The 68,347-nt window shown below is 37.3% G+C and overlaps 1 protein-coding gene across 1 annotated transcript; it reads right to left on the bottom strand.

Annotated features, from left to right (window-relative positions):
* Positions 1-17,905: 17,905 nt before the first annotated feature.
* On the bottom strand, positions 17,906-33,248 carry HSPB8 (heat shock protein family B (small) member 8). Its single transcript, XM_089481698.1, has 3 exons — positions 32,861-33,248; positions 27,628-27,691; positions 17,906-18,062 (listed from the first exon to the last, which is right to left on the bottom strand). Exons 1-3 carry the CDS (start codon positions 33,246-33,248, stop codon positions 17,906-17,908), a joined length of 609 nt encoding a protein of 202 aa, XP_089337824.1.
* Positions 33,249-68,347: the final 35,099 nt, after the last annotated feature.

Raw genomic sequence — 68,347 nt, 5'->3', positions numbered from 1 at the left:
ATGTATTGAACTCTGTGTTGTCTGAATGTGTCTATACATAATCTTGATAAAATGGGACAATATTGTCTTTTGTTGTTTGGTTTCATTTTGCATTTTAATCAAATATTAAAACTTTGTAGCTATAAAGCTGTACAGACCCATAGTTCTTACATGAATAAGTCAACAGACAAAAAGATATTTGGAACCACAATGCTAATAAACAGCAACAAATTCCTTTCTGGTCTTAGCACTGGGTAAACGTTGGCTTATGCTCCATAACAGCCAGCTCTCCAATGTCTATCTTCTTGTATGGCGGTTATATGTATGCATGGACCCGTCATTTGTAAATGGGATTGTGAGGTACGGTATGTTTCAGATAAGAAAATCTAATTATCTTTGTACATGGTGTAAGTCAAATCACAAACGAGTCAACCAGAGAAGTCAATTGATCTCCACAGCAATTAGTAACTCTACCCTAACCTACTAATTACTAGACATTGTAATTAGCTCAGTACAATTCCTGTTGTACAGCTTAAGGGAATGGGTTTTCTGGCAACTTAAAAAAGCAAGTTTCCTTATACAATCTGCTCGGCTGCGGAACCACTAAATGTTATATAGGCACAGAAAATAGGTATGTTCAAAAACAGACCAAACATTTTTCCAAAAATAGCTGTCAATTTGTCATAGAGAAAAAAAGAATAAAGATATCTATATTATATATATATATATAAAAATGTGGCCTTTTTTATGCGCTAATGACGGCAACCTGTTTGGGGTTGTAACATTTATTTTTTGCTTAAAGATAGCAAGTAATGTATTAATCTATGTGTCATACATGTTAACATGTTTATTTTTAAAAAATATGCAGTATAAACAACACTTTGGTCCCCGAGATGCTATTGCCAAAAGTGTAACAATTACATTTCTTGCTAGCATTTATCAAGCGCAAGCAAGAATGTATGATGACCTATCCATACTAAAATAGTTCACATAAGTTATAGGACTCGTTGGTAGAATTTTATAAAACTATTATATTTTATACACGCTACAAAACTGATAATATGTAGCACCATGTCTTCATTTTCTTTATATTTTTCCAAAACTTGCAACTACCTGTATGTTATAAGGTTCAGCTTTTTCCAAATCTACAGTTATAAATCAGAGTCGCGAATATAACAAAATACTGGCCCACTTCTTTTGGAAGTCACACCGTATTTACAGTAATAGTACTACTTTCGTATTAAAGGAGTTTTTTAGGTAAGCTATTTCCAGGAAAATATTTGCATTGTTATATACAATAATAAACGATCCTAAAAATATTTATAACATTTATCTGGATGTACATTTAAAAGAATGCAATATTCTGAATACGTAGAATTTCACATCATAATTTTATAAATATAAAATTCCCAAATAATATGGAAATATTAAAAAGACATTAATAAATACCGATTCATCTTGTCCCAACGAATGAAGGATGAGTTTCTTGGCCTCCAGAAAAAGTGGATGCCCCAGGTCTTCATATGGTTTATAATTGGGGCAGTAGTACCCCTGTTCAGTGAGCTGCTTCTGTCTACGATGGTAGTGGGCCTTAAAGACTTCTTCTCGACTTGGTTCCCAGCATTTGAAAAGAGTTGGACTTCTGGCCTGAATTTTTACTCCCTTCTGGCTGGAAATGGAAAGTGGCTTTATAACCACATAATTCCGAGGATCCAAATATCCTGGATTTCCCGGCATCTTTACCCTGTCATAAGTGATTTACAATTCTTTAGTCTAAATGCCTGCCTTTGCAAATAGATATAATCAATAAAAATAATACAAATGTTTAAAAATATATATTCTGAAATAAATCTACTAAGTAAATTAAAAAATATTTTTTTTTTAAATAAAATCATGAAATAATGCTAGGCTGCACAATTACATTAAAAGTAAATAGAATTGGTGAAAATATCAGGACATCTATTGAATACAAATCTTCAATAATTTACTTTAAAAAAGTAAAAATAAATAATGATAAAAAACTATTAATGTAAAATATAAGACGCTCGCGTTACATCATTACTTATATCCAGCTAGCAGGCACCCTGCATCTAAATATATAAGTTATGAAGCCTGTCTAAGAGAAAACTGATTGCTGCGAGCATTTCAGCGCAGAGTGACTGAGACAGACAGAAACAACTCTGTTGCCATTGGTTACCAGCATGCCTGTCTCTCAAACAACAAGAGCACACACATTATGATAGCATAGAACAAAACGAATGGAACACAATTCTGTTTATATATTGGATTGTATAAATTTAAATATCATAAGTGTCTTATTTTTAACTAATAATAATTTGAGCACAGGATTTTTGTGTTTTAGGAGCAAATGCTGAGTTGGTGTCCCCCCTACTATAAGTCAGTGGTTTGTTCCAAAGTTCTACACACTGGTCAGAGAGGGGAGGAGATACAAGTTACTCAGTAACTAGTTTATGTAGCACACACAGATACAATGCCTGACATGCAAACAGGCAGGAAAGGGAACTAGTGATTTATTGACATATACTACTGGCCCTGTGTTATTTCCACATAGTATATGTTGGAAATAAGTGTCAGTATTGTTATGAGGGTTTTACTAAACTGTCCCTAAAAGAATAATGTATATTAAAGTACACTGTCAGTACACTAATATACATTCCTTTAAATGAAAAGAGACCCGAGGTTGAATCTGCCGCCCTGGAGATGCAGCTCTCTGTAGCCTACTGCCTGCTTTAATTCTGCTTCATTTACCACATTTAAAGTGATTTCCTCCTGTTGTATGTTATGTTATATACTAATTGTTATGTCCTGTCCTGTACAAATTTTACAGCGTTGCGGAATCTGATGGCGCTATATAAAACAATAAATAATAATAATTTCCAGTAATAGGTGGGGCAATTTATAAAAAACTTTGGCTACATTATAAAAAGCCTGCACGGAAAAGTACCAATGCGACCGCTTAAGAAAGTATTGTTACGTATTTTTTAAACACGCTGGATTTATGTATAAAAGTTGATTTGTGTGCAGTGTGAAATTTGCAAGCACATTTTCTGCTATTTATACATACATTATTTTAACTTCTAGGGCTGTAGCATACTGCAAACTAGCTGTGTTTCACTTATCATAATAACAAAGAGAGAGCCATATATATATATTCTATACTACATCCTAAAATCCATGTAATGTTAACAATATAAAAAGATTTGCTGTAGAATGTTGATAATCATCCAAAGATGAACACAGAAATTAGTTGTAAAACTGAAGGGACGTACCATATAACCTTTATTTTTAAGTATTTAAAATGATTTTATCCCCCACACACACACAATTTTAAGAACGCAATATGTGGAACGACATATGGGTAGTATCCATCAATAAGTAGTACCATTCAACCATACGCAGGCTAAGTAATGTATAGTAGCTCTACTGATAACTATTTATGTAAATAAGTAAGAAAACAGTAATAATGTATTCTGTTTAACACAGTTTTTTTCTCTTTATATACACATTATTGTGACTTTTGTAAGACAATAACAGAAGGACAGAGGCATGTGGGTCCCCTTGAGGGACTGTTATTCTTAAAGATAGACAGTTGGGCGGAAGATAAAACAAGTACCACACAACTGTTCTCTAATAATATATCCAATGTAGCATGGACAACAAAACATGTAATGCAAGAGCTTTTACATGCAAGAACTTATTTTAATCTCTTTACCAATTACCAATAACGTGCCAGATACAACATGGGTAAAAGATGGTCCCGTTTTCCCGCGATCTCAGTGATGGTGGGGTCGCTGCTGTAGCTGACCGCTCAATGACCATTTCCATGCATGTGATTGCTTTTACAGCTAGTCATATGTATGGATACGGTTAGATGACAAAGTAGTTGTCTCTGTTCTCTGTCTCATTTTCTCACTATAATAGCTGGATACAGATTTTTATTTTATGTATTTTCCTTGACCCTAGGGGGTTAATGCTTTATATGAAATTTTTTATGTATATTGGGTAGTCAGGTTTAGGATTATGGCTAGGTAGGGGTAAAAAAAAAAACAACTGAAAAATACAAAACTTAAAATAAATTAACATTATATAGGAATATATTTTTGCCCATTTATACCAGCAGTGTATAAGTTATATAAAAAATATAATAATTTATGTAAAATGTATCCGTGAATGGTTTATTTTTTTCCGTGGAGTTGAAATTTTAACAGTGTTTTAACTGTTTGTTATACACTAAAGCGGTCTTTAGTTACAATATTTTATTGATGGAAAATAAAACTGTTCAATTTCAGATTACCATTTACAATAATTCTGTCTACATTCCTTGTATTTTAAACCCTAATACCCAAATATTACTCATTATCAATATAATTGTAATTAAAGCTTTATGTGCAAAAAGTCAATAAAGACTAAATGAGAGCGAACTGAAATTATGTGTTTCTATTTAATTGTATTCTTTACCTGGTATTGGTAATTTGGAGAGATAATTGTTTATGGACAGCAGGATGTAGGTTATTTGTTCCAAGCCTAATTGCTGTGCTTTTTGTTAAGCAACCGAACGTTCGTAATCATGATACAGCTTTCAGCAATGGACGTAGAATAGTAAAATGAATTTAATGTTTTATCTGAAATGGGATATTTTGTAGAGGTTCTTACAAAGAAATATATGCTGGGGATGTGTGTGCTTAATTTGTATCTCCATGTGTTAAATAAGATAAAGTATACACAACTGAGGTCATTAGAGAAATCATACTGCCATTTTTCAAAGGGATTTTGGTTGTTCCTTATTAACCTGTAACATAAGGCGCATTCTTGCTTTATATACAATTTGCTTATTTCCAAATCTGCGTGACAATGGTCCTCTCCAGCCGTAGCATACGTCCACACTACACCATTTTGTTCAATTTTTAGAATGACTAGACAGGCAAGGGGGTTTGAGCCAGAAGCCTCATTTGTCTAGACAGATAGCAGATCCTGCGCAAGAGATGACCAGATACCTTGCTACAGCCTGTTACAATTTCATACCCATAGCAGCCGAAGGCCTGGTTCAGTTAGAAGGAGCCATTGGTCGGTATGGTGATAAGATTCCTTTTCATACTTTGTACCAGATCTCATTTTCAGATAAAAGAACCATTGTTTTTGTAACATGCTATTAAAATTAAATGCCTGCATTATATATCATTAAGTTGGGCTCTTCATATACTTTTTTTGTTTGTTTGTTTTTAAAAGTCTTATAAATGATTTAAGAAACACTAAAAGTAATAGCGTTGTGGGCTGTGTTGAATGGTATATAATTTGACTTGTCTCCTTTAACTGTTTATGTTCTGCATGCTTGGGTAATACCTACTTTCCACATTATCCCTGCTTATATTTTGTATACCTTTAGAAACAAAGTCATATTCTGCAAGTCATTGGCTTTGAGTAAACATATACGGCTGGATGTTATTCCAAAAATTGCATGCATAGCTCCTTTGCTACAAAAATGATAATTTTTTAAAAACCTTTTTTTTAAGAAATGCTCATTTTCCATCTGGCGGCGTGAGATTCTGCCATTACAATACTATTAAGTTATTCATACAATATCAGCATGCAAGGGTAGGAAATCCCTCATATACCAATTCTGCCTTTTCCAAACATGCAAATAGCTGTGGTTAGGCATTCATGATGTTACTTGGAGGATAGGTAATATGTGTGAATTTCAGTTCTCTGCTGTAGGAAAGAAAATAGCGGTCTATGCTGAATGATTTTCCCTGTAAAATGATTGTCTATACGAAGTCAGTGAGGCGTGTCCCTCATGCCTTTATTTGCAATATAAGTGGTGAATGTTCGTGATTCTTCTGGCGGAAAGGCAGAAAATTACCCCTTACAAAGACATACTTCAGCTTAGCTTGAGGAATTCTGCATTTAATTGATGATTCTTAACAAAAGTGTACCAGTGTTATCTTACCATTTAAATAAAGAACAATCATTTATGTATCGAGCACTTGCCATTTGCTTGTGCTCTCCGAGTTGTTGTTTAAATGTGTTCATTATTTTCCAATCACTTGAATGCGTGGTACTCATTATGTTTCTATGATTAAGCAAACAGTTCAAGGTGAAATTCAATCAGCTGAACAAGGAACGGTATAATGACGGAGGTTCCTGATTACCTAATACAAAAGAAGTCAGCAAGTCAAAGGGAAATTGTTCTCTTGTTTTACCTTACTAACCTTTGCGCACTGTGCACATCCTTTGTATTTTCTCTGGACTGAATACACAGGGAAACAATTTATTGATGTTTTTTTGATTAACATGACTTTGAGGTGAGAAGACATACACCCAACATTGGGACACCTTCATTGGTGTAGGCTGTGGGAAGATAAAGTGCAAGGAAGAGATTTGAGGCAGGGCGCCTGTCTACTACCCATCTCTCAGATGAAATACAAAATGGCCATGTGGAATCTGTAATTGAGGTCAGTACCTCGAAAGACCTCAATAAAAATTACAGCTTTCTGGGTTGGTCAAGGCATCAGAGGATCTGCCCAACGGGGCAATAATCCCAGGACTGGGGTGGTGTTTGGCTGGGACTGTGCTTGAAAATTGTGACCATCCTCTGAAAAACAGGGAATTATTAGAAGGGAATAACAGTAGAATATGTAAACTTGTAATATGTTAACTTGTCTTGAATAAGAAATAGGACCATCCTCAGGCCAGCTCTTTTCTTAGTGAACTCCTACTCTTAGTGAACTCCTACGCAATTTAGTCAGAGAGATAAATAGGGACCAAAATTTAAATAACTCTTAGGAGCATTTAAAAGGGAGACACCACGTAAATGTAAAGGGACCTTTCAGCTGCCATTTGCGTTTAAATGCATATAAGAGTGTTCCTTTAGCTAATGGTCTAACAAGTTCCTCACTTAGGTTCATTTCCTGTATCTATAGTAAAATCTGTCATACTTTGTATGGTATACTAGAATGCTAGGTGGGTCATCATAAAAAACTATACCCGTCTCTCTCTCATATGTATACCTCTTTATCTGGGTTATTAGGATCTTGTTTATAACATAACGGTGAGCATAATGCCCTGAAACTCAGGACCTACCAACATAACCCTTGTATTAGTTAGTGGGTGAGGGTCTTCTTCTCTTTGGATCTTAGTTTGGTTCAGGCTGCCTTCATTCTTACAGAGCCCTTTTCGGTTTAAGGGTTTTTTGTATCGAGCATGAAAAAAATAACAAGCTTTTTCTTGTTTAATTTGTTGCTTTTAATGTTAAAGAGTTGAAGGGTAAGTTATTGATTACAGGTGTTTAGAAAAGCTATGCAGTACTTCCTCATTTAAATGGAAATTAACACTGGAGATGAAATTCAATGTCCAAGTAATTTCCCCTCATTTACATAAAGTGCCAACAATGTTATTATCTTCATTGCTTCACCAAAGCAAGATTATGTTATGGAATTAATAACTGGTTACCCATTGACACATGAAGCCGCAATTACTCCTATATTGGTTTTGTAGCAATATGTACCTTTGAGACCTGTTCTGCTAATTTAGTATATTAACATTTTTTTATAAAGTGACCAGACATATAATCGCTAAAATTAGAGTTTGCAGGCATATTGAATATTTCAGCTTTCCAACTTCATTGTCCATTTTGAGGGACCAACTTCAAACAAGCAGAGGTGGCCCTGCATAATACATAGTTAATGTCAGATGGTTTCTAAAATCTTTTCACAGAGAAATAACACAGATTCAGCTATACATTATGCAGGGCCAGTTGAGTCCTTCTACAGAATAATCTCACTGGGCTTGGCCTTTCATAATGCATATAGATATCACAGAATTCAAATATTAAGCTCAATTGAAAACCTATGTTAATATATATCCTAGCAGTGTAGTTACCTCAGGAGCTGCTCTAGACCAGCCCCAGGGCAGCACCTTCAGCTGTCCCCTCTGTCCTGAAGTTTTATCTCTATAGTCTAAATAGGTCAGTTATCGAGATCAGAGGCCTTCTTTGCAACCGGTACATTGAGCACACCGGGGCCCCGGTCTCCCAAGAACACAATCTGTCCCCCTTGTTTTGTGGCAGAGGGACTGCTGGTCTCTTGGACCTGCCATCCAAGGTCTTGCTGAAATACCCCTCTCCCTACTTTTCACAATGACATTACTTGGCAATATCACAATGTTGTTCAAATTTTCATACTACATACCAGGTTGTTTTATTTTTTCATTTAGTTCCAAAATATTAGCTACTAGAAGATGAAAGCAATCAATATAATGACTCCTACGCAGTTACTACAGTCCCAGTACCTAATTAAAAAATGGTTGGATTTACTTATTGCAATAAATATAAAAAGCTCACCCCTGTGGGTAAAGACGCAATTTTATTCTGCAAGAAAATGTTCATTTAATGTGCTGCAACACAAATGGTAGTACTGATGTGGCTAATTCCTATGTAGTTTTTGTGTATTTTAATATGATCTTTATTACTTTGCAAATGTATACTCATGAATATCCATTGGTCATATTAATTTGCATCTGTAAATTGTTGCCCACCCCTCTATTAGCCAAATGATTTATCACTTATTCCCATATTAAATTTGTATTAAAATGTAACTACAACCTCCCTCTACCCTGGTGTCCAGTGGTGATCATGTGTTTCAGTGAGAATTATAGCAATCTTATTTCATGCAATGTAGCCATTGCTTGACTACTGATGATGTACAAGCACAAATGTACTGAGGACTTTTATAATCGTGGCTCTTAGATCAATCATAGATTTTAGTCCCCCAATCAGAAAACTGGATTCATAAAGCAGCCATATGGTCTAATAATCCCATAACTAATATTAGCACTTAGTACTTTGGGTCACCACTGAGCCCATTTCAAGCATTGTGTTGGCTATCATGATACAAACATAACATGCAGGTGTTTAATTTCTGATGAGCATCCTACTTTCATAACTGTTTTCAATCAACTAAAAGTAGAATGTGGTATAATTATCATAGTAACTAATGGAATGGTCTCACTCTTTGTACTACTTTTTCCAATATACAACTGCTCATTACACATAGCCTACATTGTATAGGAGGATATTTGTATTAGAGAGTTTGGTTTCACATACTTTTGACTTGTTTCATTTTTTTTTAAACGGTTGTACAGTTAGTTTATTGTATTTTTCATTTTTGTATTTTTGGGGGTTGGAATAGAAGCAACATATTCACTATTAGTAATGTATATTTTTCTATTCCGAGTAAAGATGATTTTTTATTGTGTACATTGTATTACATTGTTTTTATTTTCTTCCTAAAGAAATGTGCTAATGTGCATTTGCAGCATTTTGTAAGTTCTAGTGGTTAGTTTCCAGAATCAAGTTTATCAAACTGTGATTCCGTATAATCAAAATGACGTTGATAGAACTGATAAGAATGGAGGTTCGTATAGTCCACTAGCCAAGGCTGCTTTTATAGTATAATAATTAGTGGCTTTGGAATGCTACATAAGCAGTTATTCATATAAATATATCAAACTGACTTTGATGTTAATTGACTTTAGCATTTAGAAATTATGGATTTGTTTTCTAAAATTAATAATTGGTCTAGGTAACATTGAATTTACCCTTCTGTCTCATCATTTTACGGAAACTATATATTTGCTATAAAATCTGTTGATCTTTTAGAAATACTCCCAAATACATTTATGAGAAAAGCTTAATCAGCATAAGCCAAGCAGAACATTTTTATGTGGCGGGTTTGATTCAAAATGATCCTCATTAAACCACAAGGAAGCAGGGCTAATCTCTATACATAGTATAATAGCCTTGTCTTTGTGGAAATAACTGAACAGGGCAACAGCCAATGAAGGTCCGATAAAAATGCAATTGGTGAAATTTGCAATACACCCAGCCCAAAACAAAGTATGTTAGTGTAGGCATCTAGATGTTAAAGAAGAAATAGGAGGATATAGGTAGTGACATCAAGGTGTGGAAGATGGGCGGTAGGTGATGTCACAGAGAGAAGTTGTGAATACGTGGGTAGGTAGGCCATGATGCAGAGGAAGTTGTGGGGATAGTGGAAGTAATGGAGTGGAAGTAATGAAGTCCAGCGGAAGGAGGCTGATGGATATGGACGGTGATGAGAGAGATGATTGGGTAGTAATACAATGGACATGGTGATGCTGAGGTAAGGTGGGAGAAATAATTATTGGGACCAAAGATTCACTGGAAAGTGTTGTGTATGGGAGGGAAAGTGGGCGTGAGAGGCTGAGGGTATATAATGTTCCTGGGCTGAGGGGTTGTTGGATACTTTTGAGTGTGTGGTGGATAAGGAACTGACAGCTATTGTGCGCTGTGGTTGATGAGGGGCTGCTTCATAGTGTTGTGTGCAGCGAGGTTAGGGGCAGCTGGATAGTGTGTATTAACAGTGTTTTTTTTTGTGGTGAGTGAGGGGCTGCTGGATACTGTTGGGTGTACGGTGGGTTAGGGGCTGCTGGATACTGTTATATGAGGGGTGGGTATTTTGCAGAGAGAGGCTGAGGGATAGTATTGTATGCAGGGGGACCATGGGGTGTCAGATAATCTAATGCAGAAGCAAAGTGGCAGCTAGATATTATCTGTTAGTGTTGTGTGCATGTGCTATTATGGGGTTAGGGGATGCCAGATAGTGTTTTGTGTAGAGGAAGCAGATAGAGCTAAGAAAATGAGAGTGATAATAACACACCTATTGATGAAAAAAGGGCAAATTGGGCTGTCAGTCTCTCACACTCATATTCTATGCAGGTCAGAGAGGAGCTGAGCAGTTGGTATGTGACATCAAATATACTATTGCTTATAAATATATTACTGCAGCTTGCAGGCCTGTAGAACACTATGATCAATTGCCAGCTGAGCATTCTGAACTCATAGAACAAGTGGTATATCAGGAAAGATACATGCATTTGGGTCTTAACTAGGGAAACTTGGCAGTCCCATGGTTCAGTACAACAATGATGTTGTACAAAGTAAGCTACGAAGGTCCATCATCACTACACAATTCAGTCTCTGTAGAGGACCAAATGCAGTTCTCATATATAAACCAGTGTAATACAGTTCAGGGGTCCTTTCTTTCTTTCTGTATAGTTTCCTTATAAATCATTGTAACAGTAGGTGTATTCGATAGGTGCTCTAGGCATTTTAGAATAATAACTCCCATTCCCATAAAACCTACCATTGCAAATATCTTTAAAATGCTAAACAATTTTAAAGCCTTATCAAAAGCAACAATCCATTTTTCATGAGTCAAAGAATTAGGTAATTTTTGTAAGTTTAAGTGGCAGTAAAGCCTAATAAACTAGCTATGTATTGTGTATTGTGGTTATATATGGTGTTATAAATTGTTAATACCCTGTGATAAAATCCCAGGAATGGTACTGGGTGGTAAATATGTAGCTTCAAAAATATTGTGAAATTCTTGGCGTGGAGTATGAAAACCCCAGGGAGAAGTTTAAAGTGTAATGAAATGCACTTTTAACTTGTTTAGTTTTTGGGATGTCAGGAGAGAAACTGATACGGGCAAAACCCAGAAAGTTCCCACATATGTTAATGAGACAAGCTAAGTGAAAAGGTGCTGACACGGCTGATTAGGAGCCTCCATTTTGGCCCGGCAAACTAGAAGCAGGCTGTGTGCTGGGAAGGCCCTGCAAAGACTTTGGTAGAACTGTTTTCAAAAAAGGGTTAAGTTGTTGGTCACAATTGTAGTCAGCACTGCAGAAATTGTTTAGTTTCTATTCAGCCAGTATGTGTGCTGCATTAAAGCCCACAAACTTTATACAAATTGAATCCTGCCTTATGGTGATACCTGGGAACTTTCTGGAGCTTGCTACCCGGAGCCCGCATTGGGGGATGCTGGTAGGAGGTCCTGCTGACCACAGTGGGGGCGGTCCCGCGGATATTGTGGGCCACACGCTGTTTTCGATAGGGAAGTGGGTGGGGAGAGGGGCTTGCAGCATTGACGCTCATGTGAGTTTACCTTAGTGACCTGGAGAAGCAGCACCTCACCCGAAGTCTCCGGACTGTTCCTCTCTGGGAGGGGAAGATGGATGTGTCCCAATGAAAGAACAGATTTCAAGCTACCCTGTTAGGCAACTGTGCGTCTCTGGGATCCTTACCCATACGTAAAGGTAAAGAAAGGTTAATATGATAATTGTATGAAAGCTAGAAGACCTAAAACAAGGGGTCCTATATATGACAATCACACCAAAGCTAGGAGATCTAAAACAAGAGGTCCTACATGCTATGAGGTTAGTATTGAGGGGGCCTCCTGTTATCCAGGTTTGCTAATTGGGGAAATACATACAACAAGCATATCAAGGCACTTTTACATACCCACAAAAAAAAATGAGCGCACCAGGTAAAAAAATAATTTTAATTTTACAAATTAAAGATACAAAAAAGACTTCAAGAGACATATAAACGGAAAGAGCACCCTGTGGATCTTTTAAGGTACGCAAAAATTATGTCCTGGCACACAAAAGCACGTTGTAGTCTTTTTTTGTACCTTGCATGTATAACATTAAAATGATGTTTGTGACTATTATATATATATATATTTATATTTGTATAAGTCATACTTATGCGTACCATTTAAACTCTCATGCCCAATGTTTTGGAGTTTTTTTGGAAGGTGGGTGCAAGTTTTTCAGTAGGTGTTGGATTTAATGGACTAAAATTGATATACACCTTGCTGAACATACATTTACAGTGCATAAAGTATTCCAAGAGAATAACAAGCCAAAGCTAATTTCTACATTCCTAGCGTGTATAACTGCTTATAAAAGCACATAAGTATAGCCTACGCCCCACTAATTTCTTTATGGCCTTAAAAATATTTTATAACAACATAAAATACAACATTAAAGCAAATCTATCACAAAGACGTGTCTGTGTGTTATTTAGTTAGTGGCAGCAGTTTTCCTTTGCATTATTTGTTCTTCTAAGGAATATTGAATAGAACACATTAGAATTGTAGTATGCAAAGGCATTGTAAACTGACTAAGGCACATATACAATCACTAAGCAGGTCCATGAGCCAGCACTAATGGCTTCTCTTCTGTTTTCTTTAATGTGTTAGGCAATTCAAATTCACTACAGCTCCCAGCATTACAAATCAATCTGGTGCCCATTAAGCAGTCAGCAATGGAAGAGAAAGAGGGTGCTGGTAGGGTGCAGAAGAGGATGCACACCATGTAAAATACCAAAAAATGAGTATGTGTATACAAGGAGTTAATCAGTTAACACTATTATATATATTTAGTTTAAAGAACTGCAAAATATAAGATTTTAGAAATAAAGCGTCAGATCCTCTTGAACTTCTTTGTGACAATGGCTGATTTTATTTTTGTACCCTTTGCGACAATGGCTTTTTGTAACATTTCTGCAGTGCTCGTGTTTAGCTGTAATTTTCTTCTCTCTCATTTAGTGTATACACACACACACACACATGCATATATATATATATATATATATATATATATATTATATACACACATATATATATATATATATATATACACACACACATATATATATATATATATATATATACACACACATATCCGGGAATCTTTACTCACACACAGTCTACCAGGCTGCAGAGACGGCTCAGACACGAGGAGGGTAAAATAAAAGGCTGGGCCTGTTTTTATTTTGTCACCACAGGCATTACAGAAAAATAAATAAATCAAACAAAAAGCCTTGCTCTTGTGAGCACTAACTAATACAGGGTTCTCCAACCTAACTGCAGTTGGGCGGCTTATCCATTCCAACTAAACAAAATAACAAAATTGTATGCCATAATGGCAGAACTCAGTATTTTGGCAGCTCTCTCTCTCAGGGAGCCAAATGATCTCTCTTGCACTGAGATAAGGGACTTAACTGCCTCTCCCATTAATTAGTGGAAACAGGTGAGTGCTTAGGAGAGTATCCCGGACTGGATTCCCACCTGCTGGTCTTCGGCTGCTCACAAAATGTGGAGTGGAGCACTGGCCCGCCCTACTCTCCAAATGCTCCACCCCAGGGACCCAAAATACACAAATAACAGACATCCAACAATTCCATTATTAACAAGACATCTCCCTGGGGCTGGTAAAACTATTGAGGGTAACCACCCTGCAAAATATAAGGGGGTATATACACTCCCTCCATGATCATCCCCTGCTTTCTGTCACAATATATATACTGTATTTGATCGGTTTGTTTCAGAACAAATTATCTGAAAAATAACCATCGTCTTATATTCAAGGTTGTTTTCTAATCGGACCTCAAATAGGTCTGACTATAAGAGTAAGATACAGGTCTGTGCGATGCGTGCTCGCCGGCACTTCCTCTGGGGCTTCTATGATGGAGCACCGGCATCACATGACCTTTTGGTGCCGACAGCCCCACTAGACACGAAGGAATCTGAAGCACGGGGGACAAGTCTAGGGATGAACTAGTAAGTCAGGGGAAGGGTAAGAGTGGCATATGGGGGTTATAAGAGCTTTCTGGAGGCAGAGTTGTATATAGGGGGTTAAAAGGAATATCAGGGAGGCAAAGCGGCATATGGGGGTTAAAAGGAATATCAGGGAGGCAGTGTGGCATATAGGGGGTATAAGCCATATCTGGGGGGCAGAGTGGCAAATAGGGGGTCAAGAGGCATATCTGCGGGGCAGAGTGGCATATAGGAGGTATAAGGCATATCTGGTGGCCGAGTGTAATATAGGAGGTATAAAGCATTTCTGCTGGGCAGAGTGGCATATATGGGATGTAGGGCATGTCTGGGGGGGGCAGAGTGGCATATAAGGGGGTATAAGGCATATCTTGGGGCAGATGTGCATACCCGGGGCAGGTTTTCAAATAAAAACAAATATCAATCATAGTTTTTATTAAATATGAAAAAATAGTTTAAATGTGAATTCATATTTACTAGTAAAACTTTTTTCTTCAAGGGTATTCTTATATTCAGGCTTTTTCTTTTTTCCCGAAATTAATATTCAAATTTTGGGGGTCATCTTATAATGAGGGTCATCTTTGTCTTTGTCAATGTTTGTGGTAGTATTTTTGTGTGATTTTTTTTTTTACAAACATTGTACTTCCTGGTATATGTCACTTCCAAACACCACCCCAATATGTATTCAGCAACATCTCCTGAGTACAGTGATGCCACCATGCCTAGGTTTGCCTAGGTTTTTTCAGTGTTTAACTATGACATTTGGTGATCCTGCGCACATGCCCTATTTGGCCCTATCTGGACAGTTTGCATCGATGCCTTTTTTGTGACATCATTGAAACCAACCAAATTTAATTTACCCATCAAACCATTTTTTTATGAAGATATGGGCCCAATTTTAGGACTTTTTTAGGTTTTTTTTATGGACATATTTCCTTTGAACTGGATGATTTATCTTATGATGTCATGGTGACATCACTAGGGTCTTTTTTATTTTTACATTTTATTATATTTTTATTATTCAAAGTTCTCAGGAGGGTTATAGAGGCAGCATGTCTGTTTGAAACACTCTTAGGAGTCATCAAACGGGCCCCTGTCACTGAATCGATATAGAGGCACTTCAGAAATACTGACTATGCTTAGAAGGCGATCGTTGATCACCTTCTTAATATTTTTTTTTTTTTAGCAGCCAGGCACCGCCATAATTGAAAAGTATATAGCCTTTCATGATGGTGAATACGACCATTCCTAGGAGTTTCCCCCTTAAGGGCTGAAAGACAAAAGTCTGACTGTGGATGATTTAGATTATATGTCACATTTTCCTTATTAATCCTTATTATGAACATATTTATATAAAATAAAAGAACAAGGGCAAATTATATTATTTTTGGGACATAATATTTAATTGTGGGCACCTTCTTATTTTCATTTTTTTTTAAACTTGTTTTATAGAGTAAAAATCAGAACAGGTGAAAGCTTCTCCTTTTTTATAACTGAACTTCCCAAGTATTATGTTGAAATATTTTATTAAAATATCACCAAATCATTAATATTTAAATTATATCACCACAGGTACCCATTAAATGAGCGAGAAAGTCTGCAAAGTGGTAAAAGTGGATGAATCTTTAAAAGAAGTTTTTTTGAATGCACCCAAAATATTGAGAACTAAGCTTGTACTTTACAATTTAAATGTTTGCTTAGGACGCCATTTCATTTTGTCTCTACTCTCTGTTTATTAAAAATATAAAGAAATCTCTGTTATGTTATAATCAAAGAAGTCTGGTCTTCTTTGCATTAATGCTACAAACTGGATGGTTAAGCGTGATAAGGAACTGTGGCTGTTTATATGGGTGCATGAGGAATACATTCATTAGTAACTTATGAACCAGGAAGTCCCTACTGCCTTGGTTCTAAGATAAAATATATCACCTTTGATTGGTACCTGGAGATAAGAGCTGCATTATGGTCCTGGTTTAGCGGTTTTCATGATTTTGGCTCAGTTGACTATTATAGCTTTATATATGATCTTATTCACTACTTAAAGGACCACTGTGCACCCTGACAACATAGATCAGTTTGCATAAATAGATTAAACTATAAATGCTATCCAGGTATGTTTTGATGTTCCCTGTGCTCTATGTATTCTATACGCTCATATACCAGTACTTATTTTATGTTTAAAATCATTCTGTGAATCTAGTTGCAGTAACACTTTTGGGTTTACCCACTGAGTTGAGCTGAGCTGAAATCATCAAAATCACTTCACTATGTATTGTGAAGCACCAACCCGATGCATTCTTAATTTGAGATCCTATACAAGCCACCTAACTAATTTAATAATGCATTGTGCTGGGATGACCAACCCTTCTAGTAGAAGAAGCTCATTAGGGTTGGTCCCTCATAATCGATAGTGAAGTCAGTAATGTTAAATGCTCACTTGTTAAGAGAATACTGGTTACCAAAAAAGCTGGTATACTAGGCCATGTAAGATGATTTCAATTTATTTAAACATTGTGTATCTTCAATTCAGTCCTTTCTGGAGGGAAAACCCAGGCCTTTCATAGCGTCAAATAATTAACCATGTGAACTGACACGTTAATGAATGACATCCAATGCCTTTAGACTGACGTTCAACCATGGTGATGCAATATGTGCCCACTGATAAATGTTTTTATCTCAAGTATTCAAGTTAATTCTTATCTGAACTTGGAACAGAATAAAATATTCTAAGTAAAGGTTGGTAAATGTCATTAATAATCTATTTATAGAAGGTGTTTTGAGTACAGTATACATATATTCATATGTAATCACCCACACAGCTAAATTGAGCAAGAATATTAAAATCATCTGATTATCCGTTAATGGTACTTCGTATCGCATTGATTGATTGTACCTGACTTAAAAAAACCATATGGTCCTCAAAAGCATATCACATTGAATCATTGGAGGCAGTTATACTGTCAATGTTATCTGATTTCCCCAGTTTTAAATGTCTTCATGAATTGCTGGGGGGGGGGCATTAGCTCTTAAGTTCAATACCGTTCTTTTAGACTTTGCAGCAAAAGAATAGCACAACTAATCATCTGTAAATGATTTTATTCCTAAAGTTTATTACATAAGCAAAGTAAGCAAACAGTTTTGGTTCTTTAAACAAAATACCGTTTTGGGTTTTTTTGTGTTAACAGGTCTATAAATAATTTCAGCTCATGTTCAATATGTAAGACAATACTTAATACAGTACCAAAGTTACTTGGTGCCATCCTGCGGTCACCACATGTAAGGCCTATTGAGTGCATATTAGTAAGGTTCATACATTGGTTTTGTCTATAGTGAGCAAATCAGCTAATTTCTATAGTGGATCAATAAAATTAAGTAATGAAACATTACTAGCATATGGAAATAATTATACAAGGTACAATCTACTCTTAATGCAATGTTGGGTGGAATTCGAGGTGGACATTAAGGCAGAGTTAGGAAACAACATCCTGGGGATCAAGTGGAAGCTCATAGGTGTAGCTGTCATCTCCATAGTGGTTATAAGGTGGGACCAGAGGTGCTTCAATAATGAGGAGACCTTCAGGAGAAAGAGACGCAAACACTGTTGTGGGGTCCACTTCTGAGGGTAACCTAAAAGACAATCAAGAAATGTAAACATATTTATATTTGATGGTTGGTCTATAACTTGTACCATGGTCTGAAAGTGTTGACTTACATGAGCTACATCTAAATCCCCAAGCTCAATTCCAAATTACTCAGAGGGTTATTGCAGTGATGCCCTGTTAATCTTCCCCTTCTTGCTTCCAGGACCTCAAAGTGTTTTGTTTTTTTATTGCTACCAGATTATAATTATTATGACTTGGGAACCAGAGGTACAATTTTCTGGGAAACATGTGAATCATGATGCTATCTCTATTTCAGCATCTTCATTGAAACCTTTTATTACCAGCTTCTTGTTCTTTGTCTGCTGACTACCAGTTTCATACAAGTGTAATTGCCTGATGAATCTATATTATAAACTTTTATGGCATATAGTTGGCACATGCTTTAACTGACAGAATACTGATCATTTACTACAGATGGGCTGTGAAAATTAACCCTTTTATGAAGAAGATGTTGGAAGAATGGGTGATGTGAATGGTTTCTCGCTCCTAGAAGCTTACACTTTAGTGCAAAAGTTCATTAGTATTTCATATTAACAAAAAAAAAATGATTTGGAGTGTTGGCTGTGTAAAAGTACTAGAATTAAAATGTTTCAATCCACCTTTTTTTACCTATTTGTTCTAGCAAAAATAATGTTACATAATTCCACCAAAAAATGTGATGCTATTATGACATCAACTATAAATGTGGTAAATTTGAAAAAAATATATATGTTTGCCCTCTGTTTATAGTCTATTTAACCAATTGTTGTGAGTTTTCTGTGATTCTCTAGTGCTAGATAAATCAGCTATAAATCACCATTAATACAGTAAGGGGAGGGTATAGGTTATTTTGAAATGCCAACATAACACTTTAAATAGCATTGAGAAGCTTTACAGAGGTTTTATCCATACCAGGAATGGGTGTGCGAAACAAGTTCCAGTGCAAAATCTGAAATGTAATTGTTCGACCTACCCAGCTGGAGCACACACACCCATGTATTTGTACAATGAAAAGAAACAATTGTGGTTGTTATGGCTGTCCTTAATCAGTTCCCTCCTTCATGAAGTACCAGTGCCATTTTGAAAATAATGAGTTTAAAAACCTTTTATGATGACATTAAAATTTAATTGTTAAATGACTCCCTTGCCCAATAACCCAGTGCAAGGGATCACCTAACACTATAGTACTTAATAACAGTCCTTAGGAAACAATATTGAGCCCTCGTACTGAAAATCTTGCGTGATTACATATACACAAAACTCAAGGAACATGAGACTTAATCTGACTATAGAAGCCTTACATTTCTGCTAAATGCTGAGGCCCTGATCCTGATGCAGATAATGTTGCTGATCAATCTGCATATTTTCAAAATCTCTCAAATAGTTAAAAAAAAAAAATCTGACCTCTATCAGAAAGTAAGGATTGTGCATAGAACAGGGAGTCTAAAATAGCTGCTTGCTACTGTGTCATTATTGAAAAAGAAATGTTGTGGGATGCTGGGATGTGGCAGATGAGGTTCAACACAGATAAATGTAAGGTTATGCACATGGGGAAGAAAAATCCAGGCTGGGAATATGTATTAAATGGGAAAACACTGGGGACGACTGACATGGAAAAGGACTTAGGAGTTTTAGTTAACAGTAAATTTACCTGTAGCGACCAGTGTCAGGCAGCTGCTGCTAAGGCAAATAAAATCATGGGGTGCATCAAAAGGGGCATAGATGCCCACGACAAGGAAATAATTCTACCCCTGTACAAGTCACTAGTCAGACCACACATGGAATACTGTGTACAGTACTGGGCACCAGTGTACAAGAAAGATATAGTGGAGCTGGAGAGGGTTCAAAGACGGGCAACCAGAGTAATAAGGGGAATGGGAGGACTACAGTACCCAGAAAGATTATCAGAATTGGGGTTATTTAGTTTGGAAAAAAGACGGCTTAGGGGGGACTTAATAACTATGTATAAATATATAAGGGGACAGTACAGAGATCACTCCCAGGACCTATTTATACCCAGGACTGTATCTATAACAAGGGGACATCCTCTACGGCTGGAGGAAAGAAGGTTTCTACACCAGCACAGACGGGGGTTCTTTACAGTAAGAGCGGTGAGATTATGGAACTCTCTGCCAGAGGAAGTGGTGATGGTAAACTCAATAAAAGAGTTCAAAAGGAGCCTGGACGTGTTTCTTGAAAGCAATAATATTACAAGTTATGGATATTAGATTAATAAGGACAGAACGTTGATCCAGGGATTTATTCTGATTGCCATATTTGGAGTCGGGAAGGAATTTTCCCCCTGGTATGGGGCAATTGGCATCTGCTTCATAAGGGTTTTTTGCCTTCCTCTGGATCAACACAGTAGGGACACAATATGTATATAGGTTGAACTTGATGGACTTTGGTCTTTTTTCAACCTTATGAACTATGTTACTATGTTACTATGTTACTATGTTAGAACAGCTGTCCAACATGCAAGAAAAATTGTCTGATCCCTGCTGCAGGGGATTATACTTCCCAGTGCTATATGAAATGGACTACACACTAGAGGACTGCATTGGGAGGCGGGCGTGGGCGGTCTTGCTGGGGCTGCGGGCGGGAGCGGGCGGTCAGACACTGTACCTGCGGGTCCCGGTAATCCCGCGTAGTCCCGCAAGGATGCCTTCTCGCTGCTCCATTACAGTGTCTCCTATCTTGCTCCGCCCAGGAACAAGGTGGAGTCACGTGATATGATGTCACTTCCTGTGACTCCGCCTTGTTCCTGGGCAGAGCAAGAGAAGAGACGCTGTGAGGGAACAACTCGAGGGCAGCCTTGCGGGACTGCGCGGGAAATCACGTAAGGAGGCGGGCTTGATTGGCCACAAATGTGGCGGGAGCGGAACACCCACATTGCGGGGGCGGGCGGGAGCGGGATTAAAAAAGCAGTCCCGTGCAGGGCTCTACTACACACTACATGTATGTGCAACTAAATACTTATGATTTACTAAGGGAGGTAAGAGCTTTTCATAAAATATTTAGTTTTATTATTTTCTTTGGCATATATGGGGTGATTTTTATTCACTACATATCATGTGAAATGGTGCATGGTTTGTTGGAACATAGATATTAAAAAGACCCACAAAAAAACTATGCATAATTTGTGGGAGTATACTAAAAATTAAAAAGTGGAAATTATGTTAAAAAAAAGCTAGGTATTAGGTGACAATATGCATTTAGTAATGAAGGGGTTGATATATGTGGCAAATATACATAGACATAAACACCCTGAAGCCTAACAATTAGGTAAGCTGTCGAGGGAGAGGATGTTCCCTGTTTACCCAGGGCAAGGAAGGGCCCTGAGAAAAAAAAAAGATCAAGTGTAGATTACGTGCCTGGACCCGTGTGTGCTGTCAGGGAGAGGTTTTTCAGAGCCTGGCTCTTTCAGGGTCTGGCAGGGAGGCTGAAATTAGTGGATGTTGTCACTGGTCACTCTGTGTATATGTCAGAGGGGGGCTCCAATTTGGAGCCATTTTTTACTTCTGTGATTTTGTCAGAAAAACTTGTTCTTGAGCATTATTGCACACAGTGTCTGTTCCCGCGCAGGGCTTTAGTACATGGCGCAGCAGTTAAAAAAAAAATAAAAATTGTAAGTGTAAACCATTGTTTTGAGTAAATAATATTTGCATCATAACTGCTACACAGTTGAGAGGAAACACATTTAGTACTGTCAGTTCTCGGTTGATCTGCATGAGTTCAAGGTCCTTTAGAGGAGTGAAACAATTATTTCAATAAACATGTCGGTAGTAGCTATTTTACTGCTGTGAGCTTGATATACAATGCTATTCCCTCCTAATTCAGTAGCCACCAAACACATTTCTGTATTTCTTCCCACATGAAATCCCCCCTTCCTAATAAAGCATTCCTTCGCTAGAATAATGAGTGCAACTCCCTCTGTTCTTCAGATCACTGTGTACAGGTCTATACATATACAAAGGAAGGTATAAATACATACTAGCCCAGGGATTTAAAACTCAGCTCATCCTGAATAGTACAAGAATAATTAAAACATTCAGAAAAAAAAAAAGCTTGTTTAGAATTTATTGCAAAATAATTTATTGTAAAACAAGCCGCATTCACAATGTATAAAGCATACATGTCTTTAATATTAATAGGTTCCAGAGTCAGGTAGGGAACATCAAAGTAAAAAAATCAAATTAAAATAAACAAGCAGTGTTTTCTGAATAGATTGATAATTTTCTGTAGGCCAATGAGCAATGTGTGGGGCTGGGGGAATGGTCCTTTGCTCCTGTTTTAACTGCTTAACCCCTTAATGACAAAGCCCGTACATGAACGGGCTCAAAATGCATTGTTTTCAATGGGTTTAGGGACCGCCCATTGTCCTTAAGGGGTTAAAAATGGGGGAAAACTTTTTCTGAAGTTCTCTCAATTTTTGCCTTTCTTGCTAAGCTTTTTGTATAAAGTATAACAGCAAGACAAAAAATCTGCATAAGGTCTTCATAGACCCTAGGGATCTCTCTTGAAACTATAGGGTACATTGATGATATCTTGGTGACATTGCTGTGTCCCTTTTAATTTATTTTGTAAATATTGTGTGTGTTTACTTTTTAAATGATATGATGTATGTAGAAAAAAGTGTTATTGTTTTGAAAAGAGAGATAAACAAAATTCATCCCCTGAGTGATCAGTGATGCAGTGCTGCTGATCACTCAATGTTCTATCCGTAGCTTTCTTGAGTGTAAAGAGTTTAAAAGTATAATGCATGGTACATGTAGCCCAATATGTGTTCCAAATATGTGGGCTAATGTCACATAACAGTGGAGACAGCCAGTGAAAGCACGGCACAAACACAAGTAAGAATATATTGTTTTTTTATGTATATAATGAAACCACCAAAGTTAGACATGGTTTCCTCATTTATGAACAGTAACAGTAATAGTAATAATCTAGACTTGCGGCTGGATGAATTAGTTCAATACTAAATAAAATGAAATAAACTAAATTTAAAAAGAACTGAACCAGTTGTTATTGGCTGGAAGTAATTAGTGCCATGTGGGTAAAATAGAAGCCAAATAAACAATGTCTTAGTGGATACAATGCAATTTGCCCTGGGACCTGTATCCCCTTAGCAAAAGTCTTGGATTTGAGAAATCTTGTGTTTCTCTAGCTCCGAGCGTGGTGGGACTTGATGTAACATAATAACCAATTTGACGAGCCTCCTGCTTGACATGTTCAAACGTATTTAATTCTTAGCCTCATCTCCTGCTAGTGCACTTCTATATTTACCACTCCATTTGATGGATAGTACATGCATACTAATGGGAAAATCTGCATTGATGCATTCTGTTCCATTAAAGAAGAAAACATTTTGGAACATTCTAAAGTACAATGTAAGATCCTGACAGCCCTCTGTATTAGCAGTAAACGGGTTTGGTCCTCTAAGCCCTGTGATTTATACAAGCTAGTGTGTACAACAGATGCATCCTATAGTTGTACAAAGGAAGTTGTAATGTATTTAAATCACTTTTATCTGCCTCTTTTATGGTTGTTCTTGTGAAGGATGGCCTATTTGCTGTTGTAACTAGAAACAGAAACAGATGGGTCGCATTTGTTCATTTAACTTCTTCCGTGCTGCAAAAACGTGTTTTATTTAACTTATCAGTCATGGTCTTACCATGGCTTCCAGAATTAATTGTTAAACTTTAAGGACAAAGCATTACAGAGTTTGGAATTCGTAACTGGAATAGAACTTAAAGTGGAACGCTATCATCCTTTAGAATTACCCTTAATAACATCCAAGAAGTCCTGGCACCCCGCCTATATTCTTCTTAATGTATATGAATTAAATAGGTACTTAGCTATAGATTACCTCATGGTTAATGGGTAAAGCAATGTATCAGGTGGTTATTTAATTATTAGAAGGACGTGTGGGTAAAACCTAGACTTTAAAATTCTAATGAAGCTACTGAGGATAGGTTTGTGTTTTGTTTACTGTTAGTAGGGGTGACATGAATACAGTATGGAGGCACAAACAGTAATAGACCGAGATAGACATCTTGCTGACCTCCACCCGGAACCAGGAGATTAAGATACAAAAAAATCTTAATGATTCAATAGTTAAAATTAAATTTCAGTGATCAACGTGATCATAAATGAAGGACAGGACATTCGACAACTTTCAATGGAGAAATGTATGGATTGTGCAGAATGATAAAAACTTAATAGCATTTTGAACAATAGTGTCTTTGCATTGTGCACAAGGTACAGGTGCCACCAAGCACATGGATAACTCAGAAATCTACCCAGAAGCCATCATCATCTTTTATAATACTGTGTCCTGAACCTTTCTGGAAGTGACTTATATGGTAAGCACGGTCTGTTTAAACTATTGACATATCCATTTAACATGTCCAGGCCACAGGTGGGAAATGTTGGCAGCCACTATGCGGGCACATTATAGACTGAATGGTTGCAAGAGATATGAACACAGGACAATGCAGAGAATCCTTTGAAGTACCATCTATCAACATTGCCCTATTGACGTTGTGTGTGGCTGGTTCCCAGAAACTACAGACATGGACACTAACATCCACAACAACAAGAACAAACCACCTGTCTCAGAAACAGTTCAAACATTTGCTTGTCTCACTAAATTAAAAATGACCTTACTCCAATTCAACCCCCCCCCCCAAATGAATAGGGAGGCTGGCAAAGGCTAACTAAAGAATGATACTCTAACTATATTCCAATTGGTTTAAGCAAAAGTCAAAAGATTGCGAGCAGGGACCGCTTTACCTAACATTTCTGTTTGTCTTTTTCAAGTCTAATTTTGTCAATATATGTATTGTATGAAGCGCTGTATAAATTGTTGGCTCTATATAAATAAAATAATAATATCTAATCTATAGTTAAACTGCAAGAAAGCTGAAATGCGTTACAAGGGTTGTGGGATTCTGCCCAGCTTCTGCAGAACATGTTGCATTTAAACAAACTGTCTGCTTTGGTCAGATTTTTCGGTGTAACCTTATAACATGAAAATTTGGACTGAGATTTTAGTACAATGTCTTAAATGTCCCCGAGCAGAGGGATATGAAAACAGACAGGTCTTTTGGCAGCTAGCCAGACATTCAACCACAAGAACAATTTTACAGCCATATAAGGACTCCTCATCTTCCAGAAAATCTGCGTTAGCTTGTGCACATAAACACAGTATGGGAGATAAAAAGGGAGTTAGAACAACAGTGTTTAGAATGGGTTTGCCCTGTATATGTCTTATGAGCTCATCTTACTGACAAGCTGTCTACATTAATTAACCTGAGACGTTTATATTGGCCATACAGAGTATTTTTTATGTTTTGCCAGTTTTTGAAATCCAGATTTATTGGAAAGTATAATTTGTGAAATTACAAATGACCTCTATTTCTTTTCTCTAAAAAATGTCCTAATAGAATGTAAGCCCTAAAGAGCAGGACCGTATTTTACCTATGTAGCAGAATGTGTCAATTTTGTATATACTCAGTTTAAATGTTATGGTTAAGTTTCTTTTTGTCCTGTAGTAATAATGCTACAAAATCTGCTGGAGCTTTATAAATACAATGTAATAATGCCCCCAGGAGTATGACCATGCTGTACTAATAGGAAAAGCACCATCTAGCAGTGTCAGATATCTGGAGTGTAGAATAAACAAATGCCAGATCCAGGTCATATCACCCTGAAAGTTAAAGAACCTGACTTTGCGGTAAACACAAAAAGTCTCATGATCAGATCATGAGAATTCCCAGTTATGTTTGTTGTACATTTCCAATAGACAGTGCTTGCTGACGTACAATGATTTCCCGTGTGTAAGACATATTAAGCACTACAAGTGCAGGCAGGATTTGTTCATTGTAGTGCAGATGTCAACTGTGATTGCTTAAGGATTGTGCACCCAACCCTGTATATTATTTAGTGTTCTTGGAAATCTCTGTGCGAACGTTCTTTCAGTCTAAAGATCTTTCTGCTCACAATGTAATTTACCTTCAAACATAGACGAACACGAATAAGGAGAAATGGGTGGATGGGCAGTATTGATGGAAAGTAAGAGACAACTTATGACTAGTAGGTTAGGAAGACATAATTATTTTTGTCAACTTATCATATTTAAACTTTCCCAGTTCTGCAAGGAAACCATACGACAAGGAGAATAGAAACTGCTTAGATCATGTGACACTTCAAGGCTCAGTAATAATTATAGATATAGAAAAATAAGATGTCAACCTAATTTGGACTATTCTTACTAGGCCTGCAACCAAGATTATTTACTTAATCTGTTTTATAATGCATTTTCCTGTATGTGTACTGTATTTTTAGGACATGTACACCACAAGACCATCTTACCGCAAACCCCAACCCACATTTCTCCAATTCTCTTTGTATCCCTCAACCACTTACCCCTAATTACTCCTACTAGAGGGATATTACTTACTCTCTTTCATCATCCTTTTGCCTCAATTACCCATAGGGCCCCTCATAAATCCTCCATTCTTGCCAGGAACATGGATAGAGTCCTAACCTTCTGTAGTATCTGTATGTATAAATGTATATTTGTTCTGAATTTGTTAAACACCTTATATTTAAATGAGGATATAAGAAGATTGTAATAATAATTATATGTCTGTACACTACTATGTGCAGAGATAGAGACTGAAAAAATATTTTGTTTGTAGCTGTAAAAACAACAACAAAAAACAACAACAAGCAATATATTTTATATTTCTTTACACAGCAACACAACAGGAAAACAGTGTCTAGAGAACTTTTAAGAGCCGGGACAATCCGAAGAATGCCTAATAAGCAATCCAAAAATGGGATAAACCCTTACAACATCCTTATTCTAAATATGGCTGATCTAATACCACAAATTCAGGACTCTTTCTGGAGACATCAACCAATCTTTACAATTCACTTCTTTCTTAGGCAAGAAACAAGGACATAATCCATTACTTATCTGAAGGCTACAAACCTTCGACAATATAATTTTTTCTAATTAAGTAGTTAAAATCACTTATTGGAGGGCACGGAAAGTGTTAAATATCATCTGGTAAACCCATTACGTTTTAGCCCATTCGAGGAATTGATATGTTTCTTAATACAGTTATCATTATACTCATTTTAATTCCACATTTTCATGTATTATATTTCTGTTTATTTAACATATGTTTTTCGTATTTAACGAGGATCTGGAAGATTTTGGATTAGCAAAAAAATGCATTATTTGCAGTCAGTTCTCTTATACTGTATTTAATATACTTTATCGTTTTGGGTTTTTTAATTGTCAGTTGAATACAGTACTACGTTCATTGATTTATTATCATAATTGTGACAAGAATGTGACTGCCATCTTGACATTTTCAGGATGTCTACAAGGTAAGGATTTTTTTAATGCAGGATTGGGCAGCCAGTGGGTTAATTTAAATGATCATCTAGCCGTGGGATTACGACTAACAGCAATTTAAGGGTCATCTAACCTTACATCTACAAGTAGTGATAAACAGAAACAAAAATGTACTCACTGGATTTTTTTGGTGAAGTTTTTGGAGACAATTCCTCCTTCTTTCTGTTGTTCCTCATGGTTACCTAGAATAACAGAGAACAGGTCACATTTTTAGTAAAGAGAATGCTGCATTAGAATAGTACTACATTATATTGTGTACTCCTGCTTCAGTTGTGGGTGATTTGTCCTAAGGGCTGCTTTATCAGTTATTCACAACATTTGCATTGCTGTGGAGTTGGATATTGAAAGTCTTCCATATGATGGATCAGATTCTTATAGTGTTGCAACTTAAAAGATGCAGTTGCAGTTTCTAATAAGCTTTTCAAGAACTTGAACTGTGGTCAAGTTGGTAGTCATGTTGACTTTAATAGATGATGACTTTTCAGTCTACTAAGATAAGATGCCCTGGAGAACATAATGCAACAAAAAACATTTGTGAATAGACCCCAGTACATTTAATTAAACATAATTGAATCCTAATAAAATTGGGACTTCTTGTTTAAAGAGTCCCACTGGCATTCACTAGACTTTTCAGGTTGCTGGATTGGTGAACAGTACACAGATGCAGACCTGTAGTACACATTTTAAACTGCTTGAAGCGACCACTGATATTTCTAGCAGTGCTGTTTTCCACACAAAAATATTCCATCCTAATTTCTGCATTGACCATTATAACCCAACATCCAGGTGCCATATATTGTTGGGTTTTATTCTGGAAGACATCCTGAGCAGTGTACTTGGTTAGCATCAGGCTAATGTCATGAGCTTTAACCAAGGTATTTTGGGAATGTCTGTAAGCAGGTAAATTAAAGGGATCTCCTCAAGTACTATTACTCCCAAAACTGGCTATTTTGAGGTTCTAATCATAGAGCAGTTGGTGGATTAGTCAGCATATTAATATCTGACATGTTCACTAATTTATTTTTGGCTGTCAAGCTGGAGACTCTGTGGGCTTGCAGCTGCCCTCGGATGGTTGTGTTTAGTCCTGAGGCTGCCAGACATTCTCTTGTGATCCTTTATATGACGTCAATGATTCAATAGAGTCTGCATATCTGAACGATACACAGATGTTTTCTGAAGTGATTGGACTTAATAAGATTATAATAACTTCACATTAAGGTATATTTCTGAACTGGAAGTTATAGGCCCTGATAGTGGCTTCTTTAATAAATGTTTCTGTATCTATAAATAGGCAAGGAATCCAATGAATGTAATGAATTCCTTAAAGTGGGAGGTAGTACAACACATTTGTTGTTTTATTCTACTTGCAAAGAACAAACGGATTTACACAATTCCTATACACGTCAAAAGAAGATGTATTTTTTATTGTAATAAAATAAAACCCAGACACTGTTACAGTGTCATATTTTTGAGGGATTATCATGCCCCTTGCTGTAAAGAAATTAAACAACTGATGGGCGAAGCTTAGATTTTTGTACACATGTCTGCCTTTTAATCTTGAGCAAAGCTATCAAAGATTGTTGGACAAACTCACCCACATAATTTATAACTGTTGTTTAGACTGGGGTTTTTTTTATATACCATTGGTTACTTTTCTAGCTTTTTTGTATATTTACACCACTTTACAAGTGTTCTCTATTTTTCAAAGTAAAATGAGTAGTCCCACCTTAATGGTTTATAGCCAATGTGCTAGTGATATTCATTTCTTATTAATTATCTGAGTGCTCACTGTCCAACAGGTGCCTCTTAATCCATTCTCATGCATGGATCTGATGGATCCAGCTGTCACTAATAGTATGTAGTTGCCACCCTCTTCAGCTGTCAATAGGGCATGCATTACACTATATCCTTTAACACTCCAGGCCTTGTTTGAAGGGTCAATGAACAGAGACAATGTCTATTTTAAGGCACTGTGACTTGCAAATGACCTTTTTGATTTTTGCACCAGTTTGCACATATTTTAAACTGGTCCCTCTGTTCAAATCATATTAATTTTGCTCTTTTTATTTTGCTAATGTTGGGCTTTTCTTGTCTTATTTATATAAATAGTTTGATATGCATGATTTGATATATATAGAGATTGAACACTTTGCGTGGTACCATAGTTGTCCATTGCTGAGTACAGGGTTATCACATGTTATTATCTTCTGCTCTGACCTTTTATGTGGGGATCCTGTGAACCTGTGGTTGTTGGGCTGCAACAGTCCGCTAAATGAGAACTACTTAAAATAAGTGAATTATTTCAAGGGATTGCATGAATTCTGTTAAAATCAAGGCTATATTTTAAACATTTTATTCAGTCATTTTTCTGAAGCGTTAGGTCGCTATCAGAATAGGTATGTATATATATATATATATATATATATATATATAAGATATCTATATATATATATATACATAATAGAGAGAGATCTCTCTATATAAGTATATCTATATCTATTTATATATATTTATCCATCTTTGTAACATAGAAAGGCTACATTTAGAGCTACTCAGTGGTAGCTACTAGTAGTTTGCAAGCTATTTAAGATAAGTGTGTTAAATAAATAGTTTACTTTTAAAAAAATATAAAAACACACTTTATAGTGCTAATAATGTGGTTTCCAGGCAACATGTATAATTATATGCAGAAGGTGTTTGCTTGTAGGATACTGAAAAAAAGTGTTAGTGTTTAAAAGCTGCCCTAAACGTAACCTTTCTGTAGCGGTTGGAGAATTGGACACATTTAACAAGGAGTCTAGATGTTTTAACTAGAATGTCGTATACAACAAAAATTGCTCCTTAGTAAGGTAATTCTAGAGATTTTGCAGGAACTTTGTTTTTCTCTGGAGTTGAAACCAGAGCAATATTTTGAATTATCCCATATCCCAGTGTCCGCGGCAGAAGACGTTACAGTGACCTGAAATGACCCACAGGTGCAAAAGTGATGGGAGCCAATCTGTAGCCCTATAAATGTCTCACAAACCCTAATGTCAGTGCTTGTTTGTTCTAGCATCTGGTTCCAGAGTTTTCTTACTGGACTGCTTTATTTGCCTCTGGCCTCTACAGTGTATTACGGACTACTGACCTCTGTTGGCTTACTGGACTACACTCCTTGTCTCTTGTCCCAAACCCTGCTCCTTGGCACCTGGTTTATATTAATGTTTGTAAGCATATGATATTAGCATGTATGTTTCTGATACACTATTGTGTTAAAGTGTGTAAATGTATGGAGTTAGCATGATTGTATGATATTAGCATGTGTATGTGGATGAAAGCTTATGATGTTATCGTGAGTGTCAAGGTGAGCCTAGGAGGACCAGGGAAAATAATGTGAGTATGTAAGTGTGTGGCAATAGAGTGAATGGATGTTAAAGCAAGTTTGAATGTTAGTATGTATGCATGTTATGGGAGGGCCTTGAAATACTGCACCCAGATGCCACTAACCCTAGGCTTGCCACTGTTCTCATAAGGAGTGCTTATGGAAGGATCTTAAGGTGGAGTTATGAGTGGAGCAATGGGTGGAAACAAAGATGTGTTGGACTGATGGGAGGAGCATGGGGTCCCAGGCATTAAGCATGTACTGGGCCTCAATATTTCTGATGACAGCCCTGGCCACAGAACAACCGAGCACTCCGTTTCAATCAGTTTTTAGAGGAACTCTGACATCTTACTTCAGTACATTGTATATGTAATGTGCCCCTAGTAACTACCACACCCTGCATCATTTTCATTGTAGTTGTACATGCATGCCCAAATCTCCTGGGTGAGCTTGCTTTGCAATGACTTGCAGTACGTGGCTAGTACATGACTTCAGGTCTTCACAGTCAGTAGTGGTGGAGTATCAGTTGACGAAGGTTGTCCAAAAGACTTCTAAGCGTGACACTTACACTCAAGACATAGGCTAAGTTTGTTTTTGTTTTTAAGTACTTCTCTTGCTTTATTTGTATGTATATCAAATTGTATGTATCAAAATATATATATTTTGCTGACAGTTCTAATCTGTATATTGGATACACTGTTTAAATGTTTAAATTCCAAAGATGGAGCACATACAGTTTCATGGCTGTCTCTGTGGGATATATCATGAATATGCCTGGTTCAGCCAAAAAATGCCCTGTTTGCAGATATTCTTCTCTTGACTTAATAAAGAAAAACATTTTTGGCCGTGGTACGAACAAGAAAGAAATCTTTATCTGTTGTTCCTTAATCAACGTACTGATTAGTAATAAACAACTAAGGATTTAATAAGTTATGATATATGATGACAGTCTAAGGCAGTTTAGGACAAAAGGAAACTCCCAGCAGTAGATTAGAACCTGCTATAGGTAGGTCATTAGCTGTAAACAAGCTATGAACATACATATAAATTTGGTTTACACATCTTAACTCTGTAGGTTACAGATGTGTCTTGGAAGCAGTGCTTTGATGAGCCATTTTATTTAGCATTTTTAATTTGTTAATAGCTATATAACTAAGAGGGGAACTCCCTGAATTATGAGCCGGTTGGTAAGATCATCTGATCTCCCCAGACCATCCCAGGTGGCTGTAAAATAAATGGCACTTGGGGGTCCCATGAGGTTACCTAACATCTCATACATGCTACACCTGCATCTGCAGCACAAGGCCACATTTTCTGCAAACGGTTGGCTACATGAGTGGCGATAAATAGGGGGCACAATGGACACTGCCTCGTAGGACATTTGCCACATGTGCCAAAGGTTCATTCCAGCCCAGGCAAACTATATTTACTTTACTGCTGTGTATTATTTTGTCAATAACTATTTAATATCAGTAGATTTTTCCATAAAACAACAAAATGATTTCACAGCCATCCAAAATTAGACAGGGAATAACTAAATACTTAATAGACAATGTATTCCCAGTGTAACAGGAGATGCCTTTTGTGGTAACATTGCTATGTCAGTCTAGAATGTTGCAGCATTAAGGGGAACGTATGGAATTTCTTGTTTATTTTAAAAGAAAAGGTGAACACATGCATTTAAAATGGTTTGAATGGAGATTAGAGCAGTATTGTATAAATAAGATTGGGGGATTCATAAATAGCAGGAGGGTTGGTACACCCTTTTTGTTTGATGTTAAATCATATTTTCTTACTGCTGTACTATAAGCATACAACGTTTTTAATATTTAGCAATTTTTATAAGCAGTTCACTTCAGCCAATGCTAAAATTCTGCCAGAAATTAAATATTGATCAATATTGATGTGTTGAGATAGCTGATTCATCAGAACAGTGATATATAAATAGTAACAGTTTGCATCTTTTATTGATGTTTTTTTTTTTTCTTACCTGAAACTTCTACAAATCCATCCTTGGTTTTGACTGTAAGCTCTTCTGGCTTGAATGTTTGAACATTCACACAGACTTTCCATGGTTCAGAGGGGTTAACCACGGTATTACGAGCTTCGGGGTAACCTGTGTATCTGGCACTATATCCTGGAGGAGAGATGTTCGATGTCCGAACTGGTCCTGATCTCAGAGGACCAGACCATGGTTCAGTAAGTCTGCGCTTTGCCCAGTCTGGCCAGTCCATGGTTAAATCATCATGAAATGGAGAAATACCAAAATCATCATCCAGAAAACGAGAGGATAAACCGGGATCTCTGAAGGGGTCCCGAGTTCCTCTTTGCCTGCTAGCAGGGTAATGACAAGTGAAGGGCAACTGACCATCAGCCATTTTTAGCTCTTCAATTATTGATCTGGCCTGAAAAATACCAACCGAAAGATTTTATTCGATAATTCTTCCCAAGGAAAAAGACTGACACGCAGGGAAACGACAGCCGAGAACAGGTATTTCCAGTGATTTAAGGTTTGCCCAGAAATTAATTAGAAGCAAGCTAAATTCTTCAGGAAATGAAGCAAACTCATTCAGCAGAAAAGCAGCGTGTGGATCCTCTGGCTTCAAGCTGCAAATGTCGGGCACTGGCTATAATAAACATTGGAGCCATCAGCCGAGAAAGTTCTGTAAACTTCTGTGCAGCACTGAGCCCTGGCTATTTATATCTGCCTCTTAAAACTTGCAGCTTGTGGCCTGTCAGCTGGGTATTTGTAGCCTATGAAACACTTGGCAGGAATCTGCTTTTGTAACAGCTGATGATTCCCAGAAGAGACAGGACTTGTTACTCAGGGCACCCAATTTTAGGCAGCAAGCTGGATTGCTCTTCCTGTGCTAACCTCCCACTTTTTTATGCTTTCCTCCGCCTCTTCTATGCTATCCTGATGCTTGTACGCCATGACTGTGCATCTGCATTTAGCTCATTGACTGTTTTTAGCTCATTGATTGTTCTTTTTTTTTTTTTTTTTTTAGTCCATTAGGTAATTCTACTTAATACTATCCATAAACTATTATTATAGAACCGGTTAGTTTTTGTTTTTACTTTGGGCACTGATTGTTGTTCCCACGTGGCTAGACGGTAAACAATAATGTTACTGGGGGTCTAATGCTTTAGAGACTGGACCTTCTAAAAAGGTTATTTTAACTTTCAGACATTTGAAATGTGAGGCTCAACACTATCTACAAAAGTATGTATTATTAAACATTGTACGGGGTGTGTTTCAGGGACATAACTAGAAACCGCATGGCACCTGCGCAAAAGTTGCCCCGGCCGCCCCCCTACGACTTTACCAAGCAACATGGTCCAAAAAGGGGCACTTCCAAAGTAGCAGAGCTGTAACTAAGCCTCTTAGCACCTAGGGCATGTTAGAGGTCCTGATGTCATAACCTCTTCTGGAGGCCCATGACAGGTGTTGCTTCTCCCTCGCCTTGTGTTACTTATGACAGCTGCCCTTTTTGCACCAAGGAAGTTATGACCCTGTAAAGAAGGACACGTGGGACACTTGCATTTGTGCATATATCTTTATGTGTACACATATAAGTATGTTTTTACATATGGTTGCATTTCAACATAAGATGTTTTTGTAATGCGTGAACATGTATCCACCTGTATTTATACATGTGCCTGTATATGTGTGTTTGTATATGTAAGCACTGCCTAAATTGCTGGCGCTATATAAATAAAAGATGATAATAGTAATCCCTGCAAAATAAATATAAGTAAAGCAAGAAGGTACATGCTGTTAGCATCAGATTCTTTGACACGTGAGTCACTGACTCAGTATCACAAACTTAGGGATTACTACCAAACATAGTATTCACTAGGCGTGGAAGTAAATTAAAGTGTTAGAGAGACCAGTAGAAACTACTAGAAAATAGAAGTTATGAGTGAACCTAGGCAGACTGACATGTTGAACCTAATCAAGTGTAGCAATTCCGTCTCCTACTATTGTAATTCTTGCCTGCAGCACACATAAATCTCCACCCTCATGCAGAGAATACAAATCAATAAACAAACCAACTGCTCCTCCACTCAGTAGCTGGTGAGGACCCCTAAACTGCTGGCTTAAATCAAGTCAAGTGCACTCTGAAGTAGTGTTGTAAAATCAAAGATTTATTAGTTTCAATTTAAAAGGTCAACAGCAGGATTATACAGCACAGTGCTTTTCATCTCCTAGATGTCTTAAATCAGAGAGACAAAACGTGTTATGGTTTGCTCACTTTTTTCTGGGAACAGTATTATGCTAGATTAAACGTTCATGGGTAGGGTCATCAACTACTGTTGTAACTGTATATTTGGTTTTCATTATATGTAGTGGTTTATCATACAATATTTAAAGTGTATTGCTCTAGAAAATAGGTCCACTAATAAAATTATTTCCCTAAATATTGTAAGCTTGCGAGCAGCGCTCTCTCCACCTAATGCATCGGTTTGTCTCAGTCTGTCAATTCTCGTCTTGTCATACCCTTGAATATATGTATTGTATTAAGTGCAAAATTGTTCAGAAAGGGCCCTTTCAAAACAATTTTGAACTGGCACATAGAGGGACAGGCACACAGTGGGGTCACATAACATCAAGTTACTCCAGTGATACCGAAGCTGCTCAAACAGCAGATCAAAATCTGCAGGAAAGGAAAGGAGGTATAGGTTACAGGGAGGGAGGTTGTATGTATGTGTGTGCTTGGATGTCTATGTACTGTATAAGTGTATGCGAGCATGGATGTCTAAATATAAGTGTATGTGAGCATGAATGCCTTTTGTGTACATGTATGTGAGCATGGATGTCTGTGATAAGTGTATGTGAGGATGGATGCATGTGTAAAAGTACATGTGGACATGAATGTCTATGTATAAGCGTGTGTGAGTATGGATGCCTGTATAAGTGCATGTGATAAGTGGTGTGGGTTAGCATGAGCATTAATGGTGTGAGAGGGAGTGTGTGTTACAATGAGTGTGTTCGTGAGTGTTAGTGAGTATGTGTAAGTGTGTGTGTGAGCATGTGTACATTTGTGTACAAGTGTGTTTACATATGTGTGTCAGAGTGTATGTTGGAGGGGGGAAGGGGCATTGATGGCACAGATAAGCTGTTTAGGGGGTTGGGATGGCACTCACAAGCTGTTTGGGTGCAAATGTGGCACTTACAAGCTGCTTGGGAGCAAAGGTGTGACATGTTGCTTGGTGAAGATGGTCTAGTTACGCCTCTGGTTGGTGGTCCACTATTTCAATGCATGTCCTGCTACAAGGGTTCTGGCCTTGAAGGGCAAGTTAGGAGACGTCGGAAACTGATGCACTTACTATACTGCAACATGTAATCAGCATAGCTTAACGACAGTCGAATTGACATTTCTTATCTAAACACACCAAGGAGGGTTTCTGCTTTTACATCAGGAGGTATGGCTCTCATTCTGTTGTGTTTTATTTAGCCTCTGTCCTATACCACCACATGCTGTTGTGACTACATCCCAGCCATGTGATCACAATAGTATTTCTGCTTCATTGATCAATGCATGGTTCCTTTAGATGAATGATTCACTGTATGTTTAAAAGAAAATATAGTTAACAGGATAATCCTCCTGAAATATTCTTCAGAACCCTCATTCTACTATAATAGCAAAACTTTGTCATCATGCAACCATATAATTATTCAATGCTGAGAATCAAATGAGAGGTAACTGTGCAAAAATCACCATCTAGAGAATTATACAATGATACAGGCCAAATGGTTTGAATCACAGGACATTAGTAAAATCCCTGCTAGGTGATTAGTCAAAATCATTAGTGGCCACTATGGCCTCATTACACTAAATTGCTCAAAATATCTGCACTAAATATACAAAACCTTGACAGCTACCCATCCGTTAACTGTTTAACAACTGGCCTGACTCTTGCAGAGCTTAAACTAAGTTGGCATAGTATCAGTTTAGATTTCCTAACAATGCAAATTCTTGTCTTTGCAGACATAACAGCAACAGAGTGAGGTACAAAAAAGCTTGCAAATACAATTACTGCAGTTTTCTGAGCCAGCATATTTGTGTTATACATTTTTATTTCTTCTGATTCAGTTCCAGTAAATTTGCTGTTGGAAAATTGTTTGACTCACTTTAATCTTTTTAAAGTTTAATCCCTTTAAATATTTTATCTATATCTTTCCATTCCATAATACTCATGATCATGCAGGACTGCCCATAAATCATTGGTTATTTAAGTTATGTATTCTAAAAGTGTTACATTTACATACAATTGATCCACATATGTGCATGGTGACAAAGGGTATTGTTGATAAAACATCAGATCCGGCCTAATCGAATTGTAGTCTGGTGTTGGTGTGTGGTGAAACTATAAATCACAGGTCCCCCAACTTCACCAATCAACATATCCCACAGTGCTACATTTGCCCCTAAACAGCTTGTGAGTGCCACTGTTGACCCCAAATAGCTTATCAGTGCCATCCTAACCCCCAAACAGTCTGTCTGTGCTATCTTTGCCTCCAGTTTGTCAGTCCCCCAGGCAGCTTGTCTGTGCTATCGTTGTACCCAAACAGCTTGTATGTGCTATCAATGCCCCCAAACAGCTTGTCTGTGCCATCATTGCCCCAGACAACTTGTATGTGACTTCTTTGCCCCTTTCAACATACACTCAGGCACACATATGAAAACACACTTACATACATTTACACATGCTAACACATACTTACACATTATTTTTCACACCACTTATATATACACATTTATGCTCACACAACACATACACATCCTACACAAGCACACATTCATTCTTGCATATACAAATGCGTTCACATACAGATTTATGTTAACACACACTTATATATACATATTCATGCTCATATAGACTTATACATAGACATTCATGCTTGCATACACTTATACGTAGACATTAATACTCAAATACATACAAACATACCGTATTTGCTCCATTATAAGAAGACCCTGATTATAAGATGACCCCCCCAAAATCTAAATATTTAGGGAAAAAAGAAAAAGCCTGAAGATAAGACTACCCTATAGGAAAAAAGTTTTACTAGTAAATATTAATTCATGTAAGCTAGTTTTTCATATTTAATAAAAATATTTTTGTTTTTATTTCCTTTTATTTGCCAACCATTTATGCACATCCACCCCCAGGCTTGTCACTCTGCCATCAGAAATGCCTTATATCCTCCTATGTGCCACTGTGCCCCATGATATGCCTTTTAGCCCCCTATATGCCCCTCTGCTCCATGATATGCCTTTTACCTAAGGCTAACAGCAATCACACTCCCTGTGCCATGCTACCACCCCCCCTTACACATCCATGCTATCACACACATACACTCATTCACAAACATTTAAATACTCATTCATTCCCTTAATCATGCATACTTGCTCATAAACCCTCCCCCGCCCCCCTTACCAAAACTGCACATCTCTCACTCGCAGATTTCTGCAGGGTCCTGGTTTCTTTCCTCTGCGACTTCTCTTGTCCTGCCCCCAGAGGTCTCTACCTGATTTGTTGCAATGTTGTCCTTTGGTATTGCCTGGGGGACGTACTTGTGGGGTCACGTTTTTGTTACTTTTTTGATTTTGTTGTAAACAAAACACGGAAAACTCAATAAAAAAGATTTTAAAAAAAAATAAAAAATTTAAGTGAAATATGTAGAGTTTAATATTTGTCCTGAGTTGAAATATTTTTTTTTATATATTTTTTTTTTTTGGAAGCCCGAGGTGCGTGCTCCTTTGGTGCCGCATTCTGTGCACAAGGCAACAGAAGCCAGACTACGATTCCGCGTTCCCTCACGGAGAACTCGGACAAATTCCAACCCCCCCCCCATGGGAGGGTCGGATCTTGAGTCTCACCCCGAAGAGTGAGACTCCTTGCTGGGTTTGTAGAGAGAGGAAGGGGCCAGAAGGCTCCCAATCCTCCTCCAGCAAAGTCCAGGCTTCACTGCCTCTTAAAAAGAAAACAGTGTCCAAAAACGTGGGATCAAAATCATGTGCCAAGAATAGTGAGGGCCAAGCCGTGAAATTTAAGCCGTGAAATCAAGGGTGGCAAATTAATAGGCACTCGTGAAAATGAAGTGAATTAAATACCACATGTTTTTTGTTTTGCACGTTATAGGGTAATAAGTACAAGCATTATATTGCTATTTTAAAATCATCCATAATTCTACCACCAGCCTCTCAGTTTGTGGTAGCTGGCCAATTAAATTTATCCCCATCAAACCATATACTTTTGAAAACTACATACTCTGGGGTATTTCAAATGGTGGTATTTTAACTCGTTCTATGCACTAATTCTACCACACGCCTTTGTCAAAGTTTGTGGTAGTAATTAAGTTACACAAAAAAGTGCTGATGTGCAAGATCCCTGCCTATGCTGTAAATATATGCAAATGAACACCATTGGATCTTCCTGATTGGATGTTGCTGAAGCAGCAACACCCCCATTGATTGATTCCGAAGCTCTTGGCTATAGTATATACTATTCACTGTTGAAAATATCTGATAATCTGAATGATACAGAACAGGTGGCACGAAGGAGAGATGTCTCTACCCCTCAGGAATGGCAGGGACTTCTATAAAAAATTAGGAACCTCCCCATATCTCCAGTTAGTTAAAAAAACTTATTCAGAATAAACACATAATAAACAACCAATGTGGGTAAGGAACAAAATTATGTGCCATCTGGAAATGGACACGGAAAGGGAATTCCCAGCTAAAAATTATTTTCCCTTGCCATTCCAGGTGGCACGAAGGAGAATTAGCAAGAAAGGTATGGGAGCATTGCTTGTTGAAGGACCCTGCGGCGAAACTCGGCATCTTCAGCAGCCATGAGGTCAATAATGTTTAGAGAATGTGTAGAAGTTAATCCAGATGGCCGCTACAATGACAGAAGGGTCTAAACATGCAAGCTCGGCCCAGGAGGTCGAAACTAATCTTGTCGAGTGAGCTCTCAATTTGTGGGGAGGTTCTAAACCCGCTGAGGAAATAAGCAGGGAACTGGATTTTTCTATCAAGGTAAATCTGGATACATCTCCGAAGGTCTGACGCATAGAGCTGACGTTCTTTAGAACTTTTCAGCTCAGGACAAACGGAGGTCAACACAATATCTTGGTTCATATGTAAATTAGAAAAAAAATTAGAATGAATCCAGGTGGAAGTTTCAACACCAATGCATCAGGTATGATTCTGAGGAATGGTTCTTTCATGGACATTTCTTGAAGTTCTCCGATTCTACAGGCAGAAGTGACAGCCACTAGTAGGACAACCTTATGAGTGAGTAGCCTGAGAGAAACACCTTTCAGTGATTCAAAGTGAGAGGAGGACAACTATTCCAATACCAGATTAAGATCCCATGCTGGGATTGTAGGATGGTGACAAGGTCATAATCTAGAAATTCCTTGAGGTCCCTGATCGTGGACTTTCTTTGCAGGGTAACACCCATGATGGAATCTCTGGAATCCAGACTCAACCTTAGAAACATCAGTCTTTAAATTGGATATAGTTGGGATTTTTCCCAATTGATGAGCCAGCCGAGGCATTGCAGTAGATCCAGTGTTGCAGACAGGTGAGACTTTAATCGACCAGGTAGGGAATAACTCTGATTCCTTGCAATCTGAGGAAGGCAGAGACTACTGACATAATCTTTGTAAAAATTTGTGGCACAGATGCCAAACTGAAAGGAAGAGCATGGAATTGAAGATGCTGGATGCCTTGGCTTGATGCCCGCGCCCACGGAACGACCGGCCCACCGGGAAATTTTTATACATTTGACGCATTATAATAAATCCCTGTTGTTAAAATGGGGCTTGCTCATATGGTAGATATGTCTGGATACACTATGAGCATCCCAGCTCTTACCATGATATGGTTTATTACCTACAATCATATACATAATGTAAGTACATAGCCGTTATTGGTAGAAGTTCTTTTTTTTTTTTTTGCATGAAATGGAACTCCAAGGGGTTAAACAAATGTTCACTTGTCAAATATTTCAGAATGCAATAAATATTCATAATGCATTTTATAAAATGGTAACCATTCATTAATATATTGATAACAATCTCTTATAAACACTCATCATCACTGTAGAAGAGTTCCACTGGGGATTGTATCTACAGCACAATCCAGATTGGATGAGTTTCAAGTGTTACCTCCTCCTACATCTTCATATGAAGATTTATTTAGTTGCAACTCATTAATTTTGTGTGTATTACTTCCTGTATTTTGAAAGATTTTTTTTATTAAAATAACAAACACAAGGACTTCAAGTTATAGCAAAATTGGCTGGTTATAATACTAATACAACTCTTGCAGACAGAATTGAACAATTGCCTGGTAATATGATTATGTCTGTTATCCATGGGTGTCTGCAGAATTTTCTCTGTGTAAAGAAAAAAAAAACTAATCAAAATGGGGACCCTGTTAATGACTTTATATCCCAAGAAGCTGTAAGTACCAAATAAAACCAGGCCAGGCTTTTGCAGAGAAATAACAATTCATTCCAAGATACGGTGCTACCATATAGAGATCTGTAAACAATGTAGATATATCGATATGAAATACAATATATTATTTTCCTATATTTATTTTGTGCTAGTCTAAAATAGGAGGTTAGTGTTCACTTACTTCGTATCTCCCAGTTTGTCCTTGATGTCCTATTCTGTAGGCAACCTCCTTATCAGCCTGAGTTTGATTAATTTATTTTACTCTGAACTACATCTGCTGCAGGCATTTCTTGCTCCTACACCTTTAGTAAGCTATGTGAAAAAAGAATATACCCTTTGACATCTTTTATTCATATTTTGTGTTTACCGATGTATCTGTGCATGTATTTAAATATGTTTCATTATCTCAAAATGGTCAAACAAGACTAAAAGATAGGGCGTGCATGGCAAATACAATTATAGATTTCAGCATAAAATAAAATGAATTAATTGAATAATAGATTTATACCGAGAATGACTAGGCCAAGGCCTAGAGTGGCAGGTCCAGGGTGATGGCACTCCCCCAGCTACAAAACTAGGAAGCAGACAACCCTCTTGGGTGGTCAAGCTCATGGGGTGCTGAATGGGCTGGTTACAAGGGAGAACTCTGGTCTGCCCAACCAGTCCATTTACACCAGGGGGACTGTGTCTAGTTGTTACTGCCTCCATACACTGCTTTAAAAGTAATTGAGCCCCAAGATATGACATCAGTGGCTGTGTAAGGACCGCCTAGGGCAGCGGAAAAGGTTAATACGTCACTGATCGTGAGTACAGAGACCCATGTCTTATTTCGGACTATGCTTTAGGTTTTGCCCTCTGTATTTTCCAGGCTACCAAAGATTGTATGACTTTTTTGGGCATCCTCTGACTACAATTTTCTGTCCTCCAGCATTGACTGCAGCAGCAGCCAGTGAAGTCTCAGTCAAAGGGCTCTGTCTTAGCTGCATTTGGTACTGTGCTTGGGTCCAACTACAAACCATAATGTTACAGAGAGCAGCTTATTCACCATCAACAGCTCCCTTTCCCCAAGAGCCTGAGCCTCAAGGTACTTGACAGATAGTGAGACATCATTACCTGCTAGTTTAAGGGAAATCAAAGGAATGATAAGTTTAAGGTCTGTGAAAGCGAGTTTATGGAGGACAGTATTGCATTAGGTCAATAAACAAGTTTGCATTGTACACAGGTTTCAGAGATCATCTCGTAGTATTTGGTATGCAGGGTTTGTAGATAAGATTGAGATCAAAGTAAAGTTCAGTATAAAGAAAACATACCAAAGTGCACCAACAGAGCAGCAAACTGACTCTCTGAAAGGGCTGATTATTTAGCTGAGTTCCTACATGCAAAGCATTGGTGATTAGTACCTTAACATAAATGATAAGCAGAGCGTGAGCACCCCAGCATCCAAGAGTTTGTAGAATTAACTCACACTGAAAAAATGCTTCAACTCTTTGATACAACAGGGAAAGTAGAGTGTAATCTTCCATTAATCTAGAGAAGTACTATAGTCTACTTTTGAAATTGGGGAAATCATTTTTCTAAACTTTTCTACAAATAATATATAAAACAGTAAATGTTAAAATATTCTCTTAGTTTTTAATGCCCATCTGCCTATCTCTTGCTTGCATATTTTACAAGATAGAATGATCTTAAATGACAAACGACCAGTGAGCGAACCAATGACAAAAGGCTTTGTTAGTATATATGTAAGAGGGTAAAATATAATAAATCCTTAATGGCACACAACAACAACACATGTTGGACCACAGAGTAGGAAGTAATCACACCGTGAGCCCCACAATTCAGGGAGAGGCATATTTTAGTTTTCCTATTAGTCTAGGCTCAGAAGTTCCTATGCAAGATATTTAGTCTTCATGACGTTGCATCGTTGGGCCAAGTCATGTTTTTATAGGATCAGATCGTAATAATTTAGAGGTTCAGGATGGAAAATAGTGCTTACATTTTAGACAGTGTCTTCTCCATCCAGCTGTCCAAAATGATTATAAGTTAACTGACATTAAAGTGACCTTGAAGGTTCTGTTCTTTTTACATTGATCTGTGTGTTCTCTGAAGACACCTGTTGGACAAATCATTTAGACTGGCCATTTTCACATTCCAAACCTAGCACACTACACAAAAGAAAATAGACTGGCCTGTGCTTTCTCAGCCACACGGATACATCTTGTCAAGATAATACTCTGTAAGTGACATGGTCAGAGGCCAAAAGATATCTTAATCTGACATCAAGAAACCATTTTTTTGCAACTTTAAAATAATTTTAAAAGTCCATTTGACGGGTGGGGATCTTTTTTTTATATATCTATAGTTTGTAACGTAATGTTGCACCTAATGTGTGTGGAACTATTACTGCTGTTACATGCAAAACACAAATCTTTACTTTTGAGCTTTTAAATGAATGGGCAGTCTGTATCCTAAATCTGATTTCAAAATTGTGGTTTATTGTAATGTTAATGCTCTGGATAGACTGCACTGAATATATAATTTCAAAAGTGATCTTCTGTCTTGTGTGCAAAAACATTTTCATATGCACAATGCCAAGTTCTAAGTTTAGCTCTTTGTTAAAAGCAGCTGTTAGATGGGACTGCTTATTGACAGTAGTCATTTTCCAATATGTGTAGAAACAAACCCTGTCACAGCTGTTGTTGATGCATGTGTATATCACAACCAACAATTCATGATCAATCAATTCATGCCATCAGTTTGCATGTTCTTCACATGTAAGCACCCTTAAACTTGTCCTTCCCATACATAATTTCCCTGATGATATCCATTCAACCTCTCTTTCAATATAGTATCCTTGCAGGTACAGTAACTTTAACTGTTCTGTATTATGACTCTCTTTGTTCTCAATATCCGGACCAGGCCTGGCAGCCCAGGGCCGGATTGACGTAGGGGCTGATGGAGCTGGAGCCCCTACCTTAAAATAGGCCCAGTCAGGACCGGACTGACTGGGCCTATGCAGCCTCTATGGCCGTCCCTAACCCAGGGCAAAAGGGGCACCTGCCCCTTAAGCCCGCAGCAACTGCCACCGGGCCTGCCACTTTAGGGGGCCCGGGCAGCCCCCACCAGGGCCAGCCTTAGGGGTATGCGGCCGCACAGGGCGCCACGGCAGCCCAGGACTTAAAATAAAACATCAGGTTTTTTTGTTTGTTTGTTTTAAGTTTATTTAACATCCTCCATGTTAAATAAAGTTAAAAAAAAACACACACACACACACAAAAAAACCCCCGATGTTTTAATTTAAGTCCCAGGTAGGGGCGCCGAGCGGTCGCTCGTGAAGTTTTCAGCAACCATTCGGCGCCCCTCTCTCTGTGGCTCCGTCGCCGTGCTGGCATTTCATGCCGAATGCCGGAATATGATATGATATATGATATAAGGAAAATAAAAAATGTCGGTGCGCTAAGCTAGTCTCAGGCTCAAATAATACAAATGTGTAATACGAGACCTACCAAACAGGTGTAAGCATGCTGCAAGAAACAGTGTATTGGCTGTACAATGTATACAAAAAACAAAAACTGTCTGCGCTTCTTACCCTAATAAAGTTGGCAACAAATATATAAACATAATATAAATGAGAGGTTTTGGTTATATGAATTGGCCAAAGCATAATTAAGCTCACCCGCCACGTCAAGGCACACTCTCAATAGGGTGAGAACCTACGCTCACCTCCTACATAGTGGGCACACAAAGCAGTTTATACTGCTACCTCTCATTTATATTATGTTTATATATTTGTTGCCAACTTTATTAGCGCACCGACATTTTTTCTTTTCCCTGTTTGCACATATTTGAGGTTGTTGGCTCCTCATCAGTCTGGTTGCAGCTTGCTGTCCAAGGGTTAATGGGGAGGAGGTTTAATTGCACCTCCCCCAACACATTAATAAGGTTTTGGTAGCAGTATAAACTGCCTATTTTTGGTCCCAGTCTGGGCCTGATCCGGACCCTCGGTACCTAGAATGTGTCCATTTGGAATTAAGGGACTTTAACATAGAGGACACTTTCCTTGTTTTGTATCCATATTCCATTGTATATAAAACAACATTGTCGATCTAAAAATCAACTTTTTAATTATATTATATACGTTGTTCTATCCTCAACATGAAAAAATGAACAAATGAACGAGGATCAGTAGAATTTCTCACAGCAAAGCAGAAACATGCTTATTTGAATGACGGTTTGCCCTGGTTAGTTAAAGGTGGAGGTTGTTGAGATTTCATATGACAGCCAATATTATTCAATAGTGTGGCCTCTTTCCCAGTCATTTGTCTTTTTCTTAGCTTTCTGACCTTAGGGTGACCACATCAACCATTTTTTTAGCACAGATAAATGATTACATTGTAATCCACCGGCAGTGGCCATCCTTCTGTGTTTGGGAACCCTCGCTACTTTAATATTATCAGCTGGACCTTGTTATCTGGTGCAGTCCTACTCCTTTAATACCTGCTGCGTTTATCTATTTAGGGCTTTTGCATTGTTGAGTTGCAGCCTTTGGTTGTGACTCTGTCATTGGCCCCTGTTCTGTTGCTTTAAGCTGTGTCCTGTCTGTATCCTGCTGTGTGCCCTGCCCAAGGGCTATTCTGCCGTGTGCCATGCCCGAGGGCTATTGTGCCATGTGCCCTGCCCAAGGGCTATCCTGCTGTATACCCAGCACCCTGTCCAGGTTTGCATTTATCAGCCGTGCAGCAATGCTTCTATCCAGCCCTGTATGTCTCCTCTAGCCTGTCTGTACCTACTAGTTATTTATTCATGCATCAAAGGGTATAGACAGAGTCCAACATAAGGTTGCTCAGTTATATATTGCACACACTAAATGGTAACATATAATATGCGTTGGGCAGACATGTCCAATGCATATTGGTCCCGACCTGAGCTCTAAAGCCTTTTCCTTCTTACCTCCTGGCTTGGCTTCTGCTGAGCTCTTTGACACCTAGTAAAAAAGTGTCTAAGAACATCAATTTATTTCCAGCATATTAAGGAACCTGATTGAAAAACTCTGCCCTTTGTGGCCTAGTAAGGAGACAACGCACAGCATCTGAATACTTTATTTTTAGTGTTTGTGGACATATTAACAAATGAATGACTAGGTTGAAATTCAAAACATCATGGTTTTCAGCATTATACAGTAATAAAAAAATAACAAATGCCTCCTCCCTATACAAGTGCAGGGGGGGAGATCCAACATCAACAGCATTGGCAACATTTGTCCATAGCAGAGAGTTACAGACCCCAGAGTGATTACCCCATATTATACATGTACAGCAAGCAGGGAAATGTCTCACCTGCAAGCTATAACAGCTTCCACTCTAATGGAAAGGCTTTACATATAATTTTGGAGCGTTTCTGTGGGAATTGTTGCCCATTCATCCAGAAGAGCATTTGTGCGGTCAGGAACTGATGTTGGATGAGAAGGCCTGGCTCGCAATCTCTGTTCTAGTTCATCCCAAAGGTGTTCGATGAGGGTTGAGGTCAGGGCTCTGTGACGGCCCGTCAAGTTCTTCCCCACCAAACTCACCTAACCATGTCTTTATATGACCTTGCTTTTTTGACTAGGAAGTGCTGAAGGGGACATACCAAACATTTTGGAGAATGCTATGTTTCCATCCTTGTGGGAAGGCCATTTTCTATTCCAGCATGACTGTGTCCCAGCGCACAAAGCAAGGTCCATAAAGATATGGTTGGATGAGTTTGGTGTGGAAGAACTTGACGTTAGAATATGATGTCATAAAATGGTATAATGGTCAGGTATCCCTAAATACTTTTGTGCATATAGTTTGTATATATACACACACATATATATCGGTATACATCTATAGTTAAAGGATTTTAAAGACACACTGCTGTACCGGGAATCACATAATAAAGATATACACCTGGGAGTCTTCTGTTATATTAAAGAAAACCAGCAATATCCAGATCTTCTGAACATTACAGGATGAACATTTTTAATAGATCTTACTACTTTTTACATACTGTACTTTATGGTTTGTTAGGTGCGTAAAAGCATATGCCACATCCTCAGAATTACCAGCAATGAGCATAATTTATCAAATTATATATAAGCCGTAAATTCTAAAAAGTTAATTATTATATTTTATAGATAATCTGCAGAATCCTTTATAACACATTACACTGAATGATTGCACTACACAATTTATAGTGTGTTAATATTGTTTATTCAAACATCAATCTATGGAGAACTTTTTAATAATTATATTATTACATGATACTTGGGTCAAGAATTAGTAACATCTATGCATCTATGCATATTAATGACCACTGTCCAACACATACCCTCAAGTTTGTGAAAATGGAAATGAATTAATGGAATTTTTTGTTTTATACCATTACCTGGTGTGATATGGTTTCGCTTTGCCATATATAGTAGATTGCGGCAAATAAAAGAGGTGTTATATATATATATATATATATATATATATATATATATATATACACGTATATATAAACATCTTTTTTGAGACAATGTCTGTTTTAACCAACATTCTTCTATATTTTATATACTTTTAGAATAAATGCCACATGTGCCGTGTTTTTAGTTTTAAGTTTTTGATGAATAGCTCCAAGATTTAGCCAGAAATGGCCTTACATTACTATAAATTAGGATAAATTAAGAACATGCTTCCATAATGTGGTTATAGGCTTTACTCCAATTCATTGGAAGTTTAACCACTACTTCTTCTGTCACAGAAAGTATTGGCCCCCATGGGCCACCAATTCCACCATGCTTAGTCAAAAAACAGATGTGGTCCACAATTATTTATGTATATCATCTCTTTATTAGCAGTTCACTCTAATTGTTGTAATGCAGAACACACACACTTTCCACACTGTTCCATAAATACAGTTTATGAAATAAATATTAAATACACCCCTTTAATAAGCTCATCTTATGTACAATGCATAGCAAAATTATATTGGTCCAAAATGTATACACGTATTAAGATTAACATTTAAAACAATGTAAAACATTCACCAATTGAAGAAAAGAAAAAATGAGCACACGTTTCCTTCTGGGTGCAGGAAAAACCTGTTACGATGGAAGATTATGGACATGAAAATTCATTCTCACTTAAAGGTGAAATATATACAGAGAATGTAAGAATAGCATTAACGTGTGATTTAACAAGTACGATGTTTTTTCATTGAACTGGAAGTCAGTTATCGCATTCATTCATCTATTTGTTAAGTAGAGGCTAGAGGGCATATCCCTTCCAGCTGTAACGGTTTCATCATACAATAATTCATTCTGTACCTGCTGGTGAATATATCACTGGCAGATGGGGAGGTCCCAAGCATCAGTAAAAGTGTCCGATGTTGTTATTTTGGGGCAAATATTCATCTAAGGCCAATGATTAAATTGACTTTATTAAACACTTAACTGCTAACGCAGTGTCACTCAGAATAGAAATGGAATGTAAATCTTTCTTCAATGGTTTGTTTGTTAACCTAAGCAATATTATGTGAAAGAAAATAATCCCGCACATTCAATGGTCCTTATATAATTACTTTTATCATTTTTTTTTTTTTATAAATTGCATAATCTGCCTTTTTCTACAGGCAGATCCATCAATCAACCAAAGCTCACTATCTACTTAGTCTGTGCGGTCAACTGTAGTCCTCATCACATGCAAACATGTCACCGTCTTAAAACAAAGAATTAAATATATAAATAAAATAACATAAAAATGCACCCAGCTATGCCCATATTCCTGTAGTCACCCCCAAGACCAGTTTTGCAGCAATGCATCTATATAACCAATCAAAATATGACATAAACATTAATAAATAATCATTACTTTACATAATACAAACAATAAATACCCATAAAGCAGCTTTAATATTGGTAAAATTACAATTCTAAATAATTTAGATTGCCTTTGACCTTGGCTGTAAAGAGGATAAGCAGATGAGCCAGGATGAAACATTTTAATTTTCAAACCTTTCAAACTTTTCATTTGATCATTTAAGACCTTATTAAATGAAAGGGTTTTTTTTAGATGTTAGCTCTACTTCATCTTTAATAATTCTTTATATCTCTTGTGTTTCAATGCTAGTAAGGACTGCCTTTGTAGCCCCACAACTGCCATTTCTACCGCTGGTTAGTTTTGTAGCTTTTTTTATTTTTTTTGAGAATAAGGAAATGTAATATTCAACATATCTTTAGCTTCCACCCTTGATTATCTTTCATAAGCTGTTTTTTTAGAAATAAGATAAATCTTCCTATGTTTTGTTCCCAATATTTTGTTCATTTTATGTGGCTCTTGTACTGATTTAGATAATACTGGACATATCAATTTCCAGAACAAAGAAGAGAAGTAAATTACAAAGTAGCAACATATAATACACACAAGTAATTTGCTACAAATATCTTAATAATATGGTGGGTCTAATGCCCAAAAAGACATGATGGATGCCTTTTATGGACTGGATTCTAATAAACCTGCACATACCAAAAGAAACCCTCCCTACCTTTTGATTCTCTACATCCAAACGGTTACGTTTGCTGTTTACCCATTGTACAGTGCTGTGGAATATGATGGCAATATATATAAATTGATAAATAATACACCATATAATATTTACGGGGTAACTAGAAATGACACCCACGCAGACTAGTTATTTGGCGAAATGAAACCCTTGCCACGGACAATAAATTTATACTGTGCACATTTCCAACTGAGGACGTTAATCGGTACTTATAATTTTGTTATGGCTACACAGCACACAGTACATAAATAATAATTACGGACAATAAATTGCAGGTTAAAGCTGGCCTCCCTCATTTGTATTTAAATGGTACCCTTATCTCATAACGGGTTTACTATACTACTTGGCCAAATTATTGATAAAATGTAAATAATTCTGTCCTAAAACATATTATATATTAAACAAGTGAAACTAGAAATACTGGAAAACAATATTAGCAAGATTATATTTTTTTAAATTAATTGGATGGCTGCGACTTATTCCAGTATGAAGTAATATTAATAAATACTAAAATAAATAATTAAATAAATAGCATAGCAAGTGCAGATTATGAGCCACTGAACAACAATATTGTAAAGGTTAAACCAAAGAGACGGGAAATTCATTTATTGCTTCAACCCGCTGTGTCTGGCTGTTGAGATCTGTTTTAAGTGAACTTTTTTTTTAAAATAACTCCTGCAATGCAAGACATCGACTGGATATATCAAATGTCATTGTTATACTGGAGAAGGGAGATGCTCCATTTCCAAGCAGTACTTAATTTACATACGTTGTGGGAGTCTAAGGGGATTTGGACAGCTGACTCGACATCTAGAAATGTTAATGGTGACAAAGTCACATGCTTGCCATTCCATGTTGGTTTCACTGAGTCATGAGAATCTTAAAAGGACTGTTCACATGAGAGCAGGGTTAGTTCAGAGCTGAGCTACTCACAGAAGCTTAGGTGAGTCTGTGAGGATATAATTAGAACTCTGGAGCCCTCTTTCCCCATAGATTTCTCTTTGTTCCACAACTCAGAATTGGATCAATATATATGACCTACCACGTGTGTGATTGTCAGGACTCTATCAATATGAATAGAGAAGACATGGACCTTTATAATTAATGTATGAGTAGCCAGAGTCAAGAACTTCTTACAAAATAAATCAGAAGTTCTGGGCAATCCCAGGTTGGTCAACGCCTCTCGCTGTCACAGGAATCTGAGCTCTGGCTCCAGCTTCGACTGCGACTCCGACTGCGTTCCCAGGAGCTTCGGCTCCAGTCTCTGCTGCGGCTTCGCCCGCTCCTAGAGCTACGGCTCCTGCTGCTTCTCTCACTGGAGTAGCTGCGGCTCCTGGACCGGCTATGGCTACCATACCAAGAGGGAGTGGTGCTAGCACTGCTGGATGATGATGGACTGGGTCTGTAATATGGGATAGGACGCTTGCGAGCGCTGTGTGGAGTAAGAAGACAAACATTAGCACAGCTGGTGACAGCAAGGATTCCAGATTCTAGGTCACAAGGGCTGTGTAAGGACACACATGTTCTAAGAGCTTTCTATTTGTAGACCAAGCACTACTGAAAATGCCTATAACATATTAATGACCAGGTTTTGGGAGATATAAGATGAACACCTCAGATAAAAGGCAGTTAATCATAGTGTAAACTTTGGTAATGGGCTTGCCACCTTATTATACATATATATACCCTATAATTATGTTAAATTATATGGAAATAGTTATTTGTTTTATATCACTATATAAATGTTTTATTTGCCAAAAAATCTTGTATTGAGTTAGGCATACTGTTGCTGAATTTTAGATATTTTAATATTTTTTAAATATCTTTTAATATTTTAGCTATTTTACTAGGTAAAAGTGTTTCACAAAAATGTTAACTGTGATTTAAATGCTTAACAGAAATCCAATTTATAAAATGCAAATGCAAATTGTAAATACAATCCAGTGTGGGCTTGATTTGGGGCTAGATTTGGGGCTAGATTTGGTATTGTTGAGATTTTTATCCTTGATATGTAAAGAGATTCATATTATCTCACTAATCATTTTATACCAGTATGAAAGTCCAGGGGCTGGACTATAGTAATGCACTTCTCAACCCTGTAGCACTCAGGGATAGATGTCTCGGTAGTTTTTCTTGTACTGCACATTATTAATTTGTTGTTTTGCTGTAAGAACTGGTCATTGAACTGAACATGTATGTGATCAACTGAACATGTATGTGATGTCCAATGTGGATGAAAAGGTAGTTTTATCTTGAATTTTGTAATGTTAATAATTTGAATGAAACTACAGGTCTAACCACTTATTTAGTGGTCTTTTCACTCTTTAGCTACAGAACCCAATGGTGTTTTTAGGAAGGCAGCATGGACCAGCCAAGGTGCTAAATACCTGGTGATTCTTCTAGCCTCCAAATGGCTTGGGGAATCTCTCCTGCGCTTCCTCAAAGGAGAATAGGAGCGTCTTCTTCTTCTGTGGGCCCCTTTTCGTGGTTCCTTCTCACTGGAGCTATAGTTTCCAAGACGCTCTCGATCCCTATTGAGACAAGTAAGCTAATGAATGCCTGTAGACTCTAATGATACACAACATTTAATTACTGTATTGTACCACAATAATGCTACATATCATGTTGTAATCCATCAATCAATCAGAACAGATGCCAAACAGTTAAAGATAGTACCTGCTTGGGGTGTAACGAGAATAACTGGGACTCCGTCGTGTCCGTGAACCTTTGCTTTCAGGGCTTTTTACATCTGAGTTTGAGGAGTACCTTGGAGATCGTGAATAGGATCTGGAATAATACAAAATAATGTATACAGAAGCCTGATGGCCATTGCATCATAAACACTTCAGGTGAGAAATAATACTGTTATGCTGAGTGATAAAATGTATGAGGATTGTATCTGATCCTCTGCATGGGTTTACAGCAACAGTGATTAGTACTAGAAAGATTAATATGTCATTTTACTGTACCCCCACAGCACACTAATAAAAGGCAAAACTTTAATGTGCTATTTATTTTCATGGTAGTAAAAAACCTACAGCATTTCAGGCAAGCAAACTCTGAGCTGAATAGATCTCCTGCAGGCCATTTTTCTGGGGATGGGAAAAGGTTCAATGCATATGGAGGGTTCTGCAGAATTCACCCATGCAATTGCAAAAGCCAACCATGAAAATTTAAAGGGATCTCTTACCTATCAAATAGGATGAAGTGCAAATGATGGCTGGGGTGTCAATTTAAGAGAGGAACAAGTGAAAACTGTGCAGAGCAGGCCAAAAATAAGGCATGATTATGTTATGGGGAATGGTAGACCTAGGCTAGGAATAGGCGGTAGTAAATGTTGATACAGTTACTCCCTACCCATTAGGTTATCACACTTTAGGCAGATGTATAGTCTGCCTGACAGAGGATCCAGCCTTGTGAAATGATTTGATCGCATATTAATTTCAAAGATAATCATGAATGACCTTACCGTGCTTCTGAAGAACTGGATCGGCTTCGCGACTTCCTGCCTGGAGACCGGTAGTGTGATGAGTAAGAACTGTGGGAATGGCTTGAGCTATGAGAGTATGACCTTCGACTGCTAGCATACGATGAGCTTCGTGAGCGGCGACTGCGTCTAGAGTTTCGATCAGGGGACAGGTCTGATATACTTTTCCGCTCATCTAGGCAACCCGGACAGGAGGAGAGGCCTCTGCAGGAGATTTACCATATGTTACGTTTTACTGCTTTAAGCATATAGCAATATACTTTACAAAAAGTAATTGAACCTGTGTTCTCTAACAGATAAAAACAAAAACCTCACAAACTATTTCCTTACAGTGATATTTTGCTTATTGGCAAATAAGTTAATGCCAATAACCAGTGACACCTCATTGCCCCTTTTTCCTAGCTGGCTTTCTGCAGAAGTGAATAAAAGCCTTTATCCATCACTCTGTAGACGCTCCATATGGGGAAAGACAGCTTCTAGGAATATCAGTCCAGGATGCACTGTCCATGCAAAACTAAGGTGTTTAGCAAATGGTAGGCGACATGTGGAGTAGTTGGGCGGTAGTTATAAATGTCCATGCTTGGAGCCCCTTGTACATTAGTTCTGTACTAATTATTATATTTATGTTGATTTTTAGGGCCTCTCACCTTATATTATATATATATATATATATATATATATATATATATATATATATATATATATATATATATATATATACCATAAACAATGTTGCCTGGTACAGTCAACAACTACCTAAATCAGCAAAACTGTAACAGTGCAAAAACTCATTGCACAGCTGGCAGAATGCATGTATATCCAAACACTGATCCATTGAGACATGAGTAAGAAATCACAAGGATTTAATAATTTCAGCACCTATATGCAAGGTTCTACTGGCCAATATAGCATAGTTAAAATCCCTGCATAAAAGCTTGGAACATGGCTGGAAATATATAATGTGCATCTTTTACAGCAACTCTAATTGAAGTCTTGAGTCATTGGGGAATATTATGGGGATCTGCATGGGGTTTGGTGTCAACTCAGGAAGTTTCAGATTAACATGAGATATTGAGATATGCTTCCAATATTGTTCTTTACGGCCCACATAATTTCTTACAAATAGCTGTCCAGCTCATTATACTCTTCTCTTGAAAACGAGCGTGACATAAATCCATATGCAATTACAATAGCAGATGTCAAATCCAGATCACTTAAGGTAAAGTGAAACATTTAAATAACGATCTAGAAGTTACAAGCACCTCTGATGCCAAGCTGAAATGTTTGGGCAATCAAACATTCCAATTTAGTTGTCATGAGTGACATCGTTTTCCTGAACTGGTGCAGCTACAGAAAAGTACTTAAAACGTAATCTGACTTCTAAAACTCAGTAGCGTAGAAAGACAAAGAACCAGTATGGTGACGTAATCATTTAAGAGATACAGGTGTGGGTTGTAATAATTACACAACAATTAGGTACATGATTCTAGGAGAATTGGCTAGCAGCTTCATAGTGGAATAAAAATATGTTCATAATAAGTAAAATGATTACCAAGAGAGTGCGATTTTAAAACTAAAAGGATATGTGTGCTTATAGCTTCCTGCAATCCTAGTCATCACCAATAACAAAAAGCCTTAAATGCGAAAGCACTATAGTTATTGCTGTTTAATTAGTTGTCATTCATTTCTTGTCACCTTTTATCTGGTGTCTGATTGTCGGCCAAAAGCTGTGTTGAATCCTTGGTAAAGGAGAAACAACTGGCCGATGAATTCCCTGAATCAGAGATGTTGTCGCTATGGCCATTTGGAGTTTTCCCAGAGGAAGGATCATGCCCAAAGCCTTGGTGGGTTGGGCTGTCTTTGTCCTGATTGACTTTCAACCTTGAAGAGCTTGTCTGTGTCGAAGGAGGGGAGCATGTATCGTTCCCAGAGTCATATTCGTGGGTATTTTCCTTTTGACAACCTCCTTGACTCTCTTTTGTGACCAAAAGACCAGGGACTGTTTGGGAAATCTGAAAACACAACAGAACGTTGACATATGCTGAACCTAACCCTTGAATGCAAGTTACAATACCAAGATTTTTTTTTTCAGAATTAGGTCCTCTTAAATTCAACATATTCTGTATATTTTATTGACTAAAACAAAAACAAGAGAGAGAACATCGGGCAGGGGAAAAAAAGTAGGAAAAAAAAATAGAGAACAAAATATTTCAGAGGAATATGTCCACAGAGGCATCTGCAGACAAGCGAGAAGAGCAATGAGTGATACAGATACCATGCACAGTATTGTCATGCACCCGTAAAAAAAACAACGCAAAGACAAAAAGTAGCACTCAAGATGTAGTGAGACGTATTCTATGATAAAGAATTTGCCCTTCATTCAGGTTACAATGGACCGCAACTGTCAATTAACTCCTTAATATTGGTTTTCTTTCACGTAAATACTAATATTTACTCAAGGAATGTTTATATTAATGTATATTTAATGTAATAAGAAATAGCCTGTGTGTAATTATGTAATTAATTCCTAAAGTGATCCCAGTGATCGTATTCTTGCAGTAATTGCTGTGTACCTCACATATTTATAAAGATCACAGTACCACGAGGTAGATTACCTGTGATTCAGTCTTGGAGTCTTTCAATGTCCTAGTATGATCAGGCAGATTAGCTCAGAGGCAAATTTAAACATTAAACATGGGTTCAAGAACCAGAACTGGGGTATAATGGTGTGTCTATGATGCTGTAAGGTTCCAAATTGTACTAGTGTACTGCAAAATAACTTTTTTTAGGTGCCACCAGCACCATCATTCAAACGGCAGAACAGAATATAGCCCTTTCATCACACTATATTCTAACATGAGAGACTATTTAACCTGACTAATCCAGGTTTTCACAGAGGAAATACAAAACTACAGTTTCAATTCCGTACACCTGAACAACATGGTAAGAAGAACCACGTTTATCAACATGCATTTCTTCTAGAAAGGCTGTCCCCCAACCTTGACATAATGGCATGGCTTAATAGGGCTAAATATATACTATACTATATATATACTGATGTATGCTATTATAAGCTTAAATAGGAAGATATTGTGGGTTCTGCTCAGAAGAAGACAACCTAGTGGATGTGTTAGAATAAAAGTCCTATCATAAAAATACACATAAAGGGGTCAGTTACATTAGTAAGTACATTTTGTCAGAGACAAAGCATTGAAAAGGCGGTTGATTATTACACATTCGTTAATGAAACAGAATAAACACATATTAAGGCTTTTTCTCACCTAGGATTTCTATTTAATAAAATAAATAAAATCAAACCATTTATATAAGGAACTGTTAGACATGTATAGTGTATTGAGTAAATGTTACAATATAGATTTTAGTATTAAATGAGTAAGTCAGCTGGTTTTACATTAAATTCTTATTGTTATTAGGACTGCCATATAAAAGGCAGATAAGAACAATTCGGCCCACCTAGTCTCCGTATATTTTCTGATGTAAGTATGGTCTTAATCAGTCCTTGATATTGTCTTTGATTCAGGATAACTTTATGCCATATCTAAGATAAAACCATAACTGAATCTAGCTATGAAAACCACCTTAAAGGACGTAGCATTTCATGCAATCTGTCTCTGGTTTCCAATGATCAAGCAGAGAAGACCTCCTTGGAAGGAGATTCTAAAATGTGATCCCACAATGCAATATAATTTCTGGTGAGATTGAGGGCAGAGCTCTTACAATGCTCATCAGTATAAAAATAGTTTGCATCTTTTGTAATGCCTTCAAAATAATCATTAAACTTTAATAACATAAACATCTCTTATTTTTCTATTTATTTGTAAGCAAAGTGACTAACACAGTGTAAATTAGACCTCCCACTGTGTGGACCTGTATATGGTGCCTATCTTTTTGCAACAGGATCAGAGAGGTTGCCCACATTGACAGGTGATGACAGGTGATGCCCTAGTATCATTCTATATGCACTTAATGAATTCAATATTTTGAGCTATCACTCATAATTGTGTTGGTAGTTAATGTTATGCTAGGTGAGAAGTTTTGGCTCTGCTAACATGGAATTAATCTGCTGATTTAGAATAATCTATTTAATTTTAGTGCTCACAATAATCTGTCCAGACAGTTATCCAAGCAATCAGCCCCTTATACGTCTTCAGCATTTAGAAACATAATTCATCTACGCCAATGTTAAAGCTACTTTAGATGATCTGAAGCACTAATTAATCAAACTTGTTAAAGGGAATCGATCCTTAAAACATTTTAAAATCCTTAGGAGCTAACGGACCAATTTGTACACATGCACAGAAACACAGCATGTTGAAGTATCTACCACTAGCAAACAATCGAGGGGAATAGCCAAATATTACATACCCAAAATGTTTAAATATTTCCGCGTGTGCGCATACATTTCTAAGCATGTAACGTAACACCACTATAACATATTTCAGAACACTTAAAGAGTGGGTTTTATCCAATGTAGATTTTTTCTTACTACACAGACTCTAAATTATTACAGTGTATAAATATCTGCCATATGCGAATACAGTATTATGTTGACAAGTTTTCAATAATCTTGCCACCGTTCTGCACTTAGACACAGTTTACACTAAACAGAATTAAAAGGTGCTCGTCAATTTATCCTGAGTCTGTCATTTAAAAAACATTCACTAACAACACAGATTTTGAACAAAAACATCTCTTTTACTCTTTACTGTTCACCCACGCAAAATAATTCTGGCTAATCCTTTAGATACTTATTTTCCCCCTTTCATAGCACAGAATCTAGATATACTTGAATAAATGTTGATTTTAATTGGTATTATAAACCTGTCTCACATTGCTTTCATCGTTATTGGCTACTGACATATTTATTAGCTGTGTATTTAATTCAGAAGCATGACTCGGTGGCTGCTCAAGGTCACAGTAATTACAAAGTATCCTTCGCAGCGGGTGAAAGTCACAATTAGAGAGATGTTCGATAAACACCGTTCTCAAACCATTGTACTGACCTTAAAATTTCACGGTGATTACACTGAATATATTATTCTAGAACTGCTCAGTTAAGATCTCAACAGCATCTTATAAAATCTCTTATGTCAAATGGTACATTTATAGTTCTGTACGCTAGTAAACCTAGGTAATGGTGTTTACGGATTAAAATAAGCCATTTATATGTGTTTAAAATCCATTTTTACACACATGTGAATACCATGGAGAAAGGCCACTTAACTTTATCCTTTATTCTCTGCATAAAAGTATTCCTCCAGTATGGAAAATTTGCTTGTTGTTGTATTGGTGAGGAGAAGGCAGAGAAGTTCAGAACAAGAAACTGATATGATAATGCTAGCCAGGGCCGGCCTTAGGGGTGTGTGACCTGTGCGGCCACACAGGGCGCCATGGCAACAGGGGCGCCGTCCGGGACTTAAATTAAAACATTGGGATTTTTTTTGGTTTTTTTTCTTAACTTTATTTAACATGGAGGATGTTAAATAAAGTTTTTTTTAACTTTATTTAACACGAAGGATGTTAAATAAAGTTAAAGCAAAAAAAACCCCGGTGTTTTAATTTAAGTCCCGGGCAGGGGCTTGGAGCGGTCGCTTGTGAAGTTTTCAGCAACCGCTCGGCGCCCCTCACTCTCCGTTTCATGCTGAGTGCCGGAATATTATTTTTCGGCGCTCAGCTGTGAAGCGCACACCGCGGCAGAGCGGGAAGACAGACGCCTCCCGCTTCCACCGCAGGACTCAACAGGGTAACTAAGGATAATGAGTAGGGAGAGGGGGTAGATAGTGAGAAAGAGCAGAGGGGGTAGATAGTGAGAAGGGGCAGAGGGGGGAGATTTTATTCCTTTATTTTTTGTGGGGATGGGCGCCAGAGTTGTAGTCTGCACAGGGCGCCAGAACACTTAAGGCCGGCTCTGATGCTAGCCCTGCCACAGACTGCCGCTAATCTCAGAACCGAAATGAGGAACCTTTAAACAAAATATTGCCAAAACAATTATGCTGACACACAAGAAGCACAAACTACACGTAGTGTTATTAAATTAAATTACTTGCTGAACGACACTATGTCAAATGTTCTCTTTAATCTGTAATATTACGCATTTAGTGTAATGTTTTGTGGACAAACACATTCAGAATCGGCAGCTTCTAGAGGAGTATATACTGCAAATGAGGAACTCTACTTATCCAATTCATTACTAATTTACTGATGCATATGATGCATGGCAAAAAAATGAAGCAAAAAAAAAAGTTGAAATAATAAAATAGGAAGATGAAACAAAATTCTGATTAGTGGGGATGGGTTCAAAAGCAGAAAGAAAAGAAACAAAAAGAAGATAAAGTATACAGATATTTTTCATTTCATTTTCCTTAGAAATTGAATGTTCTTGGTTTTTCCCCCTGTATTTTCAGATTTAGAAGGTGCCTCTCTCTAAGAAAAAAAGCCCTAACATCTGTCAGGAATCAGCGACTTACCAAGCGGGAACTCCTCCTTTAGTAGGTAAGGTGTAAGAAAAAGGTAACATAATTCCATCATTACATATTACAGGTCAGAAAAAACAAACACACACTCTCCCTTATATCTAGTTCCAGCTGTAGTCTTGAACTATTATTACTCACTCAACACTTCTATATAACCTTGGGGTGGTCTGGCTCTTGTAAAATTACAACTCCCATCATCGTCAGGGTTACTGAGAATGATGGCGTTCACAGCCTGATTTATTTTGTAATGTCAGTCAAAACTGATCTTTATAGAAGGTCTTTGTGAAAGGCTATGTTTGGCTTGGGGATCATCTATTTGATCTTTGATGTTTAGATCATTCAATGTAACACTAGTCATGTTTTTCTTTCTTTCTTTCTTTTTTTTAATAAATCCTTAGCAATAATGCTGTTTGACATCTCATAATGGTTGTAAAAAATGATGTACAAATGTGTGTTAAAAACCTGGAGTTGCTGAAAAATATACTTGAAACCATTTTCCTACCCTTCTAAAATTGTAAATGTGGAAAACAGTAAACACGTTACTGTGCATTATTTACAAGCATTATAAAGACAGATTATTTCAAAAGTAATATCAATGTACCGTTCGATGTTATTCTGCATATAAAATAAACAACAACAACACACATTCCAGGTTTCTTTAGCTAAATCCTCTACAGGCAGCAAAATAACAGGGAGTGAGTTTTCCCACAGCTAGAAATTAATTAGACTTCATAAAGGCCATCTGTTAAGAGGATTCCCAGTTCCTCTTTTGTTTTGGCTAATAAACATAGCTTGAACTGGTTATAATTGCATAATAGCTTTACCTTATTGCAAAACATACAGGTAATGGCAAATAAAAATGTGCATATTTAGTTAGGGATGTATTCGGAAAGACAAAACTCTGGATTTACATTAGGTCTTGTAAAGTTGGGTTTATAAATGTACGATGGTTTTATGATGGGTGTATTTCGGCAAGAGTTTTAATCCAGCCAATGTGTACTATTAAATGCACCTGATTTAATGAACCAGAAGCTATTGCTAGAATATGAAGCTTGCTGCCCCCCCCCTCGTTTATTTAGACGTCAACTTCTGGTGGCCTCAACTATAGACCTTGTATGGGTAAGAGTTGCAGCAAATCTAGAGGGCCATGGTTTGCTTGGCCCATATTTACCCCTTGTTCAGTTTGTGACATATAAACATAGAAGCTAATGGCAGATAGGGACCATTTGGCCCATCTAGCTTGTAACATATATTTACTGCACATACTGATAGACTGATAAATGACAACATGTACTGGCTGGAATCTCTGAATATACCATCTTGCAAACATTAATACTTCTAATGCTCCGTACTTAATCATCGTTCCTAAACTGAGCTCTGTGAATATAAAATACGGGGTTCCTTTGATTTGTCAAGTGCTGGAGGGTTCTGAAAAACACTGCTATGGTCTGACATTATTGAACATTCACCTTAGTGGGGCTGTAAGAAATTCCTTTTCCTTCTATTAAAACGTTAATCTCAAAAGAGATGCATGGTCTGGCACACGCCTTGGTTTTTTCCCAGACTCTCAACACCAAAATGGACTGTATATTCTATACCACCAGTATAGAAGTGTCGGGCGTGTGATCAGTAGAACATCAAAATGTAGTTCAAGAGATTTAAGTCAACGCTTTGCAGGAATTCACCACAAATGTGTTAAAAATAACATGTTATCCCTTAAGTCTCAGCAGTTTTCCATACATTGTCTCAATGGGCTCCAGCAACCAACAGAAATACTGCGGCATAGAAATCAATCATAGAGGACAGAAAACTGCACAGATCTGAACACATAGGAAGGAGTATGTATTTGATTTAGTTTTCATGTTTGACTGTTTTTGGTCCTCAATTGATTGTATTGGTCACGCAGCCAAACTGAAAGCGTCTGGCTCTCTTTGTACAGGAATATCATTAACACACAAGCAAACAGCTGTGGCAATTGTTGTAATTAAAAATAGATAATGGCTCTCACCGTGGTTCACTGGAGTCCCAGAGCCTTAGAAATGTCTGTGTAACTGTTTCCAGACTGATAGATGTCAATGATTTTGTTTCTCATGTCTTCTTGAATTTCCTTAGATTGCGGCATCATGTCCTGCTATTTGAGACCTTTTAGCCTACTTCACTTTGCAAGACAGGCTCTACTTCATTTATGTTTAGATTCAACGGGGCTGACAGTAATCATGTTTGGATGTGTTTAGTGAAACTGAACACAATTATCAATTAAATGTGTTTAGTTCGTTGATTTAGTAAGTGGACAATTACTTTTTCACCTAGAACCAGGTTATCTTTGTCAAATATTAAATCTAGTTAGATGATCTGAAACATTTAAATGTGACAAATATACAAAAAAGAAGAGATTTGGAAGGGGGGAAATACTTTTCAAAGCACGTAGAGTATGTAACGATCTGAGGTTCAATGTACTTCTCTGAAGAATCCCTTGTTTAACAATTCCCAGGTTACGTTGTGTTGTTACAAAGTTTGACTAGATCTGCATGCTAAACAACCTTTAATATGTCTAATCAATTCTTCACATGAGCGGTTTGATGCAAATAGCAACACTATCCGCACATAACCGTGCATATAATTTACATCTCTCTGTGCTATCAGCCTGACAATTACAGCAGCAACGCTAACCAGGGAATGTATATCTGACATTATGCACTTCTGCAAAATGGATGCAAATCAGATCATTTTAACACAATGTTAAGACTGTCGCTCGTTGAGATTATTCAATCCACTAACTCCATAAATGCAATCCAGTGAGGTACATTAGACCTCAAGAGATTAGAGTAGCATCAGATTTTTAATGAGATTATACAAATGTCATTGAAATATCTGGAGCAGTCTGAAATTCTTACTGTTCGAAATCGCTAAGTGTATTTTTCAAAGAAAATGAAATGGTAACAACAGGGAAAGTATCAATGTCTCTCATAACTGGCATATTATTCATAAAGGAAAACTGCCCTCTCTAACTTGGCAATGACATATTCTTTAAACTGGACCAATACCTTTTCCTACGTCCCACATGTTTCTGCACAAAATTGCACAAACAAAACTGGTTAATGATGTAAAGTAATATAGGTATGAAACCCATTTGATGGGTAAAGGGGCCATCTATCTTGACCTGTTCTCAGAATCTGCATGATTATTCTTGCTCATTAGGTTATCTCTGCTCTATTATTAAGTTGCTGATTGCTGTTGACTGGTTCAGAAAGCCTTGGTAAGGGTGGAATGAGGAGAACATAAAGAACCTCAGGACAAACAACTAATTAGAGAAAGCTAGTTGTGCCACGATGAGATAGATCTTCTCTGATGTAATATAGATAATGAAGAAGGGCTTTGATAGCAAGGGCTTTACCGAATATGATAACTGAAGTCCATATAGTTACTGATTGTGTTCCCTTTTTATTTTAGTACTTTTTATAACCTAATTATTGTCCTCATTCTGCATTTCCAGCCGGTATACTAGCATCTAAAAACATAGAAAGGTAACCCCTAATGGCTTCAACAAAACAAACAAAAATAAAAAGAAATAGATTTCCAATTCAACACTAAACTGTTTCTACAACACTGACGCTTTAATACAAAACAGTGGCTCTCACTGCCTATCCTTAGGAGCTGTGACATTGAGACTGAAAGATAAGAAAATAAGAAAGAATGAATGCAAGTCTATGGTAACAGCTTGGTCTGTGCATTGTAAACCCCAGTAGGGAGGTTAGAGACTCTGGAAAGTACATAAAAGCTGCCTCGCTCTACACATTTAACATTTAAAAGCTTTAATGGGCACAGACGAAGACATTGATGGTTACATAGTGTTTAATGAAATAAACCTAATGAAAGCCACTTGGTATTTCTTCCAGTTAAATTTACCCTCTGGGGATTTTTTTTTTATAGATGTAGACTGCAATTCATTTAATCAAGAAAAAGGAAATTGATAACCCATGCTGGCATTTAAAGTCATTTATTTTTATCTCTAAAATCACCCCTATCTACTGCAGAATCCTGCTTAGAATTGGAGGGGAGTTAGACGTGGAAATGTCTCTGGCGTCTGAAGTATGGAAGTATCACACTGGCTGTATAACACGCATTATTAGCCGCTGTAAGAGGTTCAATGAACATTTAATACTGTATGTATGCAAAACATGGGTAATACGATAGGTATGGAATGGTTTCAGAGAGGGGCACCTACTAGAGAGAGAGAGAGAAGCTCAAATCCAATTTTAAATATAATCTTCAAGCCCCGAGGCTAAGCTTTAATAACCAACGTTTTCATACATCATTAGAACTGGAGATAAGCTATCACACAGTAATGCGAATTAGAAAAAGATGGGTAAGCATTAAAACAGGTATCCCTAATGGGTTACAATGTTGCATTTATTAAAGAACTGTCTGAAAGAGGTTGTTTACTACAAAGGAACATAACAGCTGTTGATGGTAAGTATGAAGGAATATTTTCTAGCTCAAGGTCACTGGCCATAGATTAATTTGGGGTCCTGGACTTCAGACTTTGCTGGGTCCCGACCCAAATGTGAAGAATTGTGCTATAGCTGATATAGGCAATATATGAATGCCTTTTTGTCTACACTCAGTAGCTTCAGTGATGCTGCACTTGGAAGTGATCTAGCCTATCCTTTATCAGACAGAAAGACTTTGGCATAACCAAATTAAGAAAGGGACATAAAAGTGAAAAAAATGAAAATGTATGATGCAATAAAAGCTTCATGATGTGTGAAGGCTGCATTACCCTTACCCCTGCCCCTGACTCAGAACGTTATAATTTAGAATGACACAAAATGCCAATAAAGCCTTGAGACAAGGACGCAAGTGCATTAATATTTCCCTATTATGGGTTCTGACGCACTAGCAATATTCACTTTATTGATTAAATGTAGTTAACTGGTGGTATCGAACTCTTTTCTGCGTTTCAAATTCGATTATGTCATTGCTGTTTTGAAAAATTAAAGATCCAGGTTGGAATCTCTATTAGCATAACTCCCAATGTCCCTCTTTAACAGCAACAGTCCATCTCTGGGACCCAAATCCCTTTGCCCTCTTTCCTAGCTGCTGTTTGTTGGGTATGAGAGTATCATAGTGGTCTACAGCTCCAAAATTCTCAATAGTATGTCTAGAAACATGTAACTGTGTAAACAAAATATATTTTTGGTAAAAAAATAGCCTTTTATAGTAATTGGGCTTAATTTCATTATGTTCGTCCGTGGTTACTTTGTAGTTTGTTCCATTATTTACAAATTCTAAAGTCTTATACTTCCCCAGCAACAAGGAATGATTTGTACAGCTCCTCAAGCAGTGTTTGTATAGCTATTTTTTTGTTTGTTTTTCAGATCCATCCAGCACAGTGTATAAGTAATTTGAAAAGGTCAACCCGTTATGTTGTAGACCAGTGGAATGTTGCACCTATGTGACAATGAAGGGCTACTTACTATCTTCGTAGGGTAGTCACAGCTGTTCTGTTGAGACAGGGCCGTACGCTGAAGTTTGCCTTCCCTTAGCTTCTTGTTTACAGACCTAGAATTCCTGTATTTGTGTCTTTTTTGTTTTGAGCGGTGTCTCTCTTCTTTGGAGTAGTCCCTCAGTCTTTTGAGAAACACAGAAAAAATGTAAAAATGCAAATTTTTTTATCAGTTATTGTATCCAACTTTTTTAACCAGTTTAATTCTTCTGAATTTAATCCTGACAAGTAATTTTCTTACAACAAAGCAATCTAATTATTTTGGGTTAGTGTGGTTTTAATTAGTAAGATAAAGTAATTTAATTTGTAACTTTTTCTTTTAAAAGAACAATATCCAAAACAATATTTGGAGATAAATAAATATATGCTTGTGAAATATAACCCTAAAAGGTGATATTAATTTGCCTATCAAATGGAAAAACACTTCTATTTATCACTTATCAATATCAACTAAAGAAAACAATTGTATCAGTAAAATATAATATATAACAATTTTATGTTACATATAAAGAAAGGTATAGACAGGCCTGGACTGGCCATCTGGCACACCAGGGAAAAATATGCCTGGCAGCAGGCTACGTGAACAGAAAAAAACCAGTGTGCGGCCGTGCATAACCAGCTGATGTCCAATCCTCAAATTTGGTTTGGATCTAGGAGCCAGCCAAAAATTTATGTGCAAACTTTTTTCTTCCCTAATCATGTTTTTAGTTTCATATATTACCCCCTGGTCTGCAGTTAAAGGATGTTTATTGGGGCAATACAACATAAAACACACCTTTCTTCAGTGCTGCACCATTTTGTACACTCAATCTGGCACTACAATACAGTAGACATACTGACTCTGGCACTATACATTTACACATAATGTCTGTAGCACTATACATATACACACATACACACTGATACTACAGAATACACACACACACACAGTCACAGACTGACTCCAGCACTATACATTTACACACATGCACACAGACTCTGACATAACAGTACACACACTCACAGACTGACACCGTCACTATACATATACACACTGACTGACACTACAGTATACACACCTAGTAGAGACTTATTATGCTGCTGCCTATATTCTGGCATTGTGAATCCGGCATCCTATGCTATTCTCCAGGGGAGCGGTGAAACAGGCACAATACACATTATGTGACCCTGCTGGGTGCCTCAACCAGGAAAGCATAGGCTGCTGGATTCACATTGGTCCCACAAAACCCTGGGCAACAGGAAGTGGTTTCTAGTTACCATGGCGACCTGGCACCAGGGGTTTGTCGTGCCCTGCTTTAAACGTATCACTTTCACCAAATTTGCTCATGTAATTACAATACACGTCATTGAAAGCACGTACAAAATATTGTAAGAGGCAACCTTTAGGCATAAAACCTGTAATTCATTTTTTATTACTATAATTTATAAAATTACCTGTTTTCACAGCTCGAGGACCTGGAATCTGAGCTTACTGAACGAGAATGGCGATGATGATGGCGATGTGATTTCCGCGGCCTGCCACGTGAGCTTTGTAATAGATAGAAATATATCATGTTAATAATCATTGTTAACAATTTCAGAACAAGAATTAGTGAGTACTAGGTTTTTTTTTAAAAAAAGACAAAAATTGTAAATAGAAATAACTGGAATAAATACATTAGATATTGCTGAATTGTACTGCAATACATATTGCTGAAAACTTGGATAGAGTCAAGAATATCTTTGTAGAGATATACTTTGATCTGGAGATTCCCTGCTAACTCATTAACCTATATTTAAAACATATGGCAAGGAAGGCACTATATTGGCATATAACTGGAGTTATTTGAGAAGAGAAAAAGCAGACATCTAATTATATGGCTCCAGCAGATTCTATAGCACTTTACAATCAGTAAGGATAATCGGTAGGATAAATTTGAAATCACAAACAATAACTGGTACAAAATGAGAAGAGGACCCTACTCTTATGAGCTTACAAATATAACATACATACATACAGTGATATTTACTAGCCTCGGGTGGGAGCCCTTCTACCACTGCTCAATGGACTACTAGCCCACTCACACTACGGAGGACTATGCCTAGCCAGCTGTAGTCACTGTGACATGTGAGTATAGAACACAGCAGTAAGGGTGGCATCCTCAAAGGTGTTTGCTGGTTGTGCTCCACGGGGTCAGGCCAGTGCCCAACATTGCATGTCAAATTTTGGAAAATGTTAGACTAGTTCACAGTCACCAAACATATATATGATCCTTTAGGCAGGATAATTGGAGCAAAAGCAAAAGGTTTAAAAAATTTTCATTTTTGGCATTTGTAAAAATCATTACATTAATCCAAGTTATTAAAAGTATTATTCCAATTTGACTGCATTGTTAAAAACAATACCTATAAAGCCAAACATTGTACCCTGTAGTTTGTTAATAGATCTGTCTATTTATTAATCCAAAGCTTTTTCAATTTGTGGTGCAACAGTGCTTGCTTTTGTGTGAGATAACTGCTGATAATTGTGATAGATAAACTATTCCTGGCAAAGATTTTACGTAATTAAATACATTTTTCTGGGAAGGGTTTTGGGCATTCAACTGGACTAACAATCATGTTTTAAATAATGCATTTAGTTAGAAAAGTGAAATTCAGCAGGCGAAAGAGCACCTATGAATGATTTTTATGTAAATGTTCTATTCATAAAAAAAAAAGCATTTACCCGTATTTGCTCGATTATAAGACGAGGTTTTTTTCAGAGCAAATGCTCTGAAAAATACCCCTCGTCTTCTAATCGGGGTCGTCTTCTAATCAGACCTCAAATAGAGTCTGATTAGGAGACTAAGATCCAGATCCCCCGCACCGCTGCAGGGGACCTGGATCCTCCTGTCTCACCCCCCCCCCCATCATACACACTTACCGGTGCTTCCTGCTGTATTGCCGGGGCAGCGGGTTGACGTCTACGC

Source organism: Sceloporus occidentalis, unplaced genomic scaffold (assembly GCF_023333645.1).
Source record: "Sceloporus occidentalis isolate IW3139 unplaced genomic scaffold, rSceOcc1.0.p SCAF_16, whole genome shotgun sequence".
NCBI lineage: Eukaryota > Metazoa > Chordata > Lepidosauria > Squamata > Phrynosomatidae > Sceloporus > Sceloporus occidentalis.
The sequence above is the reverse complement of the archived record's forward strand: the minus strand, read 5'-3'. Positions and strand labels throughout refer to the sequence as shown.

What these genes read in the sequence shown, in the direction of transcription:
- HSPB8 (XM_089481698.1), bottom strand. Translation starts at nt 33,248, where the DNA reads ATGGCTGATGGTCAGTTGCCCTTCACTTGTCATTACCCTGCTAGCAGG. An exon ending in TGGATTTGTAGAAGTTTCAG is followed by an intron (nt 27,692 to 32,860) that starts GTAAGAAAAAAA and finishes CTGTTATTCTAG; the next exon opens with GTAACCATGAGGAACAACAG. An exon ending in AACTTCACCAAAAAAATCCA is followed by an intron (nt 18,063 to 27,627) that starts GTGAGTACATTT and finishes ATTGTCTTTTAG; the next exon opens with GTTACCCTCAGAAGTGGACC.